This window comes from Nelumbo lutea, chromosome 1 (assembly GCF_056320005.1).
Source record: "Nelumbo lutea isolate HS-2025 chromosome 1, American lotus-T2T, whole genome shotgun sequence".
Classification (NCBI taxonomy): domain Eukaryota; kingdom Viridiplantae; phylum Streptophyta; class Magnoliopsida; order Proteales; family Nelumbonaceae; genus Nelumbo; species Nelumbo lutea.
Window position 1 is genome coordinate 114,696,807 of NC_142684.1, and position 72,089 is coordinate 114,768,895.

The 72,089-nt window shown below is 38.9% G+C and overlaps 2 protein-coding genes across 2 annotated transcripts; one reads left to right on the forward strand and one right to left on the reverse strand.

Moving 5' to 3' along the window:
- Positions 1-4,860: 4,860 nt before the first annotated feature.
- On the forward strand, positions 4,861-8,934 carry LOC148876914 (Tetratricopeptide repeat (TPR)-like superfamily protein). The gene has a single exon (XM_088947629.1). The coding sequence runs from the start codon at positions 5,492-5,494 to the stop codon at positions 8,045-8,047; it is 2,556 nt and encodes an 851-aa protein (XP_088803755.1). The 5' UTR covers positions 4,861-5,491; the 3' UTR covers positions 8,048-8,934.
- Positions 8,935-47,672: 38,738 nt separating this feature from the next.
- Positions 47,673-54,883, reverse strand: LOC148876915 (beta-xylosidase/alpha-L-arabinofuranosidase 2-like). Its single transcript, XM_088978307.1, has 7 exons — positions 53,986-54,883; positions 50,618-50,905; positions 50,321-50,490; positions 49,676-49,773; positions 49,073-49,423; positions 48,584-48,994; positions 47,673-48,432 (listed from the first exon to the last, which is right to left on the reverse strand). Exons 1-7 carry the CDS (start codon positions 54,415-54,417, stop codon positions 47,861-47,863), a joined length of 2,322 nt encoding a protein of 773 aa, XP_088834433.1. The 5' UTR covers positions 54,418-54,883; the 3' UTR covers positions 47,673-47,860.
- Between the last annotated feature and the right edge of the window lie 17,206 nt (positions 54,884-72,089).

Consider the following 72,089-nt stretch of genomic DNA (forward strand, 5'->3'; position numbering starts at 1 on the left):
AGGTCCCAACAGCTTCACCCTTTCACAGCGAACAGAGGCCGGGCCGAAGCACACGCAAGACGAACACGCCACTAGGGTACACCTTACTAGACAAACCCAATGGAACCTACCGATGTCGGCACTCCCTTCGGCTGAAGCCAAAGCCCTACCTAGGCTCCCACCTCAACCTCGGGAGTGGGGGAAAGTGATGTAGGTGCATTTGGCTGGCCAATACGGGCTGACATGTGTCAACCAGCAGGCACCAACATGGGGTCATCATGAGGGCACACGGAGCCATTTGGTGTGAACCGGATGGGTGCAATCGCGGGGTTCCACGTGGTTCCTTTTGGAACATCTCGCCCAACCCTCATACGGCTCGCATCTGGGCCATCCATGCCCAGCTATTTCCAGGCAGCTCCGACTATAAATGCAAGGCACCTCTCACAAGGTAAAGGATCTGGAACCTCTAAGACTCCTAGCATTCTTCTTATCGAGGACTGGGTGTTTACTAGTGGCCTCGTCTGTGTGCCTCAGCATTGAACCTTTTACTTTGTGCAGACACTAACTTGATTGTCGGAGTCTTCGCTTCGGATCTTCACCCGAAGCCTCTACACTTCTTTCCTTTCAAAGCAAAATCGTAGGGCCCCCTTCGGACCCCTTGTATGCCCAACCAAGTATCTACACTTTGTCACCAACTCTCCTGAGATCATCCGCCTCAGCCCCTAGGCCTCAGTATCCTCAACGCCCAAGAAGGTGGTCTGCCTCAGCCTCCAACCTCGGCTTCGACATACCCCTACCGATCGTCTACACGCCCTCGGACTCGTCCCCCCTCACGGTGTACTCAGGGTCTCGAAGCCCTCGGTCAAGACCCCAGATTTTAGGAGTAAAATTACTGTGTTGCCATCGGCCAATCCGAGCGGCAACGCTATCGTTTCAAGGTGGTTGCATTGAAATAGTGGGAACATGACCACTACAAGCACTACAACGTGCAATTGAGCCGAATTAGCATTTTTCCTTGGATTAAACCCATTCAAACCGTTAAAAAAGCCTAACAAAGCCTGTCCCAAGTTGCAATCATATCAATTATAACTATTTGGATAAATTGCTTAAACTATCATTATAGTTTAGCTAATTAGCTAATTGACAAAATATGCTTCTACTATTTGACTGTTATCAAACGCCATTCATACTATTTTTGACAATTGAGTAACTCTATTCTTAGTGTTAATATTTATTAATATTCCACCAAAATTCCTACACAACGTATAAATTTTTTTAGAACCCAATTTTACTATTCATCTATGGGTCCTCTCCCTTCTTCTTCTTCCTTTCAGTAGCAGCAAACTGAGCTGACTCGGTCCTTAACCGATGGCAGCGATAGCCCCTTCCATCTCCGGCCCTCTCTCTCTCCTTCTTCCCCTTCGTTCTCCCTCCCCTGTTTAGAGTTAGAGAGGATTATCTGATCGACAGCTCACGAGACGATTTCACTGCTTAAGAGTTAGAGGGCCTCTAGCTCGGACTCTGTTCCAACAATCGCCGGGTTGTCGCATGGTCAAATTCTGGCTCTGTTTTGTGAATCGAAACTTCCCTCACTCCCCTCTCTATTCTTGCCGTCATACCACTTGTTAGTCACTGAAAGCTTCCCTCTGTATAAATTATAGACGTCCAGTCTTCTTCTTCGACGACAAAACTCCACCTGGCTATAGTAGTCCTCAGGTAATTGATCCGATGTTTTTTTGTTTATTTTTTACATGATAAATCTACTTGGTTATGATTGTCTTTGACTATAGTGAAGATCAAATCCAATCGTCTCCTCTATTTACAAGATTAACTCCAAAATGAAGGGTTCTGTTAAATATACCCACTGTTATTTAGAACAAGCAGAAAATTGTGACCCCTTTCAGAAAAACCGATTTTCCCATCTGGGTTCTCGAGCTTTTTCACGGAGACGTGATATTTCAGTCTTCTCAGAGAGCTATTTGTTCTGTAAACAAAACCATCGGAGAGATCGGTCTCTGTAATAGGTTTTTCACGCCTTGTTTCACAAGAGGTACACCCTGGGGCCAATACCCCATTTCCTACTGAAGTCACTCCAATATAGCTTCCAGCTGCGAAGCCTAGCTCCCTGAAGAGCTTTAAGGATTGCAATTAGATTAACTTCATAAAATGCAAATAAAAATAAAAACGTCTTCAGGTTGAGTAGCACAAACCATTTGACCCTGTGAAATGGTCTTAATGCATTAAAATAGAGGACCCATGGATTTCTGACTATTGAGACCCAGCAGTGTCGACATTAGAGGCAGGGTGACTGGACCTGGGCGGCAAAGACCATGGTTTTCAAAATTGGACCGGATCGGACGGTTGGGCCAGAAAAACTGGTAACTGGTCAGCCCCCAAGTTTGGTTTTACTAAAAATTCAAAATTTCTAAAAATTGTTGAAAAAGTCAGAAAACCACTAACCCGGACGATCAGGCCGCTATACCATTTAACCCGCGCAGTGGTTCGCGGGTTACCCTTTTTATTTTCAATGTTTTAAATTAAAAAAAAAAAAAACAAAAAATAAAATACCTTCTCCCTAACCCAGTCGAATGTTTAGTCCCTTTAGCTTTAGGGTTTCCCGAGTTCCCTCCTCTCAACCCTCACACCCAACCGACCACCTGTGGCGGCCAATACCTATGCGTCCGACGGTGACATACACCGACTGGCGGTGACCGACAACGGCGAACTTGTATGTAGTGGGCAGCAATTGCAGCTAGTAGTAAGAGATGGTGGGCCTTGCGGCGGCTAGCACTTGCAGCGGTGGATGGCTAGCTTGCCTGCGACCAAATTTGCAGCGGTGGTTGGTGAGTTTGCAACGGCGGATGAGGGTTTTTAGTGGTAGTAATAGTTGCAGCTGCTTACAGCGGCAATCACCTGCGACAATCAGCAAGGATCTTGGATCCTCTAAGCAGCATTCTAGAGATGTATATGGAAGATTTCGACAACACCATGCTCACCAATGTGCGAGGGGTGGCATCGATGATTAAGCACATAGATCAGGCTATGGTGGAGAGAAAGATATGTGACTCGATCATCTGCACTAAAACTGTGGCAGCAGCCTTGGGTGGTTGTGCTCCTCATTCATACACTACTTCTAAGCACGCATTGGTGGGGCTGGTCTGATCAGCCTGTAGTGAGCTGGGGGCTCATGGCATCAGGGTCAACTGCATCTCCCCTTTCAAAGCCACTACCCCATTCGCCTGCAACTTGAAGGTCACTGTGTTAAAGCCCGCCCAAATAGTAGAGGCTGCTCTGTTTCTTGCTTTAGACGAAATAGATGGAGGATTCATAGTGGTTAGCCATAGCTACTCCACCATCCAACGAGAGAGAGAGAGAGAGAGATATACTATTGAAGTTATTTTATTTTATTTTTGTTTTTTTTTAATTTTTCTATATTTAATTTTTATATTTTTATGTATTTTGTAGTGTATTATTTTTTATTTAGATAGTTTTATTTTTTGTATTTTATTGTATTAATTTTTTTTTATTTTATTTTATACTATTTTTATTATTTATAAATATATTTTTTATTTTTTATTTATTTATGATGTCACGGGTTGAACCGTTCGACCTAGACAGTTGAACCACTTAACCAGAAACCGGTCCCCTGATCGATTCTATTTTTGATTCATTTTTAAAAACCTTGGCGAAGACTAGATTGAGGAAGATGAAGAACTGGAGTGTTGACATTAGAGGCGGGGTGATTGGACTTGGGTGGCGAAGACCAGACCGAGAAAGATGAAGAATGGGAGAAGCTTCTAATTTGATTTCAGGGCAAAACAAACATTTCAACCTTTCCATCAATATTTTAACGACAATGATAATTTTACAAAACAATGGGGATTATGTTAAATAATTGGGAAAGTTTCACTTTAGTACCTTGAACTTTGGGGGTAGTGTCACGTTAGTAACCTAACTTTCAAGTGTGTCACTGTAGTACCTAAACTTTCAAAATGTGTCAAGTTGGTCCTTGCCACTAACCAACCTTCAATTATCTATTGAAAATGTCAAAACAGCCATTCAAAAGAAGACACTATTCATTGTCTTCTACCTTGAGATTGAGTCGGTTGAAGTGTTTGAGACTTTAGACTAATGAAGTCATTGTCTTCTACCTTTAAACCTGAAACACATTCTTGTCTAGTTATTTCTCTACTTTCAGTTATTGTTTCCTTCTATCATATTTCACATTTTTTTCTCTCTTTTTCTTTGAAGATAACCGATTTAGTATCAAAGTAGAAGACAATGAATAGTGTCTTCTTTTTAAGGGCAGTTTTAACATTTTCAACAGATAACTAACGGTCAGTTAATGACAATGACCAACTTAACACTTTTTGAAAGCTTAGGAACCGTAATGACACATTTGAAAGTTTGGGTACTAACTTGACACTTTTTGAAAGCTTAGTGAAATTTTCCCTAAATAACAATCAAACAGTAGGAGTATACTTAATCAATTAGTTAAACCATAAGGCTTATGTTTGATTTGAAGGAAAATGTAGGTAAAGGAAGAGAAAGGGAAACCTTTACAAACATTGTATAGGTTTCCCATCTTTTCCTTTCCCTACCTTTTCTTCAAACCAAACATAACCTAAGGGTAGTTTAAGAAATTTACCCCAACTCTTTTACATCTTATCCCGTGGTCCATCCCTAGTAATTACCAAAGCACACACCATTATCAGAACGCACAACTATTTTATCATTCATTTTTATTCAAATTTTCAAAATGGTAACATTTTTCATGGCTACTTATGACTGATGTATGCATTACATTCCTTTTCATGGTTTTTAAAAATGAACCGATCAGGGGTCTGATTATTATCGGTTCAAACGGTCCGACTGCCCAATCTGAACAATCATCCCATTCTAACAAAAAAATAAAAAAAATTGAAAAACGGTCAAAACCGTTCAAACGATTAACCGGCCGGTTCAGCGGTTTGCTGACCAAAATCAACAATTTAGAAGAAAAAAACGATTTTGGGGTAAAACGTGACCGGTTCTCGGTTTTTCCGGTCCGGTCCGGTTTTGAAAACCATGTTCCTTTTAGCTTTAAAGGGAGAGCCACGTTAATTGGTTCACACATTCATGTCGACGATCTCGACTCTGCTATAACAGTCACTGTTCGAAGAGAGGTCCTCGTACCGCTCGTATCTAACGTACGCCTCTCCTGCCATTAACACCGTTCTCATAAGCTTTTCTTATGTTTGTTGTTCGTTCGGAAGAGAAGCAAAAGAGTTATGCGAGATGGGGAGAGTAAGTTCAAATCTGTTACAACAGATCTAATAAGTTTGAATGCCATAGCTGATAGCTCCCCCCACTTCTAGTGATTGCCCATATCCGTAAGGAGGCTGCTGTGACGCTCCTGTGGTTTAGCCAACCCGTCTGCATAGTATTGGAATTCCTCCGAACACTTTCCCGCTGTAATTGCTCTGTGAGTTTCAAATCATCAAATGTAAATGGAAGAGGTGCCATCAATAGAATGAGTAGCAGATACCCATTAACGTTCCTGTCAAGATTTTCCCAGAGATGTGGTAGCATTACTATTGGAAAACTAACATCCAATTTCTCCACCTTATTCTCTTCTCTTCTCCTTTCAGAAAACGGGATTCACCCAATCTATGAGTCACGTGCGAAAAGGCGCGAGCTTGCTCAACTCTTGCAATCTTTTGATCCTAACGAGCCCCATCTCTACCACAAGAATGTTCATGCACAGATTATAGTTCTTGGCTTCCACTCCGATATTTTTCTAACCAATCTTCTTCTAAAGTCTTATTCGAAGTCTAGTTGTCTTCGGAGTGCACGTTTATTGTTTGATGCGATGCCTCAAAGAAACTTAATTACATGGTCTTCGCTGATTTCTATGTACACTCAACATTTTCGGGGTGAGGATGCTTTGACGCTGTTTTTGGAATTTCAAAAATATTCTTTAGAGAACCCGAATGAGTTCATTTTAGCTAGTGCTGTCTGTGCGTGCACGCAATTAAGAGCAGTTGCTCAAGCTACCCAAGTACATGGTTTTGCCATCAGATCGGGGTTTGATCAGGATGTTTATGTGGGTACCTCCTTAATTGATTTCTATTCAAAGAATGGGGACGTGCAAGATGCGAGATTAGTTTTTGATGGTTTACCAATAAAGACTGCAGTCACTTGGACCGCAATTATTACAGGGTATTCTCAGAGTGGAAAGAGTGAAGTTTCTCTTCAATTGTTTGACCAGATGAGAAAAACTGATGTTCTTCCTGATAGATATGTTCTCTCAAGCGTAATAAATGCTTGCTCATTGTTGGGTTTTCTTGGAGGAGGCAAGCAGATACATGCTTATGTGTTAAGGAATGGAATACAAACAGATACTTCGGTGATGAACACACTAATAGATCTCTATTTGAAGTGTCATATGGTGAAAAACGGAAAGAAACTATTTGACCTGATGATTGTTAAGAATGTTGTCACGTGGACGACCATGACTGCTGGTTACATGAAGAATTCATGTGATTTGGATGCTATGAAGTTGTTTTCAGAAATGACACACTTAGGGTTGAAACCGGATAGTTATGCCTGTACTAGCATTCTCACTTCCTGTGGTTCACTTGAGGCTTTGTCACAGGGGAAACAAGTGCATTCATTTACTGTCAAAACCAACCTTGACTTTGATGAGTTTGTTTCAAACAGTTTGATTGACATGTATGCAAAATGTAATTCTTTGGCTGATGCAAGAAAAACCTTTGATGATATGGATGAGCACAATGTGATCTCTTACAATGCAATGATTGAAGGGTATGCAAGACAGGAAAGATTATATGAAGCACTGGATCTTTTTCAGGGGATGAGACTTAGATCAGTTAATCCAAGCCTCTTGACTTTTGTTAGTCTTTTTGGGTTGTCAGCCTCATTATCCATCATTGACTTGAGCAAACAAATCCATGGTCTCATTGTAAAAGATGGATTTTCCTTGGACCTTTATGCTGGTAGTGCTCTTGTGGATGTTTATTCGAAGTGCTTGTGTATTAAGGATGCAAGACTCGTGTTTGAGGAGATGAATGAAAGAGATACTGTAGTATGGAATGCCATGGTTTTAGGGTATACTCAGAATGGACAAGGAGAGGAAGCCCTCAAACTTTTCTTAGAAATGCAGTTTTCAAGAATAAAACCTGATGAATTTACCTTCGTTGGCTTTGTTACAGCTGCTAGTGACTTGGCAAGTTTAATACATGGCCAACAGTTCCATAACCACCTTATAAAGACTGGTCTAGATATGGATCCATATGTCTGCAATGCTCTTGTTGATATGTATGCAAAGTGTGGAAGCATTGAAGAGGCTCGTACAACATTTGATGGTTCATATCAAAAAGATGTTGCATGTTGGAATTCTATGATCTCAAGATATGCAGAGCATGGGGATGCTGAAGAAGCTCTTCGGATGTTTGAGTGTATGGAAGATGAAGGAATAGAACCCAACTATGTCACATTTGTTGGTGTGCTTTCAGCCTGTAGTCATGTAGGGCTTGTTGAAACAGGGCTCCTTCACTTTGACTCAATGACATCAAAGTTCGGAATAAAACCTGGGACAGAGCACTACGCATGTGTGGTTTCTCTTTTGGGCAGAGCAGGAAAACTGTGTGAGGCCAAGGAGTTCATTGATCAGATGCCAATTAAACCAGCAGCAATTGTATGGCGTAGCTTGCTCAGTGCCTGTAAAATAGCTTGCAATGTTGAAATGGGTAAATATGCTGCAGAGATGGCAATATCAAGTGATCCAAATGAAAGTGGATCCCATGTTCTACTTTCTAATATTTTTGCATCTAGAGGTATGTGGGATGATGTGGAGAAGGTGAGGAAGAGGATGGACTGCAAAGGGGTGGTGAAGGAACCAGGCCATAGTTGGATCCAAATAAATAGTAAGGTTCATGTGTTTATTGCAAGAGATAAAGCTCATAGCCAAGCTGGTTTGATTTATTCAATACTGGGCAGGTTGACCAAACAAATCAAAGAGGTTGGCTATATTCCTGATACCTCTACAATTTTGATGGATGATTAAGGAAAGCGATTTCCATGGTCCAACAGAAAAGCTGAAAGTTTTGACTATTTGATTGTTATTCAAGACAAAGACAAGAGCATCAAGTTGGTTGGAATGAATTTGCTGCACAGCCTCAAGTCCAAGAGAAACCTCAACTGAAATTTTGATTGGTAATTAAGATGAAACCATCTCAATTGATTCAAGTGAACATTTGTGGGATTCATGTTCTGACAGCCTAATCCGGTGCAGTTACAACTGTCTTTTCTGAAAGAAGGCAAGGATACAACTTAATTCTTGCTTGTGGTGGTTGATGTGTAAGAGCCTTGGGACTGAACAGTCTCTCATAAATAATGCAAAATATAGAAAATTTATAGCTGACATATCTACAACAACTAGAAAGCAATGCCAGCCACAGAACAAAGTAAAAACATCACCAATTATTTCCCTTTGAAGAGTTAGTCTGCCATTAGAGGAGAGGACCAAGAGATCATAAAATATTTTATGATTTACTTATCATCATCATCTAATTCTTGTCCCAAGACTCCCAACCATATGGGATCGGCTACATGTATCTTGTTCTGCCATTCCATTCTGTTCAATGCCATATCCATTGTTAAATTATGGGGGCCCTGAAATCATTTCTCATTATTTCAACCTAGCCCTTACTTATCAGTTCTGCAAACTACTTTGTAATCTCACTCTCTCTCTCTCTCTCTCTTGATATTCTTTGTTGATTAAGAACATGTAATAGGCGATTTTCTTGCTAAACATATTCTTCAATTGTCCAAGTGAAAAGATGAAAAATGCAAAGGATGCACATGGTACAAATCTAGTAGACCAGGTTTGCCTGGTCTACCATCAAAAAAGCAAGGAGAATTAAATAAGATGAAGATATTTTTGGATTTCAAGACTTCCATTATGATCATATTTTCCATGGAAGCATTGGAGAAAATTTTTACCACTCTCTCAGCATACATGCATGTTGAACCTACTTCCTTGGAGGTTCTTATTACCAATCTCCTAAGAGAAGTTGTAGAGAATTCATGCTCTTGTTTCTTGCTTCTTTTCCAAAGGGATCAAATTTAAATTCTGATATTCAAAGAATGTTTCAAACTCCCCACTCGAAGGACATGTGAATCCAGGGCCATTTTTCGGCTCCCAAGCTCATCTACAACGCTTAGCGTACATGAATTCCCTCCAAGCAGACTGGTTTGCAAAGTCAGTCTGATATAATCAATGATCCTTCAACCCATTATCTGGTTAAAATGTATAAATACCAGTTGCAAGAGGTTATGTCAGAGATGAAGTTATGTATTTCCCTTCTTTAAATTTGGTCTTCATGAACAGTTTCAAGTTTACAATATGATCCTAATGACAGGCAATGGCTACACTAAAAAAGGAACTGGCTCGCCAACTATTGGTAGCAAGTCCATTGTTTTTGTTGTTAGTGTTATTCTTTATCTCTGCTGTTAGTGTGCTGTCAGCTTGTTCTTTTCTTCTTTTAATTAGATTATTATGAGTATGCTGCCAGGGGTATAAGTGTAATATTCGCTCTTTTGTTTTATGTTATGTTATTATACATGAGAAGCTGGGCTCTGCCAACAATACTAGAATCTAAAACTGTTTTCCCTCTCATCTTCTCTTCCCTTCTATCTTCTCTTCTCTCCTCTCCTCTCTCTCCTCACTCTATTCTAGAAAGAGAACATGGTATGCCAGGTTCTGCGCAATGGGAGTCCTTTTTCTCCTCTGAATCACACTCATCCACCTAGTTTTCCAAATCTTTTGGACAAGTGAAGGCAAGAAACTCTTATCGGACTGTTTAGAACCACCTGTTTCTGATTCTTCTGGGTTCTTCCCTTGGTTGTAGCACCAAAGTGACCCTAGTAGGAGAGGGATGATGCTGCGAAGGCTTGTTCTTTGGATTTGCACCTTCGAACAGGTGCTGTACAGGGGTGTGTGATTTCCTTTTCCACAAGTATGTGCTGTGATTGGTTAGTGTGTGTAGTGTGTAGCCCAACGGAGACTGATATTTAAATCCCTGGACTGTTCGATTGCTGCCAGTAAATTTCAGCAGTGTTTTATTTTCTTTCTGGACTGTTTGATTGTTCCTAGACTGCCTAGTTGTTGCTGTGGATTTCGGAAGTGATTGGTTTGGTGTTTAGTGCCCGAACTGAGACTGTAAGAGGTACTAGTTCGGTGGGAACTGGTTGTGTGCATTTGTAGATCGGGCTTGTTTTGTAGTTTGTGTTGCTCTCAATGGCAAATGATGATTCTGCCTCATCCAGAGTTACACCAACCCATGGTTCAACTGGTATGAGAGCTGAAAATATGATGTTTCCTATACTAATTACCCCTTTAAACAGCTTGAACTACTTGGAATGGGCTAAGGGTGTAAAACTTTATGTAACATCAAGGGGAAAGGCTGGTTACATAAATGGAAGGTTGAAAGAACCCAAGAGTGGGACTGCTAAATATGGTAGGTGGGACCAAGAGAACAGTATGGTGATGTCTTGGCTTCTTGCAGCCATGGAACATGATGTGAAGAAGAATTTTATGTGGGAAGATACTTCTAGTGAAATATGGGAACATGCCAAAACCACTTATTCTGAGCGAAGACATTATGCCAAGATTAACCAATTACAAGATGAATCCTCAACCTGTAAACAAGAGAACCGTAGTTTTTCAGCCTATTACTCAGCCCTTACTTCAATATGGAAGGAGTCGGACTACTATCAGACTATAGAATGTAAACATGATGATGATGCTAAAGCCTATAAGAAGTTGGTTTCTTAGCAGCGAGTTTTTGCCTTCTTGTTGGGACTAAACCCCGTATTGAACCTCTTAGAGTTCAGATTTTAGGCAGTAAAGAGTTGCCTTCAGTTCAAGAGGTGTATGCCCTTTTTCAATCTGAGGAAAGTAGGCGGAGTGTGATGGTTACAACTGAGAGGGAGCAATAGGTGGCATTAGCTGCAATGGGTGGTAACAATATGAGAAAGAAGAGAAACTCCAAGAAGGTTGGTGATAAGGACAAATTGTTTTGTTCCCATTGCTAGCGTTCAAGACATACACATGACACATGGTGGGAGATTCATGAGAGGCCAAAGTGGGTTGTAAAGAACCAAGAACAGGGTAAAGTATAGGGTCAGAAGAAGCCTAATACAACACATAATGCAACAAATGTGGCAACCCAAGATACTCAGTTTGTCGGTACTGTTCGGGACCACTTCATTGGTTTTGACCCCAAGGAAGATATCATGAACTCCTTCAATAATCATTTGGAATCATATGGTAAGGCATTGCGTTAGATGGACACTTTTGTTACTAGTACTCCTACTTCATTTGTGTCTACATCAGATAATGTGGCATCTACCTTCCATGTCACCACTACCACTGTTTCCCCTTGGATCATTGACTCAGGGGTCTCTAACCACATGACCGATAAGCCAAATCTTTTTCAAACTTATAGCCTTTTGTTAGGAAGGGATAAAGTGAGGTTTGTAGATGGATCATTTTCCTCCATTGCAGGCTAGGGATCTAACCTCTAGGAGCATGTGTTGCATGTTCCTGAATAATGTGTTGCATGTTCCTCAGCTTCCCATCAATTTGCTTTTCATTATTAGTATCACAAGCTCTTTAAACTACAGCATAACATTTTTTTTCCTGATTCATGTGTTTTTTCAAGATCTAACCTCTAGGAGGACGATTGGTAGAGGAAGCTTAGTGGATGGCCTCTACACTCTTAACAACAAGGCTAGTCTCTCGGCGTCATCTTTAGAGTCATATAATCAGTCAAATAAGAGTCAAAATTTTTTGTGGCATAGTTTGTTAGGTTATGTTTCCTTTGAAATAGTGAAGCCATTGTTTCATTTTTTATTTATGTTTAGTACTTCGGTGTCAGATTTTCAGTGTCAAACATGTTAGTTGAGCAAGCAATGTAGAACAAGTTTTCACTCAAGTAATAAAATATCAAGTTTTCCTTTCCATATTGTGTATTCTGATGTGTGGGGGTCTACTACTATAACTTCTAAGGGTGGGTATAAGTACTTTATCACATTGATTGATGACTTTTCCGCTATAAATGGGTATTTCCCATGCGTAGCAGATATGAAGTTCCAAAGATTGTGAAAGGCTTCTAGAGGATGGTGTTTATACAGTTTCATGTTGAAATCCATATCTTTGATAATGCAAAGGAATATTTCCATGGTGAGCTCAATGAGTTCTTTGCTTCTTTTTCTTTTTTTTTTTTTTGAGATAAAAGGTGAAGTATTTCATTAACAGAAGACTGAAAAAAATTCAGCCTTACCCACTGAGGAACTGAGCAAGGCAAAGCTTTGTACAAATTAGAAAAACCAAAAGAGAACATCATACAAAAAAGATTTCTATACTCCAAAAAAGAATTGTAAAGACAATTCCTGAACAATTTGTGTGTTGCCTCCCAAGAGTGTAACCTTTCCCAAATGCTTCTTAAGATTTCCTCCTCTGATCTCAACTGATTTTCAAAGAGTCTCTTGTTTCTTTCCAACTAGATTGACCACACCACCACTACTGGCAACACCTTCCTTACAATCTTACCTCTTCTCGACAGACCCCTTAGACCTTAACCCCGTAACATATCCAATACATTCCTTGAGAGGCACGACTGAACTCCAAAAACCTCTAACATTTTCATCCAAATTACCCAACTAAATCTATAGTGTAGGAAACAATGCTCCAAATTTTCAGAGTTGTTGCCACATAGGACACATCTGCTTGGTTCTACTACCCAACCTCTCTTTGTCAGATTGTCAATTGTTAAGCACTTCCCTAAGACTGTCAACCATAGACAAGGAGACTTTTATAGGAGCCACCGTCCTCCTAATGATGTCTTCGAGAAAATTATCTTCATCCTCCCTACAAAGGCTGCTATAAAAAGATTTGATTGAGAAACTACCTGATTTCTCCTTTGCTCGAATCCTCTTGTCCCCCCATGTTCTATCCACCCTTATCGCGCTCAGGATCTTCATTAACTCCTCCCATTGCTACACTTCCCAATCATTCAGGTTCCTTCTAAAACTAGGACACCACCCACTTGCCCCTCCAACCAGAGAAAACACATCTAACACCAAACACTCCTTGTTGATGGCAATATCAAAGAGGATGATCCCCGCACTAGACCTCCTTCCAGAATCTGACTCTAGAATCATCTCCTACTTCCATTCTTAAACCTTGTTTGAAATCCTTCTCTGACTTTTGAGTACCCTTCTAGACCGCACATCTATAAGATAAATTTGACTCCCCTGGGTCCCAATTTGAGTTCCTTGAGCCATACTTAACCTCTATTACTTTTCTCCATTGATTTCCGGTCTGCTCATTCCACATCCAATACCATTTCCCTAGACAAGCCAAATTAAACTTTCTCACATTCCCTAAACCCAAGCCTCCCGCCTTTCTAGATTTACAAGCTTTTTTCCAATTGACTAAATGGAATTTAAGCTCATCCTTCCGTCCCTGCTAAAAAAATTTCTCATCGTCTTCTCCATCTTCTTAGCAGCACTAACTGGAATAAAGAAGAGAGACAAAAAGTAGGTAGGAAGAGAAGACAAAACACTTTTTAATATCATAACTTTCCCTCCCTTTGAAAGATACCTTGATTTCCAAGAGGCAAGCTTCCTTTGCATTCTTTCCATCACCGGGTCCTAAATGTTCTTAGAAGTACACTTTTTTCCCAAGCGGCACCCCCAAGTACTTTATTAGCAATTTTCCAACCTTGCATCCTATAATATTTGCCATTACTTCCAATTTTGGTGTTAGACAGTTATGCCCTTAGCTCCAATCAGATTGATGTATCATTTGACATTTATTGTAAATGAATAAAATACATAATTGATTCATGTCATTGTAGTGTGTTTCTATATAATACCCTTAAATTGGATACTTATAAGACTCGTGTTAGTTTAGAATCTTCACAGCCGTTGGATAAATTTAGGAGATTTATCCTGTCAAATCTAACACGGATGTGCCGCCAAGTTGGTTGAGGTGGCTTGTCTCAGCTACTAGTATGATACATGAGGTAAATGCAGTATGGGTTTTCTTGAAACCCTGAACCGGACCAAATTCTAGTATTGCCCTGAACCTTGGAGATGGATGGATAAAATTGGAATGTTACACCTGACCCCTACACTCGATTATGGTACTGCAATAGGTGTTAGATTGGACTGTCTTTGATATGTCAATTAGTTAGATCCTTAGAAGGGTCAAAACCTGGGTATGTTGGACAGTCCGAGAATTCACCTGAGTGGATGATCATAGTGACAAGATCAACCCCTTTGTCGGACAAAGTGAATGATCTAGGAATGCACTCTCTCTGATGGAAACCTAAACTATCAGCAGTTAATTTTAAACGTTGAGATTTGTTTTGCAATATATATATATTATGGTTTCAAAATGTTAGCAAAAGGTTTTAATTCTCGGGATCCATGTGAGTAGAGAGTGCAGCACTGTTCCTTGCAGCCGAGGGAAAGGTCATCTATTGTCGGGCAATGTTTGATCATTATGGGCTGAGAGGTTAGGTGTAAGACCATTGAGGGTAATACCTGATGGGCTAATCTTACATCTATTCACAGTCCTTGGGTTTTCATAAGGTGGCTGGACCCAATGATCATTTAGTGTAAATGTTGGGCCCATTAAGAGCCCATGGTGATGGACTCAGGGGTTTACTGTCTCCTACAGTGAATTCGGCCAGGCCTTGTAACAAAGGCTAAGCTAAACCTATGTGGCTAATGTGTAAATCAATGTTTGGGTCTCACGCCATACAAAGAGAGCCAACTGGGCAGCAGGTTAAGGGGTAAGTAAGCACATAAACTTAATGGGCCTAAAGCCCAATTCGAACTGGGCTTAAATTAGTTAATTAAAAGGAAACAATATCTGATTTATAATCTGATTAAGATTAGCTGAAAGGATAAGATAGGTCTTATCTATTTAAGAGTCCAGATTCAAATATCAGATTTGGATCAAGAAACTCTCTCCTAATTAGATTAGGAAGTTGATCCAAAGAAGACTATAAATAGGGGCGAATTCCTCAGTTTTAACACACAACAACCTATTGAATTCTCTCATATTCTTGCCATCCCTACCCAGTTCGATCTCCTCTTGTGGAATAGATCAAGAAAGGTTCTTGATATTGTTTCTTGGTTGAAGAAACAATCTGAAGTCGTGCTCACCAGCCCCTGTTCAATTCTTGCTGAAGAATCCTAGTTGTTGAAGAGTCATCCTATTAATTCTACTTCTTCACACATTATGTCATCTTCAATGGAAGTGGGTTTTGGTCTTATCCTTGGGCGTGAACACCTCCATTGGGAGTTACTTCTACTTCGTATCAGGTATATCCCTCTCTTTCCTTTTGGTTTCAGATCTGGTCTAACTTTGGGTTCAAGATTGATCATTGAAAATGTAGTTTTCTAAAATAGGGAATGTGATTCCCAGATAGGAGAGAGATTTTTGAAATTTTGCCTAAACTTCCTGCAGGGTTCAGCCATCCATATGATGGATCTCTTATCCCTTCATTTGGACCATTCCCCACTGCCACTAACTCACTTTTATGCATATTGACTTTCAGGCCAAAGACCACTTCAAACCAAATCAAAACCATTTTGATTTTGTCCACCTGACTTTATGTCGCATTGACAAAGAAGAGAGTATCATCAGCATACTGCAGTAGTGCTACCTCCACTTCTTAACCCACCTTGAAGCCTTCAAGTAATCCTCCTTCCATTGTTTTATTCACCATCATCTTTAGGGCTTTTGATACATAAATAAATAGTAAGGGAGAGGGGGGGTCTTTTCCCTTAGACCCCTCGAGCTTTGAAATCTGCCTACTGAAACACCGTTTGCCAAGATAGACAAGCTGGTTGTTGTTACACACACCTTTATCCAATTCCTCCACCTTCTCCCAAAGTTGAACCTTTTAAGCATGTAATCCAAAAACTCCCAATTTACATGGTCGTACGCCTTTTCCATGTCCACTTTGAGCAATACACCCTCCTCCCCACTTCTTCTTTTGGAGTCAATGAGTTCATTTGCCACTAGAATGCCATCGATAATTTGCCTCCCATCTATAAGTGCTCCCTGAGATTCTGATATTAGTTTTCCCATCACCCCTCTCATTCTTTTAGCTAACACCTTTGCCACCACTTTATAGACATTGCTAACAAAGCTTATTGGTCTGAAATATTTTAAGCCCACTGCCCCTTTCTTCTTAGGAACTAAAGCCAAAAAAGTAGAGTTTAGACTTCTTTCGAATGCCCCATTCTAATGAAAATCCTAGAAAACTTTCATTAGGTCCTCTTTTATGAAACTCCAACTTCTTTTAAAAAATTCCATTGTGAATCCATCTAGACCTAGTGTTGTTGTTTGTCTGATCCTTTCTTCCCCTTCAATCACCTCCCCCCTCCCTTTAAACTCTTAATAGTATTAGTTCTCTTCTGCCATTTGCCATTTTGTGGAAGAAAGTTGTGTTTTTATCCCCTTATTTTAACCACGTACATCTGAAGTGTTGTCTCCACTTAATTTCTTCTTGGAAACATAATTTGTCATAGTCAAGTTTTGCCCTTTCCCTCTTCTATCTCATCATGAAGACACTCCTTTCTTCCTCCACCCTATCCACCTCCAATATTTCCTTTAGGAAATCTTGTTTTCTCCTTTCTACCCCCTTAAAGACCTGCCTCTTCCATCATTTCAATTCAGCCTTTACATAGGAGAGTTTCTTATAGAAAACATGAGTTGCTGTTCCAGTTACCAAATATTCCTCCCACCACTTTCTAATCTGATCCATGAAGCCTTCCTCTTCCAACCACAAGTGTTCAAACCTGAAAAGTGGATTTCTAATGGTGACTAAACCTTTACAATCCAAAAGGATTGGTGAGTGATCTGAGATAGGATGGGGCAATGCTTCTTAGGACAGGTTAGGGAAGCTATCCTCCTAGTTAGTGGTAATTATGAATCTGTCCAAATTCTCTAACAAAGGATACCCCTGATTGTTTGTCCAGGTATGGAGCTACATTGCAACAAATATTCTTTTTTTGTAGTTGTTAGACAGCGTATGCTCTTAACTCCAATCAGAATGATGTACATTATGATATTTAATGTAAATGAATAAAGTATATATTTGATTCATGTTATTATGGTGTGTTTTTGTATAATACCCTTAAACTGGACGCATATGAGACTTGTGTTAGTTTAGAATCTTTACAGCCGTTGGATAGATCTGGGGAGATTTATCTTGCCAAGGCTGTCTGACACTGATGTGCCGCCAAATTGGTTGGGGTGGCTTGTCTCAACCGCCAGCGTGAGACCTGAGGTACATGCAATGTAGGTTTTCTTGAAACCCTGAACCAGACCAGAATTCTAGTATTACCCTGGACCATGGAGATAGATGGGCAAAACTACAACATTAAAAAGCTAAATGTTAGCATCCAGGAACTCAACATTATATTGTAGAAGGCCAAGGAACAGATTAAGAAGGATGATCCCATTGCCATGCTTGTTGAAGCTGGTAAATCAGGTAAGAAGAAGAGGAAGGCAAAGAAAAAGCCTCAAAAGAAAGCTACTAAGTTCAAAAGGCAAAGGAAAGACAGAGCATTAGATGCTTGTCACTTCTGCAAGCAGGTCGGCCACAAGAAGAGGAACTGTCCTCAGTACCTGGAATCCAAGAAACAAGGTAATTTTGAGTCTTTTGTCATAGAAACCAATTTGTTGGTAATTTATGCTTCCTGGTGTATTGACCCTGGGGCTTCGACTCATGCATGTAACTCACTGTAGAGGATCAGGACAAGTAGAAGACTGAGTGATGAAGATGTGACTCTTTACTTGGAGACTTTTGCAAGTTTTGCAACTACAGATATAGAAACTGTAGAATTAATTTTCAGAGTGAAGTATTGTACTGAAAGATTGTATTTATGTACAGAATTTGAGAACAAATCTTATTTCTATTTCGAAACTGTGTGCAGATGGATATTCTGTTCTCTTTAGTATTACGATTATTATCAAAAGAAATAACAAATTCCTCGCATACGGAGAACTTAAGAAAGATTTCTATGTTCTCCATTCTTCTCTGGAAACTAACATAACTGAAACTACGTCGGATGATATCCCCAAGAAAAAAACTCGTGATATAGTTAATCCCATGTGTCTATGGCATTACCAACTTGGCCATATTAACATAGATCGTATCACAAGGTTAGTAAAGGATGATCCTTTGGATTTTCTAAATGTAGAAGATCTTCCAACCCGTGAACCTTTCCTTCAGGATAAGATGACGAAACGGCCATTTAATAGTAAGCCTAAAAGATGTACAAGTATGCTTGACCTTATACATACCGATGTATGTGGTCCCTTGAATGTTAGGACACGTAACCAGCACATTTATTTTATAACATTTACCGATGATTACTCACGGTATGATTACGTGTACCTAATGAGACATAAGTTTGAATCCTTTGAAAAGTTCAGAGAATTCAGACAAGATGTCGAGAAGCAGTTAGGGAGAGAAATTAAGACCCTTTAATCAGATTGAGGTGGCAAGTATCTCTCTAAAAAATTCAAGGACTACTTAAAAGTCAATGGGATAGTATCATAGCTAGCTCCTCCTGCTACACCACAGCTAAACGGTGTGTCAAAGAGGAGGAACCAGACTTTATTGGATATGGTCCGATTACTTCTCGTACACTCAAAGTTACCCACATCCTTTTGGGGTTACGCATCAAAGACTGCAATATACGTGCTGAATCGGGTTCCAACTAAATCAGTTCCGAAGACTCCATATGAGCTTTGGACCGATAAGAAACCAAGTGTAAGACACTTAAAGAATGAGTCTGAACAAATTAGAATCCAAGACCAGCCATTGCCTATTCATAGGCTACCCCAAAGGCTATGTGGTTTACTTATTCTATAACCCATGAGAACATAAGGTGTTCTGTAGCCGAAATGCCCATTTCTTGGAAGATGATTACATTCTGAACAATCATCGTTAAGAAGTTATTCTTGATGAAGAGAGGTCAGGGATAGTGGGAGATGTCCCACAAGCTCCAGGTAATGACCAACCTAGAAGATCTACTCGGGTTTTCAGGCCTCCAATTCGTTTCGGCTATGACCAGGATAGTTACTTGGTGGAAGCCACGACAAGTGAGGAGGATCCCATGACTTATACGGAAGCTATATTGGGCATAGATTCCTTGAAGTTGGTAGATGCCATGAGAGCTGAGATTGACTCAATGGAGACTAATGGAGTCTGGACTCTGGTAGATCCGCCCCTGGGGTAAAAGCAATTGGTTGCAAATGGATCTATAAGAGGAAGAAGGGCCCCAATGGTAAGGTTGAGACCTACAAGGTTCATCTTGTGGCAAAAGGGTACACTCAGAAAGAAGGAATCGATTATGACGAAACATTTTCGCCGGTGGCCATGCTTAAATCCATTAGGATCCTGCTAGTTGTAGTAGCGTACCATGATTACGAGATTTGGCAAATGGAATGTCAAAATTGTGTTCCTAAATGGAGATCTTATTGAAGATATATATATATATATCAGCAACCGCAAGGTTTCATAGCTGCGAGTCAAGAACACATGGTATGTAAATTAAATTGATCCATATATGGACTTAAGCAAGGTTTTAGGAGTTGGAACATTCATTTTGACTCTACGATCAAAAGGTTTGACTTTGAGCAAAATCCGGATGAGCCTTGTGTTTACAAGAAATCCAGTGGGGATAAGGTTACGTTTCTGGTTTTGTATGTAGACGACATTCTATTCATTGGGAATGATGTAGGAATGTTGACTACGGTGAAAGTATGGCTCTCACAGTAATTCTCCATGAAAGATCTTGGAGAAGCCTCCTACATACTGGGTTTTCGGCTCTATAGAGATAGATCAAAGAGGATAATAAGATTATCCCAATCTACTTACATTGACAAGATAGTCAAGAGATACAGCATTGAGAACTCCAAGAAAGGAAATGTTCCTTTCAGGCATGGAGTCACTCTCTCTAAGGGAATGTCTCCAAGACTCCCGAAGAGATTGAGGGCATGAAGGATGTTCCCTATGCCTCAGCTGTAGGGAGCATCATGTATGCCATGCTGTGCACTCGTCCTGACATCACTCAGGCAATGAGTTTGGTAAGCAGATTCTAGTCAAACCCATGCCAGGAGCATTGGACTGCTGTGAAAAACATATTAAAATACCTTCGAAGGATAAAAGAGTTTTGTCTGGTATTCGATGGTAGTCCACTACAGATCCAGAGGTATACTGATGCTGACTTCCAATCAGATCCAGATGATAGAAACTCTACATTTTGATACGTTTTCACAATAGGATTGTGTGTTCTTTGCTGGAAAAGCAGTAAACAGGGGTCCACGATGTATTCCACAACCGAATCCGAATACATTGCCGCAAGTGAAGCTTCCAAAGAAGCCGTTTGGATGAAAAAGTTCATTTACGAATTGGGAGTAGTTCCATCTAGCACATCACACATTACATTGTTGTGTGACAACACTGGAGCCATTGCTCAGGCTAAGGAGCCACGAGCCCACTCGAAGTCGAAGCACATCGAGAGGAAGTACCACGTACTGTGAGAGATAGTTGGAAGAGGGGACGTTCTAATTCAGAAAGTAGCATCAGCGGAAAATGTAGCAGACCCATTAACTAAGCCACTGAAAGAGAAAGTGTTTGAGAAACACAAGGAAAGAATGGGACTCTGGCTTATACCCGATTTGACCTAAGTGCAAGTGGGAATTGTTAGACAGTGTATGCCCTTATCTCCAATCAGAGTGATGTACATTATGACATTTAATGTAAATGAATAAAGTACATATTTGATTCATGTTATTATGGTGTATTTCTGTGTAATACCCTTAAACTGGACACATATGAGACTCATGTTAGTTTAGAATCTTCACAGTCATTGGATAGATTTGGGGAGATTTATCCTGTCAAGGTTGACACTGATGTGCTGCCAAGTTGGTTGGGGTGGCTAGTCTCAGCCGCCAGGGTGAGACCTGAGGTACATGCAGTGTGGGTTTGCTTGAAACCCTGAAGTAGACCAAAATTCCAATATTGCCTTGGACCTTGGAGATAGATGGGCAAAACTGGAATGTTACACCTGACCCCTAGACTCAATTATGATACTACACTAGGTGTCGGATTGGGTTGTCTTTGATATGCCAATTAGTGAGATCCGTAGAGGGGGTCAAAACCTGGGTATGTTGGGATAGCTTGAGAATTCATCTGAGTGGGTGATCATAGTGACAAGACCAGCCCCTTTGTCGAACAAAGTGAATGATCGGGGATGCACTCTCTCTAATGGAAACCAAAACTGTTGTCAGTCATTTCAATCGTTAAAATTTGTTTTTGCAAAATATATTTATATAGAGATATACTTATATATATTATGGTTTCAAAATGTTTGCAAAATGTTTTAATTACCGGGATCCATGTGAGTAGAGAGTGCAACATTGTACCTTGTAGTCGAGGGAGAGGTCCTCTCTTGTCAGGTAGTGTTTGATCATTATGGACTAAGATGTTAAGTGTAAGACCATTGAGGGTAATGCCTGATGGGCTAATCTTGCATCTGCCCACAATCATTGGGTTTTTATAAGGTGGCTTGACCCAAGGACCATTTAGTGTAAATGTTGGGCCCATTAATAGCCTATGGTGATGGACTCAGGGGTTTACTGTCTCCTACAGTGAATTCGGCTAGGCCTTGTAACAGAGGCTAGGCTGAAACTATGTAGCTAATGTGTAGATCAATGTTCGGGTCCCACGCCAAACAAGGATATCCAACTGGGCAGCAGTTTGGAGGATAAGTGAGTACATGGACTTAATGGGACTAAAGCCCAATTTGAACTGGCTTAATTAGATTAATTAAAGAGGGGCGGTTCTAGGATTTCGATTAGAAGATAGGATAAGGAATTGTCCCTATCCACTCAGAGAGTCCAGATCCAAATAAAGATTTGGATCAAGAAACTCCTAATTAGATTAGAATGGCTGATCTTTATCTACAAATAAGATAAGGGATTATCCTTATCTCTTAAAGAGAGTCCAGATCCAAATACAATATTTGGATTAGGAAATTCCTAATGGGATTAGGAGAACCTCTCTTTAAGGCTATAAATAGAGGAGTTGGGCGAACCTTCAGTTCATCCTTCAGTTTACTGATTCAAGAGATAATACCGCATACAGTTGGACTGATGCCATCTTCTGCTCTTGCCTTGTCCTGCTATTGCCGCCATTACCAGTTCGATCTCCACTTGTAGGAGCGATCAAGAAAGGTTCTTGATATCATATTTTGGCAGAAAAGGTGATCTGAAGTCATGCTCATCTGCCCTCCATCAGATTCTTGATGAAGAACCATCCTACTGATTCTACTCCACCCTACGATGTGTCATCTTCAGTGGGAGCAGTCTTTGGATCTTTCCTTGGGCGTGAACACCTTCGTTGGGGGTTACTACTACTCCGTATCAGGTATATCCCTCTCCTACCTTTTGGTTTCAGATCTGGTTTGGTTTGGGTTCAAGATTGATCATTAAAAATGCAGTTTTCTGAAATAGAAAATGTGATTCCCACATTGGAGAGAGAGAAATTTTTGAAATTTCACCCAACCTACCTGGGGGTTTGGCCATCCATATGATGGATCTCTCATCCCTTCAGTAGCATTGCTTCTATGAGCTTAGGAGCATTAGCCGCCATGGCGCAAATGAAAGTCAAAAGATCTCTAGCTCATAGTTCAATTGGACATGTAGGTTATACTCGTAATGGTTTCTCATGTTGAACCTGAAGGGAAGGGAGATCCATCATTTGGATGGCCAAACCATGCAGGGAGGTTGGGCGAAATTTCAAAAAATTTTCTTTCTCCCTTCCGGGAATCTTATTCCCAAATTTAGAAAAATTAAAATTTTTAATGTTCGTTTTTGAAACAAACCGGACTAAATCTGAAACCAAATTAAGCAAGTAGGGAAATACCTAATACGAAAATATAGTAACTCCCAACGTAGGTGTTCACGCCCAAAGATTTGACCAAAACCCGCATCCACTGAAGATGACGCAGCTTATGGTGAGGCAGGATCAACAGGATTGTTCTTCAACAAGAATCAGGCAAGGGGCTGGTAAGAACGACTTCAAATTGTTTCTTCTAGCAAGGAACAATATCAAGAACTATTCTTGATCAGATCCAAGAATGGAGATTGAACTGGGTAGGGGCAGCAAGAGTTGAGGGAGAAAACTGTAGAATGCTGAATACATAAACTGGTGAATTCGCCCCATATTTATGGTCTTTTTTGGATCAGCCTCCTAATCCAATTAGGAGAGAGTTTCTTGATCCAAATCTGATATTTGGATGTGGATTCTTAAATGGATAAGATTTATCTTATCATTCAGCTAATCCTAATCAAATTATAAACAATAATTCGTCCCTTTTTAATTAACTTACTTAAGCCCAGTTCGAAATGGTCTTTAGGCCCATTTAATCACATAGCTCACTTTTCCCTTTAAATGCTGGTTAGCTTGGCTCTCTTTGTATGGCGTGTGACCCTACCATTGATCTACACATCAGTCACATGGGTTCAGCCTAGCCTTTGCTACTAGGCCTGGCCGAATTCACTACTGAACACAGTGAACCCCTGAGTTTATAACTATGGGCTATTAATGGGACCAACATTTACACTAAATGGTCATTGGGTCTAGCCACCTTATGAAGGCCCAAGGACTATGGGCAGATGCAAGATTAGCCCATCAGATTTTACCCGCAATGCTCTTACACTTAACCACTCAGCCCATAATGATCAAATACTGCCGAACAAGAGAGGACCTCTCCCTCAACTACAAGGTACAGTGTTGCACTCGGCTCACATGGATCCCGAGAATTAAAACCTTTTGCAAACAATTTGTGAAACCATAATATATAAGTATATCTCTATATAAATATATTTTGCAAAATAAATTTCAACAAGTTTGAAATCAACTGCTGGCAGTTTAGGTTTCCATTAGAGAGAGTTCATTCTCCAATCATTCACTTTGTCCGACAAAGGGGATGATCTTATCTCTATGATCACCCATTCAGGTGAATTCTCAAATTGTTCCAACATACCCAGGTTTTGACGCCATCTAAGATCTCATTGATTGGCATATCAAAGACAACCCAATCCAACACCTAGTGCGGTACTATAATCGAGCCTAGGGGTCAAGTGTAGCATTTCAATTTTCCCATCTATTTCCAAGGTCCAGGGCAATACTGGAATTTGGTTCGGTTCAGGGTTTCAAGAAACCCACACTACATGTACCTCAGGTCTCACCTTGATAGCTGAGACAAGCCACTCCAACCAACTTGGTGGTACATGTTAGTTTTGTATGCCCTTAGCTTCAATCAAAATTGATGTACTATATGAGTTTATTGTAAATGAATAAAAGTACATATTTGATTCATGTTCCCTTGGTATGTTTCTGTGTATTACCCTTAAACTGGACACTTATTGAGACTCGTGTTAGTTTTGAATGTTCACAGCCAGTGGGTCGGTCTGGGGAGACCTATCCTGACAAGGCTGACACTGTGGTGCCACCAAGTCGGTTGGGGTGGCTTGTCTCAGCTACCGGGGTGAGACCCTAGGCACATACAGTGTGGGATTAATTGAATCTTTGAACTGGACCAGATTTCCGGTATTGCCCTGGACCTTGGAGATTGATGGGCAAAACTGGAAAGTTACACCCGACCCCTAGACTCGATTATGATACTACACTAGGTGTCAGATCGGGCTGTCTTTGATGTACCAATCAATGAGATCCTTAGCGGGGGTCAAAACCTGGGTATGTTGGGACAATCTGAGAATTCATCTGAGTGGGTGATCATAGAGACAGGATCATCCCCTTTGTCGGACAAAGGTAATGATCGGGGATGCGCTCTCACTGTTGGAAACCAAGACTGCCGGCAGTCGATTTCAACCGTTGAAATTTGTTTTGCAAAATATATTTTATATGAGATATAAAAGTATATATATTATGGTTTTAAAATGTTTGCAAAAGGGTTTTAATTCCTGGGATCCATATAAGTGGAGAGTGCAACACTGTTCCTTGCAGCCGAGGGAGAGGTCCTCTCTTGTCGGGCAGTGTATGATCATTATGGGCTGAGAGGTTAAGTGTAAGACCATTGAGGATAATGCCTGATGGACTAATCTTGCATCTGCCCACAGTCCCTGGGTGTTACAAGGTGGTTTGGCCCAGGGACCACTTAGGGTAAGTGTTGGGCCCATAGAGCCCATTTGATGGGTTTCAGGGGGTGCACTGTCTTTAACAGTGTATTCGACCAGGCCTTGTAACAAAGGCTGGGCCGAACCCATGTGGCTGATGTGTAGATCAATGCTTGGGTCCCACGCCATACAAGGAAGCCCAACTGGGCAGCAGATAGGAAGGTTAAGTGAGCACATAAGTTTAATGGGCCTAAAGCCCATTTCGAACTGGGCTATTAATTTAGTTAATTAAAGGGGCGAATTCTGAGATGTATTAGCAGTTAGGATAGGGTCTTAATCCTATCCACTCAGAGAGTCCAGATCTGAATCACATTCAGATCTAGAAACCTCCTAATAAGATTAGGATAAAGCTAATCTAATCTGCAGATAAGATAGGGTTTATCCTTATCATTAGAAGAGAAAGCTGATCCAAATATGATTTGGATAAGCACCTCCTAATGGGATTAGGAGCTGATCTTTTCAAGTTAACAAAAGGTAGGAGGGGGCGGCAGCCTTGAGAGAGACCAAGAAACACATTAGATCCTCTTTAGTGCTGAAATCAAGAAGAGAGAATTCTGCACCCTGCGAATACTCTCTTGCCGCCTCCCTGCTCTTGCCGCCCTGTTTGCCAGTTTGATTTCCAGCTGTGGGAGAAGTCAAGATTGGATCTTGACATCAATTCTTTGAGAAAGGATTGAAAAGGGAGTTGTGCTCACGTTCCATCCTACTGTTTCTTGCGAAGGACAGAGTTCTTGGGAAAGAACACTACTGATTCTGCTCCATCCTGCACTGCGCCATCTTCAGTGGGAGTAGTCTTTGGATCCTTCCTTGGGTGTGAACACCTTCGTTGGGAGATATTGCTTCTCCGTATCAGGTATCATTCTCTCCCATTCCTTTTGGTTCAGATCTGGTTCAGTTTAAGGTTCAAGATTTATCCTTGAAAATATGATTTTCTAAATAAGGAATGTGATTGCCAGTTGAAGGGAGAGAAAAATTTTTGAAATTCACCCCTTATTCCGCAATCTTTGGGCGTCCATGTGATGGACCTCTCAACCCTTCAGTACATTAGTGTCATCCTTGGCAAGATAAATCTCCCCAGATTTATCCAACGGCCGTGAAGATTCTAAACTAACACGAGTCTCATAAGTATCCAGTTTAAGGGTATTACACAGAAATATACCAAAATAACATGAATCGATTATGCATTTTATTCATTTACAATAAATAACAATAAATACATCAATCTGATTTGAGCTAAGGGCATACACTTTCTAATAGCTCCCACTTGCACTTAGGTCTAATCAGGTACAAGCCAGAGTCTCATACTTTCCACGTATTTCTCAAACACTTTCTATGTCAGTGGCTTAGTTAATGGGTTTGCTACATTCTCAGCTAACGCTACCTGATGAATCTAGATGTCCCTTCTACCAACAATCTCCCGTAGTACATGGTACTTCCTCTCAATGTACTTTGACTTCGAGTGAGCTCATGGTTCCTTAGCGTGAGCAATGGCTCCAGTGTTGTCACACAACAATGGAATGGGTGATGTGCTAGATGGAACTATTCTAATTCTTGAATGAACTTCTTCATCCAAACGGATTCCTTGGCAGCTTCACTTAGAGCAATGTATTTGGCCTCAGTTTTGGAATCTACAGTGGACCCCTATTTGCTGCTCTTCCATCTAACTACACAGGACCCCATCGTAAAGATGTAACCAGATGTAGACTTTCTATCATCTGAGTCTAACTGGAAATCAGCATCAGTATACCCCTAGATTTGTAGTGAACTACCATCGAATACCAGATAAAACTCTTTTTTCCTTCGAAGGTACTTGAGTATATTTTTCACAACTATCCAATGCTTTTGACCTGGGTTAGATTGAAACCTACTTACCACACTCACTGCCTAAGCAATGCTAGGTCGAGTGCATAGCATTGGCATACATGATGCTCCCTACGGCTGAGGCATAAGGAACCTCTCTCATGCCTTCAATCTCCTCATGAGTCTTGGGAGACATACCTTTGGAGAGAGTGACTCTGTGCCTAAAATGAATATTTCCTTTCTTAGAATTCTCCATACTGTATCTTTTGACAATCTTGTCAATGTAAGTAGACTAGGATAATCCTATTATCCTCTTCAATTTATCTCTATAGAATCGAAGACCCAAGATGTAGGAGGCTTTTCTAAGATCTTTCGTGGATAATTGTTGTGAAAGCCACACTTTTACCATAGTAAACATCCCTACATCATTCCCAATGAGTAGGATGTCATCTACATGCAGAACTAGGAATGTAATCTTATCTCCCATTGTCTTCCTGTAAACACAGGGCTCATCCGAATTCTGCTCAAAATCAAACTATTTGATGGTAGAGTCAAACCGGATGTTCCAGTTCCTAGAAGTTTGCTTAAGTCCAATATGGATCGATTAAGTTAACATACCATGTGTTCTTGACCTACAGCAACAAATCCTTGCGGTTGCTACATGTAGATATCTTCAATAAGATTTCCGTTCAGGAATGCGGTTTTGACATCCATTTGTCAAATCTCATAGTCATGGTATGCTACTACAGCTAGCAGGATCCTAATGGATTTAAGCATGGCCACAGGCGAAAAGTGTTAGACAGTTTTGTATGCCCTTAGCTTCAATCCAATTTGATGTACATTTGACATTTAGTGTAAATAAATAAAGTGCATGTTTGATTCATGTTGTTAGGTATATTTCTGAATAAGACCCTAAAACTAGACACTTATAGAGACTCGTGTTAGTTTTAAATGTTCACAATCATTGGATAAGTCTGGGGAGATTTATCCTGCCAAGGCTGATACTGATGTGCCACCAAGTGTTGGGATGGCTTGTCTCGGCCACCAGGGTAAGACCCAAGGCACATGCAGTATGGGATTGCTTGAATCCTTGAACTGGACCAGATTTCCAGTATTGCCCTGGACCTTGGAGACAAATGGGCAAAACTAGAAAGTTACACCTGACCCCAAAACTTGATTATGACACTTCACTAGGTGTCGGATCGGACTATCTTTGATATGTCAATCAGTGAGATCCTTAGCGAGGGTCAAAACCTGGACATGTTGGGGCAGTCTAAGAATTCATCTGAGTGAGTGATCATAGTGACAGGATCAGCCCCTTTGTCGGACAATGGTAATGATCGGGAATGCACTCTCTCTGATGGAAACCAAACTGTCGGCAGTTGATTTCAATCGTTGGAATTTAGTTTTGCAAAATTAATATATATAAATGTATATGTACGGTTTCAAAAGGTTTGCAAATGGTTTTAATTCCCGGAATCCATGTGAGTAGAGAGTGCGGCACTGTTCCTTGCAGCTAAGGGAGAGGTCTTCTCTTGTCGGGCAGTGCTTGATCATTAAGGGCTGAGAGGTTAAGTGTAAGACCATTTAGGATAATACCCATGGGCTAATCTTGCACCTGCCCAGAGTCCCTGGGTTTTTGTAAGATGGCTTGGCCCAAGGACCACTTAATGTAAGTGTTGGGCCCATAGGGTCCATGTGATGGGCTAAAGGGGTCACTGAGTTTTTCAGTGAATTCGGCTGGGCCTTGTAATAAAGGCTGGGCCTAACTCATGTGGCTGGTGTGTAGATTAATGCTTGGGTCCCACGCCATACAAAGAAGCCCAACTGGGCAGCAGACTGAAAACTAGTTAAACACTGAACACTTAATGGGCCAAAAGCCCATTACGAGCTGGGTTGATATGATCACCCTGTTAGACAGTTTTGTATGCCCTTAGCTTCAATCAAAATGATGTACTTTATGAGTTTATTGTAAATGAACAAAAGTGCATACTTGATTCATGTTCCCTTGGTATGTTTCTGTGTAATACCCTTAAACTAGACACTTAATGAGACTCGTGTTAGTTTAGAATGTTCACAGCCAGTGGGTCGGTCTGGGGAGACCTATCCTGACAAGGCTGACACTGTGGTGCCACCAAGTCGGTTGGGGTGGCTTATGTCAACTGCCGGGGTGAGACCCTAGGCACATATAGTGTAGGATTAATTGAATCTTTGAACTTGACTAGATTTTCAGTATTGCCCTGGACCTTGGAAATTGATAGGCAAAATTGGAAAGTTACACCCGACCCCTAGACTCGATTATGATATTGCACTAGGTGTCGGATTGGGCTGTCTTTGATGTACCAATCAGTGAGATCCTTAGCGGGGGTCAAAACTTGGGTATGTTGGGACAGTCTGAGAATTCATCCGAGTGTGTGATCATAGTGACACCTCCATTGGGAGATATTCTTCTCCGTATCAGGTATTATCTCTCCCTACTCCTTTTGTTTCAGATCTGGTTCAGTTTATGATTCAAGAATGATCCTTGAAAATATGATTTTCTAAATAGGGAATTCGATTCTCAGTTAAAGGGAGAGAAAATTTTTTGAAATTCGCCCCCTTATTCTGTAATCTTTGGGCGTCCATGCGATGGATAACCTATCCCTTCAGTGGTATCAGAGCCATGGATCAAATCTTGAACCATTCTGTTTCAGATCTGAACCTGCACAAATAGGGAGAAGGCGTTCTACCCAATTTGCGTAGATATGGGTTTTGGGAAGTTTGTTCCCAAAATTGATGGGCAAATAATCTGAAATTAATTTTATATAAATCTTATTATTGTTTAGAATAGTTCTTTATGATTTTATTGATTTATGGGTTGCTCGTACAAGAGGAGATCGAATTCTTGGTTTGCGTAGGGAGAACTGCAGGATTTGCAGTTTCTTGATTTATTACATTTGGTCTGTAAATAATTTTTTTTTTAGATTCAATGTATAGGCATTCGATCTGATGTAATTATTAATAGAAATAGGATTTCTATTTATTTTTATTTTGGATCGAAGATGACAGCGCAGAAAGGGAGAATTCGCAGAGAAGGAGATTTCGCAAATGGGACATTCTCTATCTGCGATTTGCAGTTTATGAAACTGCAGATTATGATCTAACCTCTGTTTTGCATGATGGATTGTGCAAACAGCCCTGATTAACTAATTCTTGATTTTCTTTTATCAGTTATTTAATTTCAGATTATTTTCTTGAATTAAAGATTTAATTAAAGATCAAACCCTGGACCCATTTGAACCATGATTGGTTAAAACTGTTTGGACCAAATCTTGGGTTTAATCAAGGCTGAAAGTCAGCCCTAATTTTCCCACTAATGGGCCTGAGGATTGATATTTAATTAAATGGTTAATTCGGCCCAACCTGTAAAGGCCCAGTTTTAAATAGTTAAAACTGCTAAAAGCCCACTTCAAAGGATAAAGTTATATAGGTCGAACTGGGTAACCCTAATTCAGCCCATATACCTAGATAATATTAATGGTTAATATTATGGATTTAAATCGGGCTTCCAATGGGCCTTACAGATAATTAATTGATTTGATCAATTTATCCTTGCATGAAATGTATGTGTGATGTGATGCGTACATGGGCCATAAGTGTTTGGCCCATGCTCATTCGATAGTGGCTCTTACGTACACCATGGATGAATGCACATCATTGCCATGGTGTCCCTTTTGATCATTGGATGACCTCCCTTAGTGGTGGGCCCCACACCTCATCAAGAGGTTACGTGCGGAACCCTAGCCGATTTAAGGCCCACTGAAATATGACTTTATGAAAGTCAGTGGGAGCCACTTTGGTTTGACCTAAATCAAACTAGGGCATAATAACTGTTTCCTCCAGCTAATATGAGTGCATGTGATAAGGAGATTCATATGATGAACTCTCTAAAGGCCTTCCATCATTAGCATGAGGATGAGTCCTTCAGTAATGAGGAAATGCACCAGAAAATGGACTATCCATTTGCTGTTGGGCTTGTCTAAGTGGGAGGGGCTTCACCAGAAAATGGGAACTCTCTCACGGTACCTTGGCGTTCACGAATATGATGGGTAAGTACTCACTGGACAGAAAAGTTTACTTGAAAACGGCTCTAAACCTTGTCTAATAGAGGCCAAAGGGAAAACTCATATGATGAGTGGATATGATCCTTCACAGAAAGGTGGTGGGGTTATGCAGATGAAACAGTTGGTTCCATGCACCCTATGTAATTTTTCACATTTCCAGAGACAACCCGTAGTCTCCGTCACTGAGAAATGAGAGAAATCTCAGATATGAATAAATGGAAATGGAACGTAGATTAAAATTCATATCTATGTAATGAACATGAATCAAATTAGGTTGTAGACTGATGTTTGCTCTTTTATCAGAAAATGGAAAACGGATCTTTTGCAAAGCTTCTTGACAACAACAAGTTTAAAGGCCCAAACTACACCGACTGGTACAGGAACCTTATGATGGTCCTAGCTTCTGAAAAGCTGGACAAAGTGGCAAAGAGTTCTGCCCTGGAGCGTCCGGGCGATAAGGCTTCTGAGACCCGAATGAGAGACTATCAGGAATGGGAGGAGAAAAACTCCCTTGCCCGGTGTTACATCATTGCCTCTTTGGACAACCCAATACAGAAACAGTTCGATCAGATCGAACTTGCCAATGACATATTGGATAGTCTTTGGACGATGTATGAAGAGCATAATTGTTCTACTCAACAAAAGGTCTTGAAATAGTTCATGACCGCACAAATGACCAAGGGTCAACAAGTTCACGACCATTGTTTTCGGATGATGGGATACATCAACGAATTGGAGGCTCTTGGATCTGGGTTGGACCTTGTGACCTAGATAGATGCTATCCTTAATTCTTTGCCTCATTCTTTCAATCCGTTCATCATGAACTATAACATAGACGAGTTGAATGTCAGCTTGCAAGAGCTCATGAACATGTTGCAAAGAGCCGAAGAACTTATTAGAAAGAATGAGCCTGTAGCTATGCTTGTTGAAGCTAGCAAAACAGACAAGAGAAAAAGAAAGGCAAAGAAGACTCAGAAGAAAGACACTAAGGGTAAGAAGCAGAAGAAAGACAAAGTATCGGATGCCTATCAAATCGTTTGACTTCGAGTAGAATCCAGATGAACCCTGTGTTTACAGGAAGTACAGTGGAGATAAGGTTACCTTCTTGGTTCTGTATGTAGATGACATTCTACTTATTGGGAATGATGTAGGAATATTGACTACGGTAAAAGTATGGCTTTCACAGCAATTCTCCATGAAAGATCTTGGAGAAACCTCCTATATACTGGGTCTTTGACTCTATAGAGATAGATCGAAACGGATAATAGGATTATCCCAATCTGCCTACATTGACAAAATAGTCAAAAGATACAACATGGAAAACTCAAAGAAAGGAAATGTTGCTTTCAGGCACGGAGTCACTCTCCAAGAAGATGTATCCCAAGACTTCTGAGGAGATTGATGGCATGAAAGACGTTCCCTATGTCTCTGCCGTAGGAAGCATCATGTATGTCATGCTGTGCACTCGTCCTGACATTACTCAGGCAGTGAGTGTAGTAAGCAGATTTCAGCCCAACCCAAGGTAGGAGCACTGGACTTCTGTGAAAAACATACTTAAGTACCTTCGAAGGACAAAAGAGTTTTGTCTAGTATTCCATGGTAACTCACTATAGATCCAAGGGTATACAGATGTCGATTTTCAGTCGGATCCAGATGATAGAAAGTCTACATCTGGGTATGTTTTCACGATAGGATCATGTGCTGTTTGCTAGAAAAGCAGTAAACATGGGTCAACTGCAAACTTCACGACCGAGGCTGAGTACATTGCCGCAAGTGAGGCTGCCAAAAAAGCCATGTTGATGAAGAAGTTCATTCACGAGTTGGGAGTAGTTCCGTCCAGCACATCACCCATCCCATTGTTGTGTGACAACAATGGAGCGATTACTCAAGCTAAGGAGCCACGAGCCCACTCGAAGTCGAAACACATCGAGAGGAAGTACTATGTACTAAGGGAGATTGTTGGTAGAGGGGACGTCCTGATTTAGAAGGTAGCGTCAGCAGAAAATGTAGCAGACCCATTGACAAAACCACAATCACAGAAAGTGTTTGAGAAACACGTGGAAAGCATGAGACTCTAACTAGTACCTAATTGAACCTAAGTGCAAGTGGGAGCTGTTAGACAGTTTTGTATGCCTTAGCTTCAATCAAAATGATGTACTTTATGAGTTTATTGTAAATGAATAAAAGTGCATATTTGATTCATGTTCCTTTGGTATGTTTCTGTGTAATACCCTTAAACTGGACACTTAATGAGACTCGTGTTAGTTTTGAATGTTCACAGCCAGTGGGTCGGTCTAGGGAGACCTATCCTGATAAGGTTGACACTGTGGTGCCACCAAGTCGGTTGGGGTGACTTGTCTCAACTGTCGGAGTGAGACCCTAGGCACATACAATGTAGGATTAATTGAATCTTTGAACTGGACCAGATTTCCAGTATTGCCCTGAACCTTGGAGATTGATGGGCAAAACTGGAAAGTTACACCCGACCCCTAGACTCGATTATGATACTGCACTAGGTGTCGGATTGGGCTGTCTTTGATGTACCAATCAATGAGATCCTTATCGGGGGTCAAAACCTGGGTATGTTGGGATAGCCTGAGAATTCATCTGAGTGAGTGATCATAGTGACAGGATCAGCCCCTTTGTCGGACAAAGGTAATGATCGGGGATGCACTCTCACTAATGGAAACCAAGACTACCGGCAGCCGATTTCAATCATTGAGATTTGTTTTGCAAAAATATATTTTATATGAGATATAAAAGTATATATATTATGGTTTCGAAATGATTTGCAAAAGGTTTTAATTCTCGGGATCCATATAAGCAAAGAGTGCAACACTGTTCCTTGTAGCCGAGGGAGAGGTCCTCTCTTGTTGGGCAGTGTATGATCATCATGGGCTGAGAGGTTAAGTGTAAGACCATTGAGGATAATACCTGATGGGATAATCTTGCATCTACCCGCAGTCCCTGAGTGTTACAAGGTGGTTTGGTTCAGGGACCACTTAGGGTAAGTGTTGGGCCCATAGAGACCATGATTAGGGGGTGCACTGTCCATAACAGTGTATTCGGCTAGGCCTTGTAACAAAGGCTGAGCCGAACCCATGTGGCTGATGTGTAGATCAATGTTAGGGTCCCACGCCATACAAAAAAACCCAACTGGGCAACAGTTTTGAATGCTAAATGAATACATAACCTTAAATGGGCCTTAAGCCCATTTTGAATTGGGTTAATTTGATTAGTCACTTAAGGGGCGAATTCTAAGATGGATCAGCTGATAGGATTGGGCCCAGACCCTATCCACTTAGAGAGTCCAAGATCTAAATAAGATTTAGATCTAGAAGCCTCCTAATTAGATTAGGAAATGGCTGATCTAATCTGTAGATAAGATAAGGGTTATCCCTTATCACTTAAGGGGACTTCTAATCCAAATATGATTTGGGTTAGCAACTCCTAATGGGATTAGGACTAATCCCTTTGAGATTATAAAAGGAGGAGGGGGCGGCAGCTTTTATGCAATGCAATCCTTAGATACATGTCTTCAGAGCTAAGATTAGTAGAAGAGAGAATTCTGCACCCTGCAAATACTCTCTTATCGCCTCCTTCCTGTAGCCACCACCTCCAGTAGTTCGATCTCCAATTCTTGGGAGAAATCAAGATTTGATCTTGATACCAATCTTTTGGAGAAAATATTGGTTGGAGTTGTATTCACAGGCCATCCAGTTGATTCTTGCGAAGGGTCAAGTTCTTTTGGAAGAACACTGTTGATTCTGCTCCACCCTGCACTGCGTCATGTTCAGTGGGAGCAGATTTTGGATCCTTCTTTGGGTGTGAAAACCTCCATTGGGAGATACTGTTTCTCCGTATCAGGTATTATCTCTCCCTACTCCTTTTGATTCAGATCTGGTTCAGTTTATGATTCAAGAATGATCCTTGAAAATATGATTTTCTAAATAGGGAATTCGATTCCCAGTTGAAAGAAGAGAGATTTTTGAAATTTGCCCCCTTATTCTTCAATCTTTGGGCGTCCATGTGATGGATAACCTATCCCTTCACACCCATCTATGGGGCGAATCTGAGATTAATGTTATTAAAAGGATTGGGCTTTTGACCTTATCCACTCTGGGAGATCAAATTCAAACCAGATTTGAATCTAGTAACCTCCTGATAAGATCAGGAGTAAACTAACTTAATCTGTAGATAAGATTAAGATAATCCACTATCCAAATATTGATTTGGATTGGGATAACTTCTAATTGGGAGGTTTTCTTAATCAAGAAGAAAGGAGGAGAAAACTAATTCGAAAATATCAGATTTCAAACCAAGTTTTTTTCAGTAAGGGAAGAAAGCCTTCTGGGTACAGAGATCAGATCTCACAAAACTCCAGAGAGAAGAAGAGTTGTTCAGCCATCTTCGTCCTAGTAGTTCTCCTCCAACCACTGCCAACCCCTCTTGGAAGATTCGATCTTTGCAAAAGAAAGAAGTCAAGAAATCAGTTCTTGACATCAATCTTGCAGAAAAGATTGAAAAGGATTCGGTGTTCAGAGTTTCCAGTGGGTTCTTGCGAAGGATCCAGTGTGTAGGACGCACCCTGTTGGTTCTGTTCCATCCACAGCTGTGTCATCTTCAACAGGAGCGGATCTTGGTGTCTTCTTTGGGCGTGAACACCAACTTTGGGAGATACTGTTTCTCTAGATTAGGTATAATCCCCCCTTTTTCTCTTGGTTCAGATCTGGTTCGATTATGGTTCAAGTAGAATCCTTGAATATTGTATTCTAAATTTAGGGAATATGATTCCCAGAGGTAGGAAAATTTTTGAAATTCGCCCACCCATTTCGCACCCTTCATGGCGTCCATTAGATGGATCCTACCATTCTTTCAAAAATGCTTCCTCATAATTGATTCCCTCTCTCTAGTGTACCCTTTCGCCACAAGACAAAACTTGTAGGTGTCAACCTTACCATCGGGGCCCTTCTTCTTCTTATAGATCTATTTACAATCAATTGTTTTTACCCCAGGGGGCGGATCTACTAGAGTCCATACTCCATTGATCTCCATTGAGTCTATCTCAGCTCTCATGACATCTACCCACTTCAAGGGATCTATGTCCAACATAGCTTTCGTATAAGTCATGGGATCCTCCTCACTGGTCATGGCTTTCACAAAGTAACTTTCTTTACCCAAAAGGCAAAGAACTCATTGAGCTCCTATAAATAAATTCGTGGGAGGCAAAGAACTCATTGAGCTCACCATGAAAATATTCTTTTGCATTGTCGATTGGAAGATCTGTATTTCAACATGGAATTGCGTAAATACCATCCTCTAGAAGTCTTTCACAATCTTTGGAACTTCATCTCAACTATGCATAGGGAATACTCATGTACAGCAAGAGAAGTTATCAATCAATGTGATAAAGTACTTATATCCGCCCTCAAAGATTATAGTAATAGGCCCCCATACATCAGAATACACAACATGAAAATGAACACTTGATCTTTTATTATTTGAGTGAAAAGTTGTTCTACATTGTTTGCTCAACTGACACATTTAATACTGAGCATGACTTAAATAAAACCAGAAACAAAGACTTTACTATTTCAAAAGAAACATGATTTAACCAACTATGCAACAAAAAAAATTGACTCTTATTTGATTGACTATATGAATCTGAGGATGACACTGAGAGACCAGCTTTGTTGTCGAGAATGTAGAGACCATCCACTGGTTCGCCTCTACCAATCGTCTTCCCAGAAGTTAGATCCTGAAAAACACATGAACCAAGAAAAAATGTTACACTACAGTTTAAAGAGTTTGTGATACTACTGATTGAAAGAAAATTTATAGGAAGTTGAGGGACATGCAATACACAATTCATGTTAAGGCCATGGAGAAGAGATATTGATCCTTGGCCTGCAATGGAGGAGAATAATCCATCTGCAAGCCTCACTTTATCCCTTCCTGACAAAAGGCTATAAGCCTGAAACAAGTTCGGCTTACCGGTCATGTGGTTAGAGGCCCCTGAGTCAATGATCCAAGGGGAACCAGTGGTAGTAGTGATGTGGAATGTAGAAGCCGCATTACCTGATGTAGATGCAAATGAAGAAGGAGTACCAGTGATTGAACTATCCATCTATTGCAAAGTCCTACCATACGACTCCAAGTGGTCTCTGAAGGAATTCATGATATCTTCCTTGGGGTCAGAATTAGTTTGGTGGTTCCGGGTAGTACCAGCAACCTGAGTATCTTGGGTTGCCACATGTGTTGCATTATGTGCTGTGTTCATCTTCTTCTGACCTTGCCCTTTACCCTGTTCTTGGTTCTTCACTGCCCACTTGGGTTTCCCGTGAATGTCCAACATGTGTCACGTGTATGTCGTGAGCGCCGACAGTGGGTACAAAACAACTTGTCTTTATCATCAGCCTTCTTGGTGTCACTTTTCTTCCCCATGTTGTTATTACTCATTGCAGCCAATGCAACTTGTTGCTCCCCCTCGGTTGTAACCATCACACTCCACCTACTTTCTTCAGATTGAACAAGGGAATATACCTCATGAACCGACAACAACTCTTTACTTCCTAAGATCTGAACTCTCAAGGGTTCATAGATAGGGTTCAGTTCCAACAAGAACGCAAACACACGCTGCTGAGAAACCAGCTTCCTGTAGGTCTTAGCATCATCATCATGTTTTCACTCTATAGCCTGATAATGATTCAATTCTTTCCATATGGAAGTAAGGGCTGAATAATAGGTAGACAAACTACAATTTCCCTGTTTATAGGTTAAAGATTCAGCTTGCAACTGGTAAACCTTGGCATAATGCCTTTGCTCAGAATAGGTGGTTTTAGCATGTTTCCAAATCTCATTAACGGTGTCTGCCCACATAAAGTTCTTCTTCACATCAGGTTCCATGGCTGTAAGGAGCCAAGACATCACCATACTGTTTTTTGGTCCCACCTATCATGTTCAGCTGTCTCACTCTTGGGTTCTTTCACCCTTCCATTTATGTAACCAGCTTTTCCCCTTGCTATAACATAAAGTTTTACACTTTTAGCCCACTCCAGGTAGTTTATACCATTTAGAGGGGTAATGGGCATGGGAAACATCATGTTTTCACTTCCCATACCAGCTGTGTTGTGGGTTGGTGTAACCCCCAATGAAGTTGAATCATAGTTTGCCATAGAGTAGTGCTGAATTAGACCAAATCCCACACAGCTACACAACAGCAACAATCAGAATACCAACCCCCAAGAAATCTACTTCTAGAATGTAGAAAAATAAAGAACTGCTAAAATCAACTCAATGATGGTTCAGCCATTAAAACAGCCAGTAATCAGTCCAGCACCAGCCGTTAGAATAGTATACTAGCAGTTCGACTACAGCACATGCAATCTAACAGTCCAGCATCTAAACGAAGGTATAAAACCAAAAAAGTAAGGCCTTCACACCATTGGTCATAGAAAAACACAAGAACGCATACCCTGTCCAGCACCTGTACGAAGGTGCCAACCCAGAAATTAAACTCACAGCATCGAACAGATAAGGAAAGGAGTCTTTACTGCATCGCCCTTCTTCTGCTAGGGTCTCCTTGATGCTACGACCAAGGAAGAACCCAAAGGAAGAGCCACAAGTGGCCTGCTAGGGTTTCTCTGTCTTCCACGTCCAAGAAATCAAAGAAGAAAGAGGATGAAGCAGGTTCAGATGGGAGAAACAGGTTTTTTATGGCCCAGAACCTTGCTCTGATACCATGTAATCATTCATGGAGAGAGAGAGATGAGAGAGAAAGAGAAGAGAAGAGGAAGATATGATTGAGAGACACGAACAAAAAACTATTCTGGTTGCTGCTAGTTTAGTTACTTATATTAACTTAATATAAAGGAATGGGAGATTACAAGTATGCCCCTGGTGGCACTCCCTAGTAACAAAATAATAAAAAAGAAAGAAACTAACTGACTGACAACATCTTAGGCTGACAGCACACTAACAACAACTGTAAAATAACAATTAAATAATCCTTGCAACAATCTGCAAACCAAGTTGCTAGTGAAGGGCCGCAACATTCTGAAAATCAAGTTCCTCATGCATTATTTTCTCTATTGACCGTCTGAATAGGTTACTATTCTTTATGTTTTTCTTTTCTTCAATCCTCAATTCTCCTATCTTATTGAGTTTGTAATTTGGATCTATACGAATATCAGCATACTTAGCACCCAACTTCTTGGTTTCTTTTGGCAAGTGCACCACATTTTAGTTGAGAAACAAATATCCTCTTCTTGGATACTTTGAGGTAGTACCCAAGTGGTCTGAGATCCTTATCTCAAAATCTTTTGCAAGGAAATACTTTAGCTTTTGAATCTCCTTTTGATTATTTTCAGTGATGAAAATGCCTATTGCATTGGCAAAATATTTTGCAAGTAAATCCTATGTTTTTAATGACTTTTCTAAACCTCCCAAACCAAGTGTGAAGTAATTCCTTTGGCCACTAAATTGTTCTTAAGCTTAAATGCATTCACCTCATTTCCTGTTTAGGTCAAATTAAGAGGAAGGTGCATAAAAATGGCATCTTCAATCCATAATGAGAGATATAGAAGGCCTATAAGGAATATTCAAGGAATAAGGGGGAATCAAGAGGTTCAAACCATCTTTGAGTAAAGTGTCCACTGGAAAGCATTTGGGTAATCTAGTTTGTATGGTCTGAACACAAACAATAGACAGAGCCAACCAACGTTTTGAAAAATGACCCAGAAACGGAACCATTCTGGCCACCAGTTTCTGGGTCAACGGTCAAAAACCATTGAACGGGTCAACGGTTTGTTGACTTTTTCAACATTTTTTACCAGATTCCAGGTTTGGGGTACAACAAACCCGGTTTCCTGGATGGTCCCGGGCAAATGGTCCGACCATCCGAGTCAACGGCAGTTCGAAAACGTTGGAGACAACACATCCAAAGACACAAACAGGCATAGGAAACAAAGATGATTAAAGATGTAAGAGATGTTACAGGGCCTTCAGGTCTATTACCCTTGGAGGTGTTGGTTAGTCCAGTTAATAAATCTTGGAGGAGTCGAAGTGTAAATCTAAGATTGAACCTCACCTTGGTCATGCCTACTACTGATTATAAACAGGTGACTTTGTTAGACAGTTTTGTATGCCCTTAGCTCCAATTAAAATTGATGTACTTTATGAGTTTATTGTAAATGATTAAAAGTACATATTTGATTCATGTTCCCTTGGTATGTTTCTGTGTATTACCCTTAAACTGGACACTTATTGAGACTCGTGTTAGTTTTGAATGTTCACAGCCAGTGGGTCGGTCTGGGGAGACCTATCCTGACAAGGCTGACACTGTGGTGCCACCAAGTCGGTTGGGGTGGCTTATGTCAGCTACCGGGGTGAGACCCTAGGCACATACAGTGTGGGATTAATTGAATCTTTGAACTGGACCAGATTTCCAGTATTGCCCTGGACCTTGGAGATTGATGGGCAAAACTGGAAAGTTTCACCCAATCCCTAGACTCGATTATGATACTGCACTAGGTGTCGGATCGGGGTGTCTTTGATGTACCAATCAATGAGATCCTTAGCAGGGGTCAAAACCTGGGTATGTTGGGACAATCCGAGAATTCATCTGAGTGGGTGATCATAGTGACAGGATCAGCCCCTTTGTCGGACAAAGGTAATGATCGGGGATGCACTCTCACTGTTGGAAACCAAGACTGCCGGCAGCCGATTTCAACCGTTGAAATTTGTTTTGCAAAATATATTTTATATGAGATATAAAAGTATATATATTATGGTTTCTAAAATGTTTGCAAAAGGGTTTTAATTCCCAGGATCCATATAAGTGGAGAGTGCAACACTGTTCCTTGCAGCCGAGGGAGAGGTCCTCTCTTGTCGGGCAATGTATGATCATTATGGGATGAGAGGTTAAGTGTAAGACCATTGAGGATAATGCCTGATGGGCTAATCTTGCATCTGCCCACAGTCCCTGGGTGTTACAAGGTGGCTTGGCCCAAGGACCACTTAGGGTAAGTGTTGGGCCCATAGAGCCCATTTGATGGGTTTCAGGGGGTGCACTGTCTTTAACAGTGTATTCGACCAGGCCTTGTAACAAAGGCTGGGCCGAACCCATGTGGCTGATGTGTAGATCAATGCTTGGGTCCCACGCCATACAAGGAAGCCCAACTGGGCAGCAGTTAGGAAGGTTAAGTGAGCACATAAGCTTAATGGGCCTAAAGCCCATTTCGAACTGGGCTATTAATTTAGTTAATTAAAGGGGCGAATTCTGAGATGGATTAGCAGTTAGGATAGGGTCTTAATCCTATCCACTCAGAGAGTCCAGATCTGAATCACATTCAGATCTAGAAACCTCCTAATAAGATTAGGATAAAGCTAATCTAATCTGCAGATAAGATAAGGGTTTATCCTTATCATTAGAAGAGAAAGCTGATCCAAATATGATTTGGATAAGCACCTCCTAATGGGATTAGGAGCTGATCTTTTCAAGTTAACAAAAGGAAGGAGGGGGCGACAGCCTTGAGAGAGACAAAGAAACACATCAGATCCTCTTTAGTGCTGAAATCAAGAAGAGAGAATTCTGCACCCTGCGAATACTCTCTTGCCGCCTCCCTGCTCTTGCCGCCCTGTTTGCCAGTTCGATCTCCAGCTGTGGGAGAAGTCAAGATTGGATCTTGACATCAATTCTTTGAGAAATGATTGAAATGGGAGTTGTGTTCACGTTCCATCCTGCTGTTTCTTGCGAAGGACAGAGTTCTTGGGGAAGAACACTGCTGATTCTGCTCCATCCTGCGCTGCGCCATCTTTAGTGGGAACAGTCTTTGGATCCTTCCTTGGGCGTGAACACCTTCGTTGGGAGATATTACTTCTCCGTATCAGGTATTATTCTCTCCCATTCCTTTTGGTTCAGATCCGGTTCAGTTTAAGGTTCAAGATTGATCCTTGAAAATATGATTTTCTAAATAGGGAATGTGATTCCCAGTTGAAGGGAGAGAAAAAATTTTTGAAATTCACCCCTTATTCCACAATCTTTGGGCATCCATGGGATGGATCTCTCATTCCCTTCAGACTTGCTCTTAAAGAAATGAAAATCCCAAAGAACTCCTTTGGTCATGTTTTATAAATAAGAGTTCATGGGCTATTTTCCTTTCCAAGTTTCATGTAGTTATACAAAATTTGGAAGTGAGGGTTCAACAAAAGAAGTGCAAATTCTTTTGCTGATGCTCTTGCCAAACAAGGGGTGGATAAAGATCAGTTGTTTTGGGCTCAGTTGTAAAAAGAAGTTATGTTGGGTTGGGGAGATATAAGCGGGTTTATCTCTCTCTGCTTTTGTTTCTTTATTGTACTCTTGTAATTTGTTTCAAATTTTAATGATTTTTTCAGTTACCTATCAAAAAAGAAAAAAAAAAAAAACAGATGACAATTCTTATATTCAACCAACTTCGTACTATGAAGAAGTGAATGAAAAAAAAAATTACTTTGAGATGTACATTTATTTGGACAATTAACAGAACTAAATTGCTAACTTTCAGAACAAATTGGCAGAACTGCAATTTCACCCTTAAAATGTAACAGTTAAATAATTTTCAGCAGTCAGTTATAAAATTGGCAGACCTTGACACTTCATTATGGATCTGTGGGATCTGGCTTCGATGATGTATTTGAGGGATCTAAGAAAAGTGAAAACATTATTTATTATTTCTGTTTTTGTAGTTATCATAAAACTTAAGTTTCTATTGATACAACTGAAAAATAAAGCCAAAGCCTAGTAAACATACTATTTTAAATGGACATTGAAGAGGTCTCAGACCTGTGAACCGCAAAAAAAGGTTTCAGAAGCTTGGTGGGTAATATTTAATTTTTAAAATTGTAATTTTTTCTTAATAATCCCAGTTAATACTGTGTGGTGTAAGGGTGTGCCCACAAAGGTGGCATTTTTTGTCTGGACAGCCTACTTGAACAGGATTTTAACTAGAGATAATCTGGAAAAGAAGGGTATGCTGCTGGACACAACTGTTTGTGTGCTTCGTCAGAGTCATACTGAGTCAGTCAACCATCTTCTACTTCACTGTGGTTTCTCCTGTGAGGTTTGGAATAAGGTCAGGAACTTGTTTGAGGTGAACAAGTTGTTCCCCTGAACCAGTCGCAGAGTTTGTGAAGAGTTGGAAAGTCAAAGGCTTCACTAAAGAGAGAAAGTTGGCTTGGAACCTGACTCCAGCTGCAGTTTTCTGGTGCATCTGGCAGGAGAGAAATGCAAGGATCTTCAAGAACAAACACAGCTCTTCTGACAGAAAGTTATGGGAAAAATATTTTCTTGGTTAGCAGTAAACAATGTATTTTAGGAAAGAAATTTTAGTTCCTTTCTTGCTGTTGGGAATCTTTTTGTAAATCAGGATTTGGGGGTATAGTTCTGCTGATTGCAGTTTTTTGTAAATCCCTGTGTACAGCTCCTTGTTGTACATGTTTTTTTTTTTTTGTCACATGAATATTTCACATTACCTGTTGCAAAAAAAATGGTAATTATTGAACAAAAACAAATAAACCAGTGCAAACCATTTTAGTGAATTGGAATAAATTTTTTGTGCCACCCACCAAACAGCACAGGTTGTTAATGATGCCACAATCTAATTATTCAAAACAATTTGATTTTAATACTTGGAGCAAATTAATGGGCATGTGATTTCTTTATGTTGATATGATGTTTTCTCTTTCCCGTTTGCAGTTGCGGCTTCCACCTGAAGTGGGATCTGCTTTGCTAGAGCAAGTGATGAGTCTGACAGCAGAGAAACTCCAGAGCAGCGGCAACAAGTGATTCAGCTCCAACAAATGCTCCATTGAGTTCACGAAGATGCTCTTTCTGGAATGTCTTATCAGTTGGCCTCAAATGAAATAATTATGATCAGTGATCCTCCCTTTCCTTTTGGACCTTGGCTAGTCATCAGTTTACCAAGATGCTCTTTCTGGAATGTCTTATCAGTTGGCCTCCAATGAAATAGTTATGATCAGTGATCCTCCCTTTCCTTTTGGGCCTTGGCTAGTCATCAGTGGTTATGTAACCATAATGAGATTGTTAATAGCAGCTGCGGTAGAGAATTGAAAAATATAGAAGTTCTAGATTCTGTTCTGAGGGAAGGCTCAAATTTCTGGGCCTACAGATTGACTTAGCTGCAATTTTGAACAACCCCTATCATTTCCATACATGAGATGAAGTTTAATAAGACCTATATTGTTAATTTATTTTGTAGCATGCCCTTATCTGCGTTGCACTTTTACAAGGCATATTCATAGCCTTTTCCCTTTTTTTAAAATGAAAGACACCATCTCCATTTGTAAACTTATCCTCTTTCATAGAAGTACTCTTTATGTAGTAGGAACTAGGAAATAGAGTAGTAACTAGATTTGGGATCTTGCTGAAGACACTGTTAGTTTTGGGTTTTGATACAATACTCGGATTATAATCGGATTGGTATTTGTTTTGGTCGTTCACTCATTCTGAACTGACTGTATGTGGCTTTAAATTGAACCAAATGGCGAAACCAGATTCATATAGCCAAGCCCATATGGTTGGGAATTTGGACAAGGCTGGGATGATGATGATATATTTGTTAGACAGTTATGCCCTTAGCTCCAATCAGATTGATGTATGTTTTGACATTTATTGTAAATGAATAAAGTACATAATTGATTCATGTTTCTGTGGTGTGTTTCTGTGTAATACCCTTAAACTGGACACTTATGAGACTTGTGTTAGTTTAAAATGTTCACAGCCATTGGATAGATCTGGGGAGATTTATCCTAGCAAGGCTGACACTGATGTGCCGCCAAGTTGGTTGGGGTGGCTTGGCTCAGCTACCAGGGTGAGAACTGAAGTACATGTAGTGTGGGTTTTCTTGAAACCCTAAACCGGACCAAATTCCAGTATTGCCCTGGACCTTGGAGACAGATGGGAAAAACTGGAATGTTACACCTAACCCCTAGACTCAATTATGACATTGCACTAGGTGTCGGATTGGGCTGTCTTTGATATGTCAATCAGTGAGATCCTTAGAGGGGGTCAAAACCTGGGTATGTTGGGACAGTCCAAGAATTCATCTGAGTGGGTGATCATAGTGACAGGATCAGCCTCTTTGTCGGATAAAGTGAATGATCGGGGATGCATTCTCTCTGATGGAAACCTAAATTGTCGGTAGTTAATTTCAAACGTTGAGATTTGTTTTCACAAAATATATTTATATAGACATATACATATATATAATATGGTTTCAAAATGTTTGCAAAAGGTTTTAATTCCCGGGATCCATGTGAGTAGAGATTGCAACACTGTTCCTTGCAGTCGAGGGAGAGGTCCTCTCTTGTCGGGCAGTGTTTGATCATTACCGCTAGTGGCTGTCACCCCTTTTGTGTTCCTCTCTTTGCTAGAAAGGAACAACTCCATCAGACGCCGTAGGTCCCTGACTTCGTCCTTGATTTCCTGTACTTCCGAGGTGGTCTCCATGAGCCGGTGCTCGAGTTCATGGACCCTGGACGGCAGCTACTCCAGATCACTCATGACGCCTTGCTCTGATACCAAAATGTTATGGTCCCAGGCGTAGAATCTCGTCACGGGTCGGTCCACGGGGGGAACCTCTAGTTTTCCCTTGCCCCTCCCTTTGCGTGCAGACCCATGGCAACCTAAGGGGTGATTTGTCCAAGAGATCACCCTAAGGCTATATTTGGTTTGAAGGAAAAAGTAGAGAAATGAAGGAAAAGGCAAGGAAACCTACATAAAATTTGTAAAGATTTCCTATACATTTTCCTTCATTTCCCTATCTTTTCCTTCAAATCAAACATAACCTAACTCTCCTTTACTCTTCTCTTTGACTGAAATTTTTGGATGCCTTTATTCAATAATAGTGGCTCCTTAAATAGGAGATTACAAGAGTCCTACTCTTAGGGAGACTCCTTGCTGAATAGGGAGACCTCCAACTCTATCTTGATAACATAAGATAAGTCTCTCTTAATCCTAATCTAATAAGATAAGATAATCTAATCTACTAACTTAATAAGATAAGAATAACAAGATAGTCTAATCTAATCTTCTGAATGGATGCCGAATTGGATAGGATGAGAACACCGGATCATTGCTGCTGCTGCTCCCAATACACGTCCACATCAAAAACCTGAGACAGAGCACTATGTATGTGTGGTTTCTTTCTTGGGCAAAGCAGGAAAAATGTGTGAGGCCAAGGGGTTCATTGATCAGATGCCAATTAAACCAGTAGAAAATAACTTGCAATGTTGAAATGGGGAAATATGCTGCAGAAATAGCAATCTCAAGTGATCCAAATGAAAGAGGATCCTATGTTCTACTTTTAAATATTTTTGCATCTAGAGGAATATGGGATGATGTGAAGGGAGAGGATGGACTGCAAAGGGTTGGTGAAGGAACCAGCCCATAATTGGATCGAAATACATAGTAAGATTCATGTGTTTATTGCAAGAGATAAAGCTCATAGCCAAGCTGGTTTGATTTATTCAATACTGGACAGGTTGACCAAACAGATCAAAGGGGTTGGCTATAGTCCTGATACCTCTACAATTTTGATGGATGATTAAGGAAAGTGATTTCCATGGTCCAACAAAAAATCTGAAAATTTTGATTTGATTGATACAAGAATATCAAGTTGGTTGGATTGACTTTGCTGCACGGCCTCTCCAAAAGAAACCTCAACTGATTTTGATTGGTAATTAAGATGAAACCATCTTAGTTGATTCAAGTGAACATTTGTGGGATTTATGTCCTGACAGCCTAACCAGGTGCAATTGTGACAGTCTTATGACTCTTATCTGAATGAAGGCAAGGGTACAGCTTAATTCTTGCCTGTGGTGGTTGATGTACAAGAGCCTTGGGATTGAACAGTCTCTCATAAATAATGCAAAATATAGAAAATTTATAGTCATCCATATCTGCAACAACTAGAAAACAATTGCCAGTCACAGAACAAAGTAAAAACATCACCAAATATTTCCCTTCGAAGAGTTGGTCTGCCGTTGGAGGAGAGGAAGAAGAGATCATAAAATATTTTATATTTACTTATCATCATCATCTAAACCTTGTCCCAACCATATGGGGTTGGTTACATGTATGATGTATCTTGTTCTGCCATTCCATTCTGTTCAATGGCATATCCATTGTTAAATTATGGGGACCCTTAAATCATTTCTCATTATTTAGCCTAGTCCTTTCACTTCTTAGTTCTGCAAACTACTTTATAATCTCTCTCTCTCTCTCCCCCCCCCCCCCTCTCTCTCTATCAATATTCTTTCTTCATGAACATGTGATAGGCGATTTTCTTGCTAATCATATTCTTCAATTGTCCAAGTGGAAAGATGAAAAATGCTAAGGATGCACATGTTACAAATCTAGTAGACCAGGTTAGCCTGGTCTACTGTCAAAAAAGTAAGGAGAATCAAATAAGATGAAGTAGATATTTTTGGATTTCAAGACTTTCATTATGATCATATTGGCCATAGAAGCATTTGAGAAAAGTTTTACCACTCTTTCAGCATACATGCTTGTTGAACCTACTTCCTTGGAGGTTCTTATTACCAATCTCCAAAGAAAACTTGGAGAGAAATCATGCTCTTGCTTCTTGCTTCTTTTCCAAAGGGATCAAATTTAAATTTTGATATTCAAAGAATGTTTCAAGCTCCCTACTTGAAGGACGTGTGAACCCAGGGCCACTTTTTGGCTCCCAAGCTCATCTACGACACTCAAATCCTTGCAAACATCCACGTTGAACTTGACCAATTCTTCACTCTGGGCTGTCAGGAAAACCTTCTTAAATCCGAGCAAATGCTTTTTAGGGGCATTGTGTACTGATGGAGGAGTGTTGAACAGGAGAACTGTATGGCTTCCACTCCTCCTTCCCATGTTCCTAACTCTTAAATGAATCTTAAAAGCTAGGTTTTGACAACTCCCTTCAAAGAGATCAATAGATTTGCATCTCTGGGAGTGACAAATGTGACCTTCCTCCAAGGGAACTGATACCAGTTTAGGTGCCCGGACAAGGTAATGGTTGAATTGAGAGTAGCTCAGGCCATCACCAAATGAGTATATAGTTTCACCTGTGTAAAACCGATAGGTTCTGCCAGGGTACCCAGTGGCCGGATCTGATCTCATGTTCATGTTTGTCATGGGGACCTTGTCTGCAAACTCTTGTGGGTACCATGTCATGGGTAATCTTCCACCTGATGAACAAGAAAAAAAGGCAAATTAGTTCTGAAATTACACAATTCTGATAAACAGAGTTGTAATGGATTCTGGAATAGAATTCTGGTCTGGGGCTTGTCTAGCAAACTAGTAATCAATACCAAAGTCGACAAATCAGAGCTCGCTTACTAGGATTATAATATCCAAAGATCACATCTGATAAAGCGGCTCCTCCAGCTTCACCGGGGTAACCAACCCAAAGAATGCTCGTGATTTTGTCATTGCCTTTGGCAAATGAGATATCCATGCCTCCCCCAGACATGATAACAAGAATTACGGGTCCCTTGGATACATTTGCAACTTCTGTTACCAGAAGTGCCTGCTGGCCAGGGAGATGAAGGTCGACTCTGTCACGACTCTCTGCCTCGATGGATTGATCAGCGCCCATTACTAAAACTGTGGCATCTGCTTGGGCGGCTATTTTCTTGGCATCATCTAGTTGTACACTGCCGCATGCCACATTGGGACAGCCCGGCTGATAGAGAGTCGGAACTGAGGCTGTGAGGCCTTGCAGAGGAGTAGTATATTTGCATGGAGTGCCTGGCAAAACAAACTATAGCGTCAATGGATGCTTTAGAAGGTCTAGCGCTTAAGAATTATATAACATAATTCAGTTACCTTCATAGTTCCCGATCATGGTTTTTGTCACATTGGCATTGGGTCCGATCACTGCCAAGGATTTGATGGCTGTGGGTGACAATGGCAATGAACCCGCACTGTTCTTGAGCAAGACAATCCCTTGCCTCGCAGCTTCACGGGCCAGCTCCTGGTTCTTTGGGGTGCAGACATCCTTGGGGCCGAGTTTCCCATAGAGTTGCTTACTTGGGTCACCATCAAAGAAGCCCAGTCGCATGAGAGTGCCAAAGTTGTTGCTGATTGCCTTATTGACGGCATACTCATCAAGCAGCCCAGCTTTCACTGCAGCCTCGGTATGTTGCCCCAGGAAAGATCCACAGTTGAGATCCAACCCTGTTGAGACCAGCAAATTAATGCACACTTTTGAGTCATGAACAGAAACAATAGCTCAGAAGAAGTCCCTGTATGAAGAATGAAAAGGTGGATGGTGTGGCTTCACCTATCTCTTAACAACTGGGCACGACGACCATTAATTAGATTGATCTGATCTTGGTTGGGCCCCTCTTAGAGATCAAACTGATCAGATGATCCGACATGATTGATCATCGTCGACCATTATTAATCTAAGAAGGGAAATGCAATTACCTGCCAATATAGTCTTAGCAGCGGCTTCCTCTGGGGTCTTGGTGTAGTGCTGATTGTTGTAAAGTACGTCCACTGAATCACAATCCGAAACGATGTATCTGCAGCAGCAGGAGAGGCAGAACAGAAGCAGCCCAACAAAATCACAATGTCAGGAAAGCAATAGCAAGGGAGCATTAAAACTTTTTTTTTTTTTTTTTTACTTTTCAAATTTGAAACTACAGATGGTGATGCATGTGAAGCTGCAGTTTATTCTTAAACTGGGTTCCTCTGTAAAAATCACATTGTATGATCATTGATGATTAATCAAATAATCCTTTCGAGCAGCAAGATTAATTGTTCTGGGCTACTTAATATGAGCAACAATGTAGCACTTTAGACATTGATCCGATGGAGGCCCAGTAGACATTTTTGTTACGTGGGTGAATGATGGCCAGTACAGTAGAGCATGTGGTCATGTATTTGTTTTGTTCCCTAACAGTTGAAGACCCACATGGGCAAGAAGACCCACTGCTTTCCTATATCATATATAGAATTATGGATCTAAATCATCTTGCCAAGGTACAGGATTCTAAACAATGGGATTAAGAATTTAAGATAGCCAAAATGCTAAACACATTCAGGAGGATCAAGGAAAAGAGAAGAGACCCATTTAATTTCCATTCTCCTCTAACGACACCGGCGAGAAGATCCGGGTCTGCGCAGGTCGGTATCCCATTTACTTGGTTATAAGAGCACATGACACTAGCAACATTCCCATCAATGACACAGCTCTTGAAGGGGGGTTGAAATGTATCATCCAGGTCTTGTTTAGTAACCTACAAGCAAATTCATAGACAAAAAGAGTGAAGGACTGTTTACTATCTATCTCTTTCTTTGTATAGCAATGAAATGAAGACAACCAAAAGAAAACTAGTACGACTAAAACCACAGTTTGATTACTACCTGAGCATTGAAGTGATAGCGGTCGACCCCCTCCCATGCATCCACATCATATGCTGTGTAATGCTTGCAGCAAGCAGCAACTTTAAGCCGACTGGGGTCTCCGTCATCGCTTTGCTGCAAGCCTTGAACATAACCTGCTGCATATTTGCTGGAGAGCAGAGGATCTTCACCTGGAGTCTCTTGGCCTCTTCCCCATCTGGGGTCTCGGAATATGTTGACGTTTGGACTCCAGTAAGTTAGCCCAGCTAGGCCCACATTGTACATGGCTCTAGCTTCCGTAGACACCATCTGCAGATGTATATCTCAAAGTTGATTTGGCTTGAAAACTACTTTGACATAGAATGATATAACTCTATAATCAGCCAACTACAGAGAATTCATTCATGAAGAGAAAGAAAGGTTCAAATAAATTGGGTCTTTTTGTTGGGTGGACAACAAGATCTACCAAAATGAACAGCTCAATATTTGCTTTTGAAGCTTACCCCTACCCATAGGGCTGTAGCCTGTAGTAGGGATCTCGGGTTGGATTTGAATTTAATCCAAGCCCACTTGATTGTCTTTAGTTTAAAATAAAGAAAAACTAAAGAAGTTGAAAATGTTAATTACTAAATCTATATAAATATTTTAGTTGGACCGGATGTTGGATCGGGTTTTCCCAGACCCGGTGCCCTAAACTGCTCCCACCTACTATTCAGATACTCATCAAATGCTTGAGGGGCCTAGGGTACTGCGAAAGACCCACACACACACAATCAAGAGATGCATGGACAAGAGAAATTAATAGATATGTATCCTACTTAACAAACATTATACATGAGAACATTAATTTCTTATCAATTCAGTATTTGAGAACATTAATTTCTTATCATTTAATACTTTGATTTTCACCTTCTAGTTGATTGGGATGCTCTGTAGACTACAGAAGTAATAAATGTTATCAGTGACTAGAGAAAGAACTAATTCCAAAGATTAATCAAAAGTGACTAATTAGACACGGTACATTTTAGCATTTACAATTGTTAATGGGTCGGATCTATTGATAGAATCAAACCGACTGAACCAATTATATAAATTCGGGTGTTGTGTATGTGCCCCGATTAAACAATTGGGTCGGAACCAGTTTTTGCTGTTCCGAATCAATTATATAGTTTGTATTGGTTTCTTGTTTTTTTTTTATAATCTTTGTTATATTTTTTTTAAAAGGATACATTTCATAGAGAGCATATAATATTACTTTTGTTAAAACACTTGTTTATCTTTACATACACAAGTTATTATTTTACTGTCATCTTTATTAAAATTATAGTAGCAAAAATGAATTTCTAAGTTGTTATTAATAGGGCTGGCAACAGGTCAGTTTTGTGATGCTCAATTAATAATTGGGTTGATTCTGGTTCTTTCTTTTTCCAAACGGATTCAAACCTGAACTAGTTATTTTGTAAATATAATATAATTCTAATTCTTTTGTAATTTTTATTATATTTTATGTATAAACGTGTAAATTTGAAAGATAATATATAAGCTAATTTTGATTAAAAATACTTAATTTATTAATATATAAATAATTTATTATTTTACTGACATTTTTATTAAAACTATTTTATAAAAATACTAAGTTGTAATTTTTTAAATAATTATATTTGTCAATATAATTGGGTCTAACCTGATTATCCCAACCAATCAAGAGATGGCTCGTTCATGTATTAATTGGTTTGTTCCAGCAGTGACGCAGAATCAAATCCTACAACCACCGCTTTGGGAAGAAAAAGGGTCAAGGGGAGGTTTAGTGGTGCATAGCATGCACCGAATCCCAATTATTAATCGGTATGATTCTGAGTCCAAGGTTTTTTCGTGATTGAACTGTAAATTTAGCCTCGGATCAATCTACACTACTTGTGATGAAGTTGAGATCTTTCTAACCTAGCTTTTATAATCTCACCTACTTGTATTATAAATGATTTGTCCGAATCCATTCTCTTGTCAGAATTCTCTCATTGGGTAAGGAAAAGAGAAGAAAACAATAGAAACAACCTACTTTCTTTTTCTTCCCAGACTTGAGTTGGTTAATACTTATGTTTTTGTAATTATAGGGTTGAGAGTTTGTTTCGAGAGATTGATGTACTCGGATTAGGCGGGTTATGTCGTCCCCTGTATTATTTCATTTATATTGATATTATTGATAAAATTTTTAAGGTGGCCATCCCTCTGGCTCGAGTAAAATTTGGGGATTTAAAAAAACAAAAAAAAAAGAACAATCACTCCACAAAATTTGACCTGCAAATCATGCTCATATTTTTCTTTTTCATTCCATCTTTTATGTTGTTAGGTTTGAGGATCTGAAAAGGTAGGAAAATAAAGAGAAAAGTAGGAAAACTTATACAAGTTTTATAAAGGTTTCTTTACCTTTTTTCTTTTTTTTCCGTACTTTTTTCTTCAAACCAAACACAGCTTAAATTCATAATTACAACAAAATTAAGCTAAATATATGAAGTGTTCAATGCAACTAGAAGATTAGGCTGAACAGCTAGGCCCCGTTGATATATATATAACATCCCCTCTTTTTTCTGTCCACCCTGTATATGAACAGTTGTAGCACATCCTTTTCACCTGCCTTATAAAAAAGCAGTAAAAAGCAACTAGTTGCTTCCTGATTTCTCAAGGGTATTTTTTTCCCATCAACTTGGTAGTGGAATTATTTTATTCTCCTCAGTAAATTTTCCCCCTTTTAGGAAAACAGTACATTAAATACCACCTTTATTAGTTTAGTAAATAGTAATTGGCTGAGATTCTTCTCATAAATTTAGTTTAGGAAAAAAATATATAAACTTTTGAAGATATAATTCAAGACTATGTGGCCCTCCACATGCAAACTAGTAATAATCAGATCAAGTTCAGTTGGAAAAACAGAACACGGTTCAGACTAACAAATGAAGATCATGACAATGAATGAAAGATTCAGTATCAACTCCACTCAAATACTGGTTCTGGGATTTACCAGTTATAGTGTAAATCCAATCCCATGTTTGAATTCAAATCTAAAACATATTCCCTTGAAGTACTACTTCAGAAGCAAGTACATTCTTCTCAACATTGCAGAAATTTTAAACTAAAGTCTGAATTAGCTTAGTTACTTATAAACCCATGTCTGGCATTCAAAATTCTGAGAACAGAAGGGAAAACATATTGAAAAGAAAAATGAAAAGAGCAAAAACTAAACTAGGAGCCTATCTTCTCCGTACCAAACAGAATTACTCGGTAAACTAATAGAAAAAAACATCTCCAACCCACATTTGAATCAAACCCAGGGTCCATTTTCACCCAAACGATCAAGAATCAAGATCAGAAATGAAGAGTAGGATGAGACTTACCTTTCCAATGTCCTCAAACAGAGACGTGTTAAACGAAGCTGCAGTTAGAATGACCTGAGGAAAGCTTGTAGCACCAGGGACTGCATTTGAGAAATGGGTGCCAGGACCCACGTAAGATACTCCATGTAAAGCTTCAGACCACCACCCATAGCTCGGAATTCCCAGCCTATTCACTGCCCCAGCTTTACTCACCAAGAAAGTAATCTTTTCCTGCAATGTAAGCCTCTCCACTAGATCATTTACTCTTGCAGCAATGTCCAATGAAGTATTACAGAACCCAAAGGCAGCCAAGCTGGGATTCTTGCCAACATCACAGGCGAAAACTGGAGATTGGCCTGAGGCCCCTTTGGAGCCCAGGAGAAAAAGAATGCAGAGCTGAAGAAGGAACACTAAGAAAGCAGAAGTTTCAGCTCTGTTTCCTCCAGAATCCATGGCTCCTTTGTGTTGCAAGGCTCCAATGGAGGAGGAGGAGGAGGAGATTAGTGGGTATGGTTTCGTTTTCAATATATAGAGCAAATATATTTATATCAATATAAGGCAAATTGTTTGTTTTCAGCCCGTGAGCAAAGAGGTGAAGCTGACTCTGAAACTCCATTTAATGGTTATTACAGAAAAGAGTGAGGAAAAAGACAGATAGGGCGAGAAAATCTAGCTTTCAGAAATTCATTGGCTTTTGAGTCCGTAGAGAACTGAAGATAAATTTTTGTTTCTATGTTCTTTCTATTTCCTTCATTACGAGTATTTGGAGAGACTCTACTCAGAGAGAGAGGAGGTCGGTTTTCTCGGGACTGGAGATATTGGATTTATTCGTGCTTTCTACTGTTTTTCACTTTCACATGAAAGATGGAATGGTTGATTCCATCATGCACAGGTTCCCTTTTTAAATCTTATCATTTCCAACAAAATTATGATGGTGGAGTCCACCTAATAACAGGCAGATATGCCCATTAACACTAATGGATCTGCATTATGGGTATCAGTGATTTGATAACTAGAGGGAGATCAATTACTTGTTGACGCTTATCTGATGTTGATGTGGTGGTGGGTCCTATATCCATTGATCAAATCTGTTCTCTGGTTCATAAGCTGTAAGTGCTAATTTTTTATAGGTGCATTAGTTTACAGGTTTATTACCACTAAAATTTACAAGCAATCCAAGGGAGGAGTGGCACTAGCTAGAAAATAGCCATTTTTTATTCTTTTTGTTTTTTAGTTAAGATAGCGCCCTGCTAAGATGTCCATGTACACTTTGTCCAAATGGGTTCTTTATTTTTTTGGATAGAAGTACAAAATGGATTCATGTGAGCAAATTTAAACTTCATCTAGGATAGGTAAAACCGTAAAATAGCAACTATAATAGTTGATTCTATTCAAGACTATACATGCTATAGAACAAGTGAAACCAATGAATGAATCAATGCAGAAATTTGTCTTAGTTAACTAGTTATTTAGTGCCGATTCTTTATTATAATGTGCTTCTTTTTCTTTTGGTACATGTGTTAGGTTGGAGGGGTGTCTTTGTCTGGGGCAGGGAATTGGGTCTGGTTGAGGTAGGCTCAAGCTCAACCCTAAATTGCCCAACTTTATTTCTTCATTCTGAACCTTTTTTGGGAGATTCTGGTTCCAACATATTTGTTTATTTGAGGGTGGATGCTGCTCACTAGTCACCACAAATTGGCAAATTGAACTCATCTCAATTATTAATTAATGGATTCAAGAATGCCAACCTAGAAGAGAAAACTAATAGAGTGAAGGGTTCAGTAGTTCTGGTTGCTATATAAGAAAAAGACCTGCATAACAGGATGGACTAAGTGAAAAAGTATGCATCAAATTGCTTCAGACTAGCTGTCTAGATAAAAATTCAAAACTTTGTATCTGGAAAGTGATTCATTTTATCATAATTGTTGGAAGTGGGCTGTGCATATGCAATTCTTTAGAACATATCCATCATCTTTTGAACTACTTCAGTATTTATCTTGTTCCATATGTAACTAAATAGGAGGTGTAATTAAGAGGGTAGTTTTACAAGGGAGATGTTAGAAACTTAGAATAGAAGGCTCGTGTTGTATTATTGGAAGCTTTTCTGCTCTTTAGCTGAAGAGAGTTGCTTTCAAAATTAGTTGTCATTTCTCCATCTGTTAGTTACTTGTTTTGTTGAACAAAGCAGAAGCATTCGAAGGGACGTCAGAGGGCTCAGTAACCCCACTAAGCTTTCATATAGTGACTGATTGTTGGGATTAGAGAGCTGGGACCAGTTTTTGGGTTAAGATAGGCCAGCCTAATCATCAATGTCCCCTTGCTTAAAAATGGAAGTAAAGCAGATCTAGCTGGAGTTGAGTAGACCTCATTCTATCAATCAAGGCCATCTATTGATCATATACATTAGGCTGTGTTTGGTTGCAATGCAAATAAATTTGCACTGATGCAAAACCATGGCAGTGCAAATGATTTGAATGTAAATTCTGACCTATTTTTGTTTCAAATTTTAACTTATTTTGTTTGATTGCAGTATAAATAAAGTAAATTAAGACATGAAGCAGAATAAAGTAAAATCCAAAACAAAATTAAACAAGAATTCGCATTTTTTACATTTGCACTCCCATGCATTTGTATAAGTGCAAATAAGTTTGCACTGCAATCAAACACAACCTTACTTAGATTCCAAACTGATGTATCCAAAACTTCTCACTAAATAGAGATTCATGGTTGTTTGAACCACTGGATTGGAATTTATAAATATTAACAAGATATTTAGACTCACATAAAAAGAGTTTCAAATCTAGTGGCTTAGCTTATTTATTGAAACACAAGACTCAAAACTTAATTGAAAAAATTTACCCATTAATAGGCATTAAGTGCTGAGGTGACTTTGGCAGCCACCCTGCATGATCTTTGCTGGGGCATGACTTCTGCTGTCTATCAAATAATTTGCAGTAATTGAATGGTTACTTGACGCCCTAGAGAAAATATCCATTCACCAACAAAGATTACATCTCATCAACTAATCTCAATATCGGTTTGTCAAATCCATATATATATGTAACTCCATATTGGCAGAATTGTGAATGAGATGTATGAATGAAAGGAGAAAAAATTAAGTTTAATTGAATTAATTGGGCTTCTTCTCTAAATAACCACATCTTATGACATGTTCAGGGATAATATGGATAAGTTTTCTTTCCGAGCAATATGGTCCATGCATCCTAGGATTAACTTACTGTTCATTTTATTTCTATTTGATAAAAAAAAAAAAAAAGAGAGAGAGAGAATTATGTGGCAATAACGACTAACAACAATCAATATTTTCTTGATATATGGCAATAAATTGTTTTTTTTTTAATTGGAAGGTTCATCCTAGTTGATTGAATTATGTATTATTTCCAAATCATTTTGGCTTTCCAGTTTTGCTTCACCCCAATTCCCCATTTACCCAATAAGGAGGAACCAATATGTGTGAGAGAGAGAGAGAGATGTGGGGCGGTACTCTCTTGTGTATGACGCGACCTTGTCTCCTTTGCTAGTATTTGTGCCTTTTGTGCAATATCCACCATTGCAGCAACTTCATGGAAGCATCATTATTTTATATTTTGCATGCTCTCCCCTGTTCCTATTATCTTTATAGGAGGATGTTCCACAATTTGCTAATATTTTCTTCACCCTTTTTCATTGCGTAAGTTTCATTTTCGATCCTTCAATTTATTTTGACCCAAATTGCAAGGAAGGAGAAGTTTTCATGGTAAAAATTAAGAGAGAGAGCAAAACTTTTCATGACCTAACTTCGATCCTTTAAGTAGGAGTTACAGGATTCTCTCTGTGCTGTGGCCACTGTGCCTCATATGCACCCTGCTTTGCTTCACCCCCACGAGTCCGTTCTTTTACATATATTTTTATTGTTTAATTTATAATATCACAGATTGATCCATTTAATCCAGACATACATACGGTTGAATCGCTGACGACCCAGACCCACCACCCAACTGAAAAGTAATTCTATTTCCAGATCAGATTTTAAAATACTGGTTAATTAAAAACAATCAGGACATAGAATGAAAACATAGAGATTTCTTGTGCTTTATATCTATATAACCAGAAGCATTACTGCATATTAGGCATGATTCGTTTAATTGTTTGTTGTATTCTTCTCTCTTTTATGTGATGAGTCACATTAAACAAAGCTTATTTCCAAATGCCAATGCCTAGTTGGGGTCGGGGTGTCAGCTTCCCACATTAGAGGTCTCAACACTAGAATCTGGATTCCACGCTATCACATCTGGTGTAGTTGATCATATATTATTATAATTGTTACGAATTTCAGAAAGCATGAATGGAAATAGACATGAAGAAAGAGAAGATGAGTGATGAGTGTAGTAGACCTACTCCAGCCCGTGACCAAGTATGCTGACAGCTGAGTCAGCCACGAGCCCTTTGTCTAGTAAAATATTAGGAAATTAATATGCTTGATTGCCTGGGACCAGACCAAGGTTGGCTTGGATTAAGCTAAGTCTGGTGGTCGGTCAGTCTGTTCTCTCACTGCATATAATATGCCTTTATGTCATTCCACTCCAGCCCTCGACCTGTAGCACTAAGATAGCTAGATCCACATTTGTAAGCAAAGCCATGTTAGAAAGAAGAGCCGAGCCGAGTGCCGCAGTGGGATCAAACTGGAGCTGGGCACTAATTAATTAGAACGGTGAGAGTGGGAAACAGCACTGAGAAAGCGATCGAAGAGTTGGGCACGTACGTAGTGTTTGGCGCCTGAGGCTTGGTCGCTTGGGCCGCGGTGGATGTGCGCGGTTAATTGCGGTACATGCATGATTGGTTGCCTAAAACTAGAACGAATTGAAGAACCACTGGTCTGAAATTGAGAGTTTGATGAGACTTCGATCTTCAAGTGTACTCTCCAAATCCAGGACCATGCAGTAGGCAGTAGCAGTGATTGGATGGGTCAGGCACTTAGGCTAGGCCCCAATCCCCCCCTCAATTTCCACACTCTCATTGGTCTATTCCGGCCTACTGCCGCAACTGCAAATTTAAGAGCCATCACTTCTCCCACTACTACGTACCTACCTTCTGGCTGGGCCCAGCTGCACCTGCAAATTAAGCTAAAGCTCCCTTATTCTGTTTGGATAAGTCTGTATGTGCATGGGTCCATTCCTTCATATCTCTTTGCAAAATATGATCCTGATCCTCCTCTCTGTCTTAGGCTTAGCCATGTGGAGAGAGAATGAGTAGAGATGATCCATGTATCCAATTCTAAACTGTATGTCAAAGCGACAGCTTCGTCTGAATTGGCCATGGCGCATGGGGATGCACGTACCATGAATTAATGCTGGACCATGTTTTGGATTCTTCTCAACTACAACCTATCTACAGATGAGGTTTGACACTTACAATTCCCAACACAGAGGGATTCTCTCTTTTGTCTACAGAGGGAGATTTTTTCCCTAGCTAGTAGAGAAATGAGCTAGGGGAGACATATTGTTATTGAGCATAGAATTCAAAATTATAATAAAGTGATATGACAAACACGCTTCCGAACTATTTTCTTTGCTAGACTACTACTTGTCTAACAAATTCTCCCTTTACCCATAACGATATATAGATCATAGAATAATTACAATTGACAGAGTATTAGAGACAAATGGTCGTGAATGGTAGTAGCTAGAAAGCAAAACGTTTGAATGATGATAGAAAATTCATCTTGTGCGGATTTATTTAAGATCACGAGAGCATCGCTAAATTGCCTCCGGTTTTTGGCGGAATTCGACTAGAGGACAAACCGAACAAGCGTGATTCTTTATTTCGCCAAGGAAGAATGAGGAAAATGTCCCTTATTTCTTTTCTAAGTTGTAATTACATTATTGGAAAGGGGAATGCCCCCCGGTTCTGGTCCCAAGTTCCATCCCTCTCCCTCTCTCTCTCTCTCTCTCTCATTGCAAGGCTTCCCAATCAAGAGGGTTGTTGAATTATTAATCAAGGGATGCGTCCAAGTTATATACAACTGGTTAATTACAAATTGGGTTGGGCTGAAATTGATCCTAAGGCTTAGTTTGGAAAGAGTACAAATATAAATGTGTAGAGTGTAAAACCGCATATTTTGTATTACAAATATTTGTATTTGTATTCTTTCTAAGGCTTAGTTTGGAAGGAGTACTGTACATGTTTATATTTATATTCCTTCCAAGGCTCACTTTAGAAGGAGTACAAATGCAAATGTGTAGAGTGTAAAATCTTATATTTTGTATTATTTTGTAGATATTTGATGGTATATTTGTATTCTTTCCAGACTTAACCTGAGGTTCAATTTGAAGAGAGTATAAATGCAAATATGTACAATATAAATACATACAAAATAATACAAAATATAAGGTTTTACACTATACATTTGCATTTGTTCTCCTTCCAAACTGAGCCTTGTATTTGTACTCCTTTCAAACTGAGCCTAAGACTTAATTTGAAAAGAGTATAAATACAAATAGATACAATATAAATAGATACAAAATAATACAAAATGCAAGACTTTACACTTTATATATTTGTATTTGTACTCCTTCCAAACTGAGCCCAAGTTCCTAATCCATATGAAATGCTGAAGCTGAACATAATTTTCAGGTTTATAATTTGGTTCAGTTTGTGTTCAAATTCATGGTAATTATAAGTATTGTATCCTTGCTATAAGAAGGAGATTAGTGGGGTGATTTGTTTTGTTAGAAAAAAAATGGAACCAAAATGAATCACAAGTAAAAAAAAAAAATCAATTATACTTGCAGATAGGTGATGAATCTGGCAAATTTCTGCTTAAGGCAAAATCATCTCAAAACAACCTGAGTTATTTATGTAAACTGACCAACTGAAGCCAATTTGACCTTTGTCAGGTCAATTGCAAGTTAAGTTCTGCATTGTCACACCATAAATGTATATGAAAAGTACTTCAGATAATTTAAGAAATTATTGCATAAATCCACTTTTGGTCCCTCACCATGTTTCCCATATTCAGAGAAACATACATAGATAGGGAACATTTTGCCAAAAGAAAATTATATTTGATCTCGTACTGTTTTATAGTTTTGTAGTCCTATCCAAGAAATTGCTATGTTATAAGATATATACTATGTACAATTCTGATTTATTAAGAGATGGAAGGATTTGAACTTCCAATCCCTTAAATAGTTAGAGTTATCGTGGACCCATTAGGACATGAGTGCAAACTTGGGTCGGGTTTGTTTCATTTTTAATGGGCCTGGACCCTAACATAGCCAGGAAGTTCTTCAAGTCGGGCTTGTAGTCCTACCTTATTTCAGAAAGTGACTTATAAATACTAATGCTGTGTTTGGTTGCAATGCAAATAAATTTGTATTGATGCAAAATTATAGTAATATAAATGATTTGAGTATAAATTCTGACTTATTTTTGTTTCAAAATTTAGCTTATTTTATTTGATTGCAGTACAAGTGAATTAATTAAATAAAGTAAAATCTAAAATAAAATTAAACAAGAATTTGTATTTTTATATTTGAACTCCCATGCATTTGTATTAGTGCAAATAAGATTACTGCAACTAAACACAGCCTAAATAGTTCATATTGAAAGGTAATCTCAGCCTTGGCTCAACTATCTTAAGCCCAAGATTGGTGTTGGGCCTATTAAAGCCCAATATTCGTAAATCTCTAGAACCAAAAAGTATTATCTAGTAACCGAATGTAAGTAGGAATTTCTTAGGCTCAATTTGGAAGGAGTACCAATACAAATATGTAGAGTGCAAATCTTGTATTTTTTATGTATTTATACTGTACATATTTCATTTGTATTCTTTACAAACTAAGCCTTAGGCTGTGTTTGGTTGCAGTGCAATTTTATTTGTACTAATACAAATACATGAGAATGCAAATTCTCTTGTAATTTTGTTTTGGGTTTTACTTTATTCAGTTTCATGTCTTAATTTACTTCATTTGTATTGCAATCAAACAAAATAAGCTGAAATTTGAAACAAAAATAATAAATTGAAATTTACACTCAAATCATTTGTATTATTATAGTTTTGCGTTAGGACAAATTTACTTGCATTGCAACCAAACACAGCCTTAAGAAACCCAAATGATACTATGGCTTTTGGCATTCTATGAGCTGAGAAACCCAGAACGCCATGAAATTGTATTTGTTAAAAGTCCAAAAAGCCAGAATTACACGTACAGAAGCTACAAAATCCACTTTAAGGTAAAGCTAGCTCACGTAGCTTCGGACGAACGACCCCACCCACCCACCCACCCATAAATGGACTCTAAATCATGTGGAGTGTCCGAAGTTCCGAACTTGACAAAACGGATAAAACACTCCATTAATCCCTTCGCCCAAACCTTAAAGTCTCTAAATATGAGCTTTCTTGATCATCTTGTCTGTTTTTTTTGTTTGGTTAATAATTTTGAGCAAACCTTGCAAGGAACACATTAAGCCCCCTCCGCTCTTTGAGTGAGTAGCACAAAGGTCGTTGTCTTTGAACAACCCAATAATAAGCTTCAGCATCGATCCTCTTGCAAGGCAGCAACTTTGCTGCTCTAAGAACCTCAGACCGGTCTTGATTCTTCAAGTCTTGGGCAATCTCACAAGCCAAGTCTCTCTAGAGTAGAAGCTTTCCTGATTTCCCTCATAGTCATTATCATAGGCCTGGATCTGTGGGGCTGCTTCATTCCACCAGCCAATATTGGAGTTAGCTTGGTGGCAGCTTTTGATTGCTAATTGCTTCCTTCTATCTATTTCATTATATTTTACTTGTTCTTTTGTTATTGTGTGTGTGTGAGAGAGAGAGAGACCTGTAGGAAAATTAGGGATATTAGGGAAAAACCAATTGGAAGCAAAAGAAAAGCAAGGGGTTTCAAATGCATATTTGGGTTTTTTCAGCTAGAGAGAGGTATGAAGGAATTAGGGTTTTTGAGTTTTTTTTTTATACTTACAACTTTGAGGGAATGAAAGGGTAAAATAAATTGAACATAAAAGTGAAATAAGGGGTTCAAGTGCCTGTTCAGGTCTGAAGGCATTTGCAGGACAATCCCGAGCCCCCTCAATTAAATGCAAACACCAGTATATGAAATAAAAAAACAGAGCATTGCATCAACTATTATTTGGTTTAAAACATTGGCGTATTCACGTTTCATTGGGTTTCTATGCAATTAAACTCAAAAGACATCTTTTCTCTTCACAACTTGATGCTCCATTCACAGAAATTGCTTTTTCCTTTTTCTTGATTTTTGTTCTTTTGAAAGGACAAGTAAAAAGACTAATGGAGTGGTTCTTCCATTTTGTCAAGTTTAGACACTTCTTATATCTAGTAAGTATGCACATGCTTTATACATGGTAGTTCTACATGATGATAATGATAGTATAATGTATCTAAATTTTTCTATAAAATTCATATAATTTTTTATATGCATGTGCAAAGCAAGCACATGCCTGATTAGCAGTTCGTTAACCGAATCCAATCACATAAATACCTCATATTGGGTTGCAAAGTTTTAGGTATCATTGGCAGGCCTACCTGTTTGATTGAACTCTTCGTTTTGTAATATTTTATTTTCTTAATGTATCTTTTTTTGTTCATTTATCAAAAAAAAATGTAAGATTTAAAAAGAGTATATTCAATGAGATGAAAAGTAATAGTTCAAATTACATTTTAAACCTCACAACTAAATATGGATTAAATTCAAAAAATGGGCATTTTAATCAAAAGAAAGTTTCACAATTTTGTTCGTATATTTAATAGTAGTGTAAATATAAAAGTATAGATGTCTTCAATTTTTTTTGTTTCTATGTGTGTAAAAATAATTCTGTTATGTACACTTATTTTTTGTTTAATATAATAAACATATGATATTATACATGTGCCTAATTTTTTTTGTAAAATTTATGTATTTTTTACAATTTTATATTTTTATATTTTATTAAGTTTTATTATTTATTTATGACATTAAAGGTTGACACATTTGACACATAAGTTGAACTATTGATCTTTGCTAAACTAGAAAATAATTTCATTTTGGTAGTTTTAGATTATGTGTTTCATTTTAATCGTCATTAAAAACAATTCTTGTTTATTACACTTTTTTCAAATTGATTAATAAAAATATCATAAATATTTCTACCCTTTTATACATTTTTATAATTTTTTATATTTATTTCTATTTAAAAATTTTATTATTTGACTATGATTTTATGACTTGACCAATGTGATACTAATGGTTGAATTGCTTACCCGGATAAAGAATAGTTTTGTTTTTTAGTAAGTTTTAAAATATATAAATTTATATTGTTAAAATCATTAGGCATAGATCTAGTAGCATTTATTAGTGAAAAAATAACTTAAATATAAGATTTAATAAGAGAGATTGGGAGTTAATACCTTAAATATAAGACTTAATGAGAAGGGATTAAATGAGTTGAAAATCGTTAATTGAAATTATATTTTCATCTCTCATAATTAGAGATGGACTAAATACACCATGGCCATTTTAGTCAAGAAAAGTTACACATCCTCATTCATACCTTTTATAATAGTATAAATAAAGTGACATGTTACCACATTTTATGTAGCTTATATTACAATATTGTGTTATTATTTGTAGCAGATCCAAAGCCCCAAGTAAGAGTTGTATTACCAATTACCAAAGACAATATGTTTCAATAAAAATAGGATCATCAAATATCCAATGGTCTATTTCTCTCAAAAAAATCCCATGGTCCAGAAAATTGGATTGGATTGTTCTCTTTTGATTTGGATTGGATTGACATGCATGTGGAATGTGGACTAGAATGTATGTGAAACATGATAATTAAGGGGATGTTTGACAATATGAATGGTTTTATTTTTCTAAAATAGAAACAACCGTGGCACTAGAAAAAAAAATACTTTTTTGTTGATGTGGTAGTAATTTTTGTTTTAGAAAATAAAACCATTCACATTATGGAACGCCCCCTAAGTTATCATATTGAGCATGATTATCACCAAGTAAAAAACAGTGTTGTCACAATAAATGCAGTTTATGAAAAACTTCATTAATCCAGGTACTAAGGTTGCAACTTGGGTCACTTTGACTCACTTGTGTTTGGAAACTTCTCAAAGGGCCCAAACCTTAACCTTAGCCTAATGTATTGAAAGTCTTCAAATCAAACAACCCAATTTGCAGCCTACTTGAAATAACTAGTGGAAATTTTTGTCAATTTAAAAGGTAGAGTTGTAATCGGATTGGATTCAGATTGAATCTAGTGACATCCAAATCCATTCAGATTATTGAAACACCAAAATCAAATCCGATCTGAAATCTAAAATATATGAATTGGACCTACTTCTATTGATGCATTATGAGATTACCTCTTTTCATCCATAATCCACATCAAAGAGCCCTTCATTAATGCAACTAATTAACTTTGTCAAAGACTCTTTGCAATAAATCTATGCTATATATAAAAGTGCGAATGTAGTGTGGAAGTTTTTTTGGATTAAAATTACCCTTTATTTATTTGTTTGAGAGAGGGTATAAAAGTCATTTTATTATAGCTTTGATATCAACTTTAGTGGCTACTAAAATGTTCATATTTGTGAGGGTTCAAAATGTAACTTCAATTATTACTTCCCACCTCATTTAATCTCTTCTAATTAAGGCTTATACTTAAGGTATTAAATCCCATTTTCTCTTATTAAATTATATATTTTTTAAGTTATTTTTCACTAATAAATGCTACTAATAAGATCTATTTCAATATTTTAAATAGTATATATTTTAAAATTGACTAAAAAATAAAATCATTTTTTATCCAAGTGGTGGTTAAGCAATTCAACCATCCGAATCAAATTGATCAATCTACGAAGTCATAGTTAGGTAATAAATTTTTAAAAATAGAAATAAATATAGAAAATTACAAAAATATAGAAAAATTAGACACATTTATGTAATCAATTTATTTTTATTGATAATGAAAATGAATTACATAATTTAGAACTAGCCAAAATGAAATATAAAAATTAATAATAAATAGTTCAACTTTTGGATTAAATGTGGTAAACTTTAACGTCATAAATAAATAGTAAAAATTAATATAATATAAAAATATAAAAAAATACATACATTCTGCAAAAAAAAAAAAAAACATTTAAACACATGTGTAAGTAGTGTGGTAAGGCTAAGTGTGGTGATCCCCTTGGGGGACGAAGGAAAGCTAAGAGGAAGGGTAGGCTACAAACTTCTATCGACAGAGCCATGTGTTTGTTGTGATTCACACTCCCTTTTATAAAGGGACATCCCAAGATGTTGAAAGGAATGAGCCAAAAATGATTTGAATCTTATTTGAAAAGGGGATCTTTGATTCAGTGTTGGTTGTCAGAGGGACACTGCTAAGGGTTCGCCACTTGTCTCATGAGATCTCTCTAGGATGAAGTTTTCTTTCGTCTAAGGACTCTCATAGCACACGTGTGCTACTTCCTTTCACAGGTCTCCTATATTGGCATGGCGTGGGTGGCATCAAGGCTAGTTTGATGTGTCATGTTTAATCATACTGGATGTCTTGTTACGAACAACTTTGGTTGATGGTATTTCCGTTCATCACTGGTCCATGGTGGCTTTAAGCTCATTGCAAGTTCATATTGATTTTGAGCTCATCGCAAGTTCATGGTGAGTTATGAACTCGTCGTGAGTCCTCGTTGGCTTGTGTGTCATTGTGGGTGTTTCTGTGGTTCTAGTTTGGTACCTCCATTGCCATCGCATTCATGGCGAACAACATGTACTTACAATATGTATAATATCATATATTTATCATATTAAACAAAAAGTATAAAATATTAGAATTAGTTTTACACACAAAAATACAAAAAAAAAAGTATAGAAAAAATGAACACATCTATAATTCTATATTTACACTACTATTAAAAATATGAATAAGATTGTAGAATTTTCTTTTGACTAAAATACTCATTTTTGAATTTAGTCCCTATTTAGTTGTGAGGTTTAAATGGTAAATTTAACTACTACTTTTTAGGACATTTGATTCACTTTATTTAAATCTTACATTTTTTATAAATGAACAAAAAAAGATACACAAAAAAAATAAAACATTAAAAAATGAAGAATCTAACCAAGCAATAGGGGTGCAAATGGATCAAATAGGATCGGATAATAGGATCCAATCAAAAATTGGATCAAATTTAGATATGTGTGCTATTTATAAATATATTATTTATATTGCACTTTTGAATTGAATACTTGTATTTTTTTTTGTTTTTCTATATTTTAATTTTCTTTTAATATTTTATTATTTTTTAAAATAAATTGGAACAAATCAGATCCAAATATCTGACTTCCTCATCGGATTTATATTCAAATCCATGTTTATGAGATGCTATCGAATCTATTGTTAATAGTATTGGATCAGATTTGGATATACCCTGATTCGAATTTGATACAATCCATTTGCATCCCTACCATGCAGGTATGCTTGTCAATGATACCTGAAAGTTCATAACTCAATTCGATTATCACATATTTGGATGATGTGTTTATGTAATCAGATTTGGATTTTGCAGTCTATATCAGATTAATAATATAAAATATAAAAACAAAAATAATACTTAAAAGTTTATAGAAAATTTTGGATATATTATTACCATCATTATGATCAACTAGAATTGCCACGTGCAAAGCACGTGCATGCTTACTAGTTCCAATAAAAGTATTGTGAGGTTGTGCATTAGTTGGACCATCTGCTCCATTTAAAGTATACAAATCTTTATTATATAATGTTAATACTTGTCTTAGCCTAATTTTTAGAATCCAAACAACGAACCATTCCAAAACTTCAATCCATTTTCCTATCTCCTCCCTCTCCCACACAACTAGTGATATAATACAAGTTAAAAGCCTATACGATAAATGACTATACAATGACCAAATTTGGCTCTCTAGATTATTATCAAACACTTTTATAGGTTAATTTCTGAGTGAACCCCATCTGGAAAAGTCAACATTGCATGAAAGCCCCTCCAAAACAAGTCCCGATTTGCTAAGTGCTAACAATAAAATTCTGGCCATAAGACCTTACAGCTACCCATCGGGAACAGCTTTATACCTTATATTTTAACTTGCAATGACCCATGCGATGCATGGGATGGTGTATTTCTACTTTTTTATGTGTAGAATAGTAGAAAAAAATCTTTTTTTCTTTTTTAGTTATTGAGATTCAAACTTTCCTTTTTATATAGCTTATATATTATGAGAAACACAAACCAAATGATGGCGGCTCAATTGATACCTTATCTAGTTAGTTGTAGGAGACACATGGGTTGGAGCAATGGGCTACCTCCCATTGAGTAGCCCTATAAAGCCAAAAAATGTGCTTAACATGAGATTAATAACCAAGTTACATTAAAGAAAACACAATTTCAAAATTGAACGAGTGAAGATAACCAAAAACTCACATTAAGTTCTTTCTTACTACATTTTATTATTGATGATAACAATTTATTAAAAAATTTACATTAAATTAAAAAAAAAATAAAGAGAAAAACCTCAACCCAAGGAAAGAAGCAAAATAGAGGGAAAAACCTAATAACCCAAGTCCTAAGGAAAGGAGCAATAATTTATTTAGATTGGTTCACCCCATGTATTGGTGGGCAAATTTGGGTTTTTAGACATTAATTTGGGTCCAAGCTAAGGTTCATATTTAGGTTGACCCTTAATCTAACTCAACCTATCTAATTTACACCCTACTTAAAAGAGATTGAGATATTTAAGAGGAAAATAAAGATTTAATGGGAAGGGGAGATGCTACAAACATTGACTATTAAGTTGAGAGAGAGAGAGAGTATGATAAATATAGATTTTATGAGAGACAATAGAGATCCCTGAGGTTTTTAATGATTTAATATAAAAATAAATATACACGTGTGAGAAAGGAGAGGAGGAGGTACGTATGAACTCTGTGTTGAGAGGACCATCACTTCCCTCTTTCCTCTTTTTCTATTATCTATATTCATGGGAAGATGTCCAGATGTGCAGCTGCAATGTCTTCTGCACAGGATCTGCCCATGTAAGGTCACAGCCACCCATTGGAACATCTTTGTACTTTATATTGTAATTTATGGGAAGATGTCCCAATGTGTGGCTCCAATGTCTTGTGCACAAGATGTGGCCAGCAAACCTGAACTCCTCCCAAACAAAGCACACATCATTAATAATGGCTAGAACATTTTATGAGAAGACAAAAAATTAATATTATCTAATTAATTTTTATTAATAAAATAAGGGCATTTTAATGTTTTGGTTCCACCAAATCCTTAAATAAAACGTGATAGCCAAGAAATGAAATCCATTTCTTGACCAAACCACCACACACAAATTTCAACTTAGAAGTGTTGCTATTTTCAAGATTATAGGCATATAATAATAATAATAATAATAATAATAATAATAATAATAATAACAATAATAATGATGATGATGATGATGATGATGATGATGATAAAAATCTATGTTTAAAAATCCACATAAGAGCCAAAGTGGTTCATTAAACATATTTAAATGGAAGGTTGTGCTGCGTTGACAAATTAATATCAGCACATAGGTCTTCAAAGTTCAATCTACATCTTGTAATACGTCGTATGAACAACAAATCTTTTTATTTGGCTTGTTTGGACAAGTTTTGGATTTTGAGCTTTGGGCTGAGAAAAACCAAACTAAAGCAAGGTGCTTCGAGCATTTTGCGAGTATTGCTTTTAAAACCATTGTTTTTTGAATCCAAGACACCTTCAAGAATTGGGGCTTTGTGCTTTTAGATTTATCAACTAATGGAGGCTCATTTTGGTGAATTTTCTGGCTGGTTGTAGTGGAGAATTTGGATCAAACTCTCCTGTCACTATTGTTCCCCATTGAGTAGCCCCATGAAAAAAAAAGGACATTTGGGGCTTCAAAAGCTATTGGACGAAGATAAGAAGACTCGCGAGAGTCCACTGGTGAGAGTCCCTGGCTTGAAAGTCTTTATCCTAATCTGTACCTGTACTAATATAGGAAGTCTCTTTCCTTTATGGATTAGGAACTTCGTTTTAGAAAGTTTGGGGGAGCAAGGAACTCCACCGTCGTATGTATATAAATACCATAAGGTTCAATGGAATAGCAGAATCCTTTGGGGCTTCCAAAGTTTTTTCATGGTATCAGAGCAGAGGTTGGAGACGAGGAAACCCGAGATTGGAAAAGAAACCTTGGCCTACTTTCTTCGTCCAATAGAGCTCAAAGAGAAGGGGAGAGATGTTGGTGAAAACTTCTTCTCTTTACCAGGAAAGAAGGAAATCAAAGACCAAAGCTTCTCTTTAATGTTCCCTCTCCCTTCACTTTTACTTCGGGTTCCTTCCGGAAGAGGACAACTTGGACGAAGAAGCAGAAACAGAAGGTGTGGTTCCCGACGATGGAGTTTTGGTCTATTTATTCTCAGAATCCCCCAGGTCTAGAGGATGAAGCTCGTCGGCATGTCGTAGCCCTCCTGTGCACAAATCCACTGTGTAACCTCAGATCTCTCCCTCTCGTCAACGGCTCCTCGCGTTTCTCGAACTTTGTTTCTCTCGACTACTTACCTTCCTCAACCTCGTCTTCGACTTCAAGATCTAGTAGTGGAGCTAAGATCTAAGGTCTCTACAAGTGAGAAAACAACTTCATTGGTCGGTAGGCCGCTAACAGGTTCGTCTCACTGTTCACAGCTCCGGCGGTGTGGACCTGCTTGGCTCTCATCGCCGTCGTCGGCTTCGACTTCCCCCACGTCCGCTTCACTGTGCTCGTCTTCTTCATTGCCATCAGCGGCGGGGGGGTGCAATGTGATTGGAGTTGTGGCATGTTTTTGCGGGACCGCATATATCGTTGCCGAAGAAAGGGAGTGTTGTAGCGGTAATGAGAGGTCTGTGTTCTACGATCTGAAGATCAATAGCTGTAACGAAGTTGCTGAGAGCAACACCACATTCGCTTGGCTCTGGCAGAGTCCAGACTTTGAACTCCAGTTTCCAGTTCGGCACTTCGTCTTCCTCATCATTTGTTCCAGTTGACTCCAGAACAAGAGCCAAGAGCAGACCCCTATCGCAGTCAAGTAGAGGCGCAGAGTTCTTCGGTTCTTCTTCTTCTTCAGTCTTCACCGCCATTTGACTTCTGACTGTCGCAGTTCAGGAAGAACTCTGCACAGAGTTCTTCGGTTCTTCTTCTTCTGCAGTCTTCTTCCAACAACGGTGATACCGAATAGTTATTCTCTTTCCTTTTCCAAAGGATCGGAACAGTGTGCAACAGCATCAGCAGCCGAAGCTCCAAGTTCGTTCCTACCAGTCGACGATTCAGAGGATAATCAAAGATTGTCGTGTTTCTTATTGTTTCTTCTCAATATTATTGTTGAGAAGTCTTGTTGATCGGTTACCATGGCTGCCAACAACAAAAGGAACGGTGAGAGATCAAGTAAATCTGAATGGTGGGGAGAAAGAACCTGCGGTATGTCGACCGGGCATGGAGCAGGTCAAGGAAAAGGGGGTGGACCCTCTGGCGGACATGACCAAGGTTCAGCAAAAACTCATACTGCTCAATCATCGACAAGGCGTGAGGTGGCTACTAATGCAGTCGTAACTGACGGAGACAGGACCGGACTGAACGGGCTTAATGACGAGCAATGGCAGACTCTTGTAAGCATGCTTGATGCTTACAAAACCAGGATTAATGAAAAACTCTCTGGTAAGACTTACTCCACTGAATGGATTGTTGACTCTAGGGCGTCACATCACATGATAGGGAATTTAAATGTGCTCGTCGACACCTATGATGTTACACCTTGTCCTGTTAGGTTATCCAATGGTGCACACACCGAGGCCATGAAAGAAGGCACCGTTGAACTTGGAAATAATTTTAAATTGTTGCGCATATTATATGTCCCAAAACTCAATTGTAATTTATTGTCAGTAGGTCGGTTACTTTGTGACACAGATTATATTGTGACATTTACTAATAAGTTGTATGTGATACAGGACCGAATCTCGAGGACTCTGATTGGTGCAGGTGAATAGCTTGATGGGGTCTATGTCTTCAAGGGTGTGGCGCCGGTTCAAA

Bases quoted from the DNA above. Each gene is read 5' to 3' on its own strand.
- LOC148876914 (XM_088947629.1), top strand. From the start codon at position 5,492: ATGAGTAGCAGATACCCATTAACGTTCCTGTCAAGATTTTCCCAGAGA.
- LOC148876915 (XM_088978307.1), bottom strand. From the start codon at position 54,417: ATGGATTCTGGAGGAAACAGAGCTGAAACTTCTGCTTTCTTAGTGTTC. The intron at 49,774-50,320 runs GTCTCTTCTCTT...CTGCTGCTGCAG, and splicing joins GGAGAATGGAAATTAAATGG to ATACATCGTTTCGGATTGTG. The intron at 48,433-48,583 runs GTAAGCGAGCTC...CTTGTTCATCAG, and splicing joins CTTTGGATATTATAATCCTA to GTGGAAGATTACCCATGACA.